This window comes from Helianthus annuus, chromosome 8 (assembly GCF_002127325.2).
Source record: "Helianthus annuus cultivar XRQ/B chromosome 8, HanXRQr2.0-SUNRISE, whole genome shotgun sequence".
NCBI lineage: Eukaryota > Viridiplantae > Streptophyta > Magnoliopsida > Asterales > Asteraceae > Helianthus > Helianthus annuus.
This window is the reverse complement of record NC_035440.2, coordinates 97,599,284-97,671,372: the sequence shown is the minus strand read 5'-3', so window position 1 is coordinate 97,671,372 and position 72,089 is coordinate 97,599,284. Positions and strand designations below refer to the sequence as shown.

Here is a 72,089-nt window from a genome sequence, read left to right as displayed (position 1 = left end):
AAAATGAGGGACTTAATGATAGTGTTTTGTCTAGTAAGTTTTAAGGTTGTTGTCCTACCCAAGGAGGATGAACGTACGTATTCTACCCAAGGAGACCCATGGAGGATGGCGGTACATATCCTACCCAAGGAGGATATGTAGGTTTCGTTTTAATTTTTTAACCCACTCCCAACCACCGGGAATCCCATGCCTTAGAAAGTGTGTGAACTCACCTTGGTTTGCTCGGTTTGATTAGTTACTCTAATAATCAGAAATCAAGCACTTCCTAATAAAGTACAGATAACAATCAGTTTCTCGTGCATGCATAACACGTATCCTACGTACGGTTTATCTACTCATTACTCCTATCACGTACCTCACAATTCTAATGTCAAGGTATTTTGTTATATTATTTTACCCTACAATAATATAACTATCTCACAAAATAAACAAGTATCCACACAAGTGTTCTAGTATAAAATATATATTCTTAATATATATTTAACCACTTTACTTGTAAAAATCAACCTCCGATACTTTGTATTTTGTAACAAAACTCATGGCGAAGTTTATTTTGAAAAACAAAGTTAAAACGTATTTGTGAATACTTGTTGGAAGTTTTAGAAAATTTCGCCAGAGTTTCCTTTGTAAATGGAGGTGTCCATGCTTATTAGCATATCATTTTCTTTTCGGAAATCATTCAATCAACCAACAACAAGTTACTAACGACATTACACTAGTCAAGTGCAAAAACAATGCACTTTACATAACAACATGAACTTGGTTTTTCATAAAAACGCGTAGTAACTTAGTGGGGTGTTTAGTGGGTTTAGTTACCCTCCAAAGTGTGTCTGCTTTTGTAAAACTCTCCTTCTCGGGATTTTTAGATGTTCACAACTTGTGAATATATTTTACAAAAATATTTGTTTACCACATTTTCATGTTTCACTTGCATCCTTATACTCCTTTTAATTCCAAAAAAATAATGTGTATGCAAGAAAAAGTTATGATCCTTCAAAATGCGTCTTTTAACTTGGTTTGTTTAGGAAATCATCCTCAAGGCTTGGATTTACAAGATTTCTAGTTTACTTGGTTTATTATTTTTCAAGAAAAATCATCCTACTTTCAAGTTCATGTTTTCACTAGTGGATGATTATTTCATATACACATAATCATCCCTAACTTGTTAAGCCATGTTTTTAATCATAACTTAACAAGTCTCATATGATGACTAACCATCATATTACTAGTAACCATCAAGAAATTAACAACACATTCAAACAACATCATACTACCATTATTTCATCTTGTTTCTTCATCTTTAAGCTTATGTTATAAGATTTATGTTTATGATCTTTTAGTGTTCTTGAGATTTCATCATGACATTATTATTAACCACCCTAAACATGAAGTAAATGGGGATCAAAGAAGCTTACTACTAGCTTTTAGGCTAGGGAAGAAACACTAGAGAAAATGAGTGGATAAAAGCACACGAGAGAGGTCCTTGATGATCCGTGAGCTCCACACTTCGTGATTCACCTTGATACACCTTGGGATGGTCTTAGAATACTTGTATCAAAATCGAAAAAAATGATGGTGGTGACAAGGGGGGTTTCGGCGAGGAAGAGAGAGTTTTTGTTGGTGATAAGTGGAGGATGATGGTTATGTGATTTTATTATAATCAAGTTCTTTTATCCATTGGTTAACATGCTCAAGAAGTACACAACAATATCTTACATGATCTTGTGGAATCCAAGAAGGGATTATGGTTGGTATTATGAAGATTTGAAATGATCTTGTGTTGTGGGGCCATGAGAGCTGAAAATCTAGGCAAGGGGAGGGGGTTAAGTTGAAAATTGAGTGGTAAATAAATCAATAAGTGGAAGGTTAAAGTGTAAGATCTAATATTTAGTGTGTACCATGTCTTACGTAGTGTGTTTAAGTGTTCGGGGACTATGACTAGCTCAGAATAGGTGAAACAATGTTTCTAATAATTTTTTTGTGTTCCGGGTAATGTCCGGTTGTTCGGTTGGATACTGTTCCGTTAACGTGCTAAGTTATTCCATATAGTGTCCTATATATATTTTTTTTAACATTTTTGATTCCCAATATTTAGGAGAGTATATAGAGCTATTTAGTCAATTTTCTGCACAAGACTAGTATGTTAAAAAAGCACGTGTAAGTATGACACAGTAATCAGAAAGCAGTTAAGTAATTCAGCATAGTCATCAAGCACTTTAATTAACATTAATGAATCGTACGGATACATGTAATTTTGAGAGTTGTCACATGGACCATCATTGAACTGCAAGAGGAGACAACCAGAATTCAAAAGATGATTCAAGACAAGGTAAAGCAAACTCCTCCAGTTTGGGCCAATTACAAGAAAAATGTACCAGAAAGGACCTTGAAACTGAAAAGAATGAAAGAAGAGCTGATAACTGCTGATTATGGGTCAAGGAACCAGGTTACAAGGTGGACAGAAGAAAAGGTGTTAGCTACCTACAAAAGGTTGGAAGAGTTAAGGAAGAGAGATCCCACTGCTCCTAAAAAGCCTGATTATCCGGAAGCAGTGGTTTCAGTCAAACAACAAAAATTGCCAATCAGGAGACCCACTGCTGCACATGCTACCATCCTTTATCAAAGAAGGAAACAAAAGCAGATTGATGAATTAACAAAAGAAGACAAGGCTCAAGAAGAATACATCATCAAAATGGTTCTTCAGACACTTGTGGAAGAAAAACAAGACTCAGCACAATCTAAACTTTAAGTTTTTATACTCTAAACTTCAAGTATTTACCGACTGATTTATTTATTTATTTTATTTATAAGTCTATATAAATATAACTATACTTATCATTTATATTTTTTATGCATGGTTTTCTAAGAAACAACCTGTGTTTGCACACGGGTCTTACCGCTAGTCTAGTATAATAAATGAAACCAATGAAGGGACACTTGTCATTATTCTAGACTACTTAATTGTAGATAATTTTTATTTTATTTAGATTATTAAATTTAGTATAAGTTGCATTCTTAGAGCCCTCTCTCTTTTGATCCAAATCGTTTTATGATCCAAATTTTAAACGTAGAACAAATCTCTAAATTTTTACCTCATTCGATGTTTTCATCTTTTTTTACTTCAAAAACCCTATCACAAGAATCCATTTTCTCTCAACATCTCTTTCAACAACGGTAATCCATCCCAACCCAATAACTTTTCTTTTTTTTTTTCTTCCCTTATCCTTCTCTGCATCCTAAAAAGCAATTACGCAATTCATACCTTAAACAAGCTTTTGAATTTTAGGCTACATAATTTTCTTTGTACCTTTATGCACTTTTTTGTGAATATTGATGCATGGACACAAATAATTGTGATTGCTTTCAAAAAGGAAACACCTATATAAGGGGAGCAGTATTATTTTCATATGTGTACAATTGGTGTGTATATATTTTTTCATCCTTAGTCTATGGATATTTTTTTTTTTAATTTTCATCCATAGTCTATGGACTTTTTTATATTTCATTGACAGACTATGCGTAATTACTTTGTTTTTTTGTATATACTGATGCTACAAAATTTCCCCTTTACATTGTCAAATTAATGTGAATATAGATGCATACCGTAAATTAGTTGTATATCCCCATTTATTACTAAGGATGACAATGGGGCGGGTTTAGGTAATATCAACCTCAAAGCCGATTAACTAAGCTTGTCCCAAAATCCGTCCTAAAACCCATCGGATTTCTATCAGATAATTACCCGTTGAGTATCGGGTATACCCGCATGATCAATGGAGCTTGCATGTTAAATTTATAGCCTAAAGTGTAATCCATAAAATTAGGGCACATAAGTAATTGCCAATAATGTGATTAGATCCTTGAGACTACTTCAAAGAAGGAAACAGTTGGGTTAGTTACAATGGATTAGTATGTTAAGAAGGGGAATGATTCATTTGAATAACATTATTGGTTTAAGGTGCTTGCTACTTAGCTATATGACTAATGATTTATGCTTGTGTAGGGTTAACATTCGAACCAAGATTGAAGAAGAAGAGAAATAGAAACTTTGATGCTGTAACAAGAGTCAGGATCATAACATTCAGTTAATTGCATAGAAGTCATAACAGGTTTGGATTGAAATGACTATTGACTATAGAGGAGTTGGGGTTTCTTGCACACGTTTTATCTTTGTCTATTTTTTTAACCAAATAGTTAAAGTGTCAACTATGACCGCTACAATAATATGTTTATACTGAACAATTTAGCAAAGCTCTAGGGTGATTTTCAATCGCTTGACCCATTTCAGGAAAGCTTTTTGATTTGAAGTTTATTTTATTTCTATTAAGTTTAATTTCATTTAATTTTGATTAAATCTGAACAAATTCAAAGTATTTTCATTCGTTAAACCACGTGTACACGCGGGCTCTAACCTAGTATGACTGATATATGAATTGTTATCATGAGATAATGATTCATATATTTAATAGTATATCCGTATTAATGTTTATAAAGAAATAGTTGATGTCTCGCCCACGTTTCGGGACGGTAGGCTGAATATTTCTCAACCAGTTAAAAAAACTACCATAGTTTTGTTAAAAAAACTAAAACGATGGCAAAACCGTAAGTTTGAGCTTCGGGCAAAACTGTAATTTGTCATAACTAACGAGCAAGTGTTAGGCAACTCCTTGACACGGAAAAAAATTTAAATCGAGTCAATCAATTAAAACAAAACACTTCTGTAGTTTTGCTAAAAAAACTAAAACAGTGGCAATATTGTAATTTTGAACTGAGGACAAAATTTTATTTTTTGACTGGGCTAAAATCGTAATTTGCCAAAAGCTAAAGCGATAACAATAATTTTGAACCAAGTGCAAAATTGTAACTTTGAGAAGGGGCAGATTCGTAATTTTGAACTGGTGTAAAATCATTAACATACTCGGGCCAATGGGCGACTGCCATGCAGCAGCCTGACACTATTCCCCCCCACACACCTTTTTTAAAAAAACTAAAACAATGTTAATACTGTAATTTTTAATTGGGGGCAAAATTGTAATTTTGGGCTAGGTAAAACCGTAATTTGCCAAAAGCTAAAGGGCTAGGGTTAAATCGTAATTTGCCAAAAGCTAAAGCGAAAATCGTAACTTTGAACAAAGGGCAAATTCGTAATTTTGAATTAGGGGTAAAATCGTAATATACTCGGACCAATTGGAGAGTGCCAAGCAGCTGCCTAGCACTATTCCCCTCTATTGGTTTTGTATATATACTAGTTTTTGCCACGCCCGCGTTGCGTGGCACTAAGCCGAATATTTATCTTTCATAACATGTACGTCTATTTTCGGTTACTAATACATACTACTCATAACATGATCTCAAAAAAATTACATCGAGTCAACTAATTAAAACAAAACACTACCATAGTTTAGTAAAAAAAAATTAAAACGATAGCATGACTATGAGTCTACAACAAGGGCAAAATCATAATTTGACAAGGAAAAAGAAAACAAAAAGGATGGCTAAATTGTAAATCTGAACTGAGTGCAAAGCCGTAATTTGGCATCTAAGAAAAAATAAAAGAAAACCAATAGCAAAATTGTAAATTTAAAAAGGGCAAAAATCCTAATTTGACTGGACCAATGAAGAAGTGTCAGACAGCTCCCTGACACTATTCCCTGCCTGCATTGCGGGGTGCTAGGCCAAATATTTCTCTACTAATTAAAACAAAACACTAACATTGTTTTGCTAGAAAAAAAATAAAATCATGAGAATATGGTAATTATAAATTGATGGGAAAACTGTAATTTGTCGTGACCAATGATCGAGCAATAGCAAATAAAAATTATATTGAGTCGACCAATTAAAACAAAACACTATCATAGGTTTGGAAGAAAAAAAAAACAAAAACGAAAGCAAGCATGTAATTTTACAACGGGGGAAATCGTAAGTTTGACTGGAGTAAAAGCGTAATTTATCAAAAGTTATGAGGATGGCAAACTGTAATTTGAACCAGGGAAAAAATCGTAATTTTGACAAGGGCTAAAATCATAATTTGTTAAAAAAAATTTATAACGATGACAAGGCTGTAATTTTGAACTGAGGGCAAAATCGTAATTTGTTAAAATTAACAACGATAGCAATGCTGTAATTTTTAACCCAAGCAAAATCGTAATTATAAATTGAGGTTAAATCGTAATTTATTCAAGCCAACAGGGGAGTAACAGGTAGTTGCGTGACATTAATCCTCCATCTTATGTTTGTATGTGTAAATCATAATTTACATAGGGCTGGGATGCGAATGGACCCAGACCTCAAGTCAAACAAGGTACTGTCATGTTGTGTAATTAATTGGAACTTGCAAGGGTGATATCGTCATCTTGGCTCCTTTTTATATCTAGGTGATACGTGAGGATACTAGGGGCCTTGGCTCGCGAAGCGCGATGCTCTGGAGGCAATATGCACATAAAGTTAATTTTAGACCGTAGAGTATGGTGAGTTGGGGGTTTGGGGTATCAGTTGACACGTGGACTTCGAGAGGTACTGTTGGTCAGTTGCATGTTGGGTCGGTATGGCGAGGCGTGGCTAGCCCGCGTGGGTTGGCCACGTGTTATTTTTTTTTCAATTATTATAAAAATATACACAAAATTAAAAAAAAACCTAAAATTATTATTAAAATCCTAGCCACCTATAGCCTAGCCAACCGAGCCAATGAGAGCCGGCCACAGAAGACCGCTAGGCCCGCTCAATGCCCGGGCTGAAACCCCCGCCCAAGGGGCCACGCCGAAACCCAAGCTCACCCTGGGTGGTGACTTGGGCGTTTTGTACCCAACCCACGCCCCAACCCCCGCCCCATACCCTGTCACGGCCGCCGGCCCGGTGTTACTCGGTCTAGAAGCCGCGGTACAGAAAACCCGTGGTATTATTATTTAATTTGGCAGCGGAAATTTCGACAGGATCTTTTAAACTGAAAATGCCCAATTATTTTATTTCACATTTTGTGACAAACCCCATAAGTTACAATAAAGGAAATTTTACGAGAAAATTCTCTGTTTTACAAAACATGTTTATTTATATTACTGAGCCACCTCTTCAAGCTTTTAGTGCTACGTAGCACTTTTCCCTGGTTCACAGTAAATCACTTGAAACATGTTTAAAAAGATTTTATCAGCGGGGAAATACTGGTGAGTCACTCAGGTTATATAAAACGACACATTAGTTCTAGATTACAGCATAAGAGCGATTACAATGGCTACTATCTTATTTTTATCTGGCGCCGTGTCACACCTTGGTGACGATGGTCATACCACTATGGGTCCTTTCACCCAATTAGTGATGATTGTCACTGTTAGGTTGGTGAACCTAACCGTGAGAAATTAGTAATGTGCCCAATACCCCACTTGCCAGTGATTCATGATTGTCACGCGTAGGTCCGCCATGTGTGCGACACGTGGCCTAAGCGCTTATCCGGAGATCTTTGATCTGTCGCGGCCAGCGTAGTCTATCCTTAAGTCTTACGCGCCCCGCGAGCGGCCAGAAAATTCAAATTTCTTGGTTTTTAGTATGAATTAGGCTTTTAGGGGTCCGGGATACTACTTACGGGTCGTTTTGGGATATTTTTTTGCAGGTCCTTACATTCTCCCCACCTTATTTAAAATCTCGTCCTCGAGATTTATTGGAATAAGTGAGGATATTTTCGCTTCATTTCCGATTCCAGTTCCCACGTTTACTCTAGTCCTCTTTTTGAGTTCCACTTGACTTTGACCAGTACCAGTCTTTTGTTCTTGAGAAACTTGATTTTCCTGTCTTCTATTTGGAGCGGTTTTTCCACAAATTTCAACCTTTCATTTACCTCTATATCTTGAAGAAGTACTACCAGGGATTCGTCAGACAAACACTTCTTGAGGTTAGATACATGAAATACGTCATGTACTCCAGCGAGCTCTTCTGGTAGTCGTAAGCGATAGGCAAGGGTCCTATCCGCTGGATCACTGGGAATGGTCCTATGTATCTAGGACTTAATTTTCCTTTCTTTCTGAACCGAACTGCCCCTTTCCAAGGAGAAACTTTTAAGAGTCCCTTGTCTCCAACTTGAAATTCCAGCGGCTTGCGTCGATTGTCTGCATAACTTTTCTGACGATCTCGAGCCGTCTTTAGTCTTTCCTTGATTTGAGTTATCTTGTCGGTGGTTTCCTGTACAATCTTAGGACCTGATAATTGGCTTTCTACTATTTCTGCCCATCAAACTGGAGTTCTACATTTTCGTTCACACAGTGCTTCGAACGGGGCAGCTTCGATGCTTGTATGATAACTATTGTTATAGGAGAATTCGATTAGAGGTAGGTGGTCATCCCAGTTTCCTCCAAAGTCTATCACACATGCCCTGAGCATGTCTTTCAGGGTTTGGATCGTCCTTTCACTTTGTCCGTCCGTTTGGGGATGGTATGCCGTACTTAAGTTCAGTCGGGTCCCCATTGCTTCTTGGAAACTTGTCCAAAAATGTGAAGTGAAACGAGTATCCCTATCTGATACAATGGAGAGTGGAACTCCATGTAAGGATACTATCTCGTCTACGTATAACTTTGCTAATCTTTCCATGCTAAAGGTTTCCTTCATGGGTAGAAAATGGGCTGATTTGGTTAATCGATCCACAATTACCCAAATCGCGTCGTTACCTTTTCTGGTTTTGGGTAACTTAGTAACAAAGTCCATTGTTATTAGTTCCCATTTCCATACAGGCATTTCTGGTTGTTGGAGTAACCCTGATGGTTTCTGGTGTTCTACCTTAACTTGCGAACAAGTTAGACACTTAGATACATATCTAACTATGTCCTTTTCATTCCTATCCACCAGAAATTATTTCTTAAATCTCGGTACATCTTATTATTTTCCAGGATGCATGGTATATCTAGATTTATGGGCTTCCTCTAAAATTTTATCTCTTAAATTTCCTTTCTTAGGTACCCAAATCCTTTTCTTGTGGAATTTCCAAATTCCATCAGTCCCTTGCTCTAACTCTTGTATTCTTCCTTTCATTCCTTCAGCATCATTCTCAATTGCTGTTGCTTGAACGTTCTTCAGTTGTTCCATTAAATCTAATTGTAGATTTAATCTAAGAGTACGAACCCGTCTTTGTTGTTCATGATACATACGACTTAAGACATCTGCGATTACATTTGCCTTTCCCTCATGATATTGAATATCATAGTCGTAGTCACTTAGAATTTCCATCCATCTTCTTTGCCTCATGTTTAATTTTTTTTGCCCAAATATATACCTTAAACTTTTGTGATCCGTATAGACAGTAAATTTATTCCCTTACAGATAGTGCCTCCAAATTTTAAGGGCAAAAAATATTGCTCCTAACTCTAAGTTATGAGTCGTATAATTTTCTTCGTGCTTTTTCAATTGCCTTGAGGGATACACAATTACCTTTTTGCGTTGCATCAACACACATCCAAACCCTAGCATAGAAGCGTCACAGTAAACTTCAAAATCTTCTGTCCCTTCTGGTAAGGAAAGAATTGGGGCGTTTGTTAACCTTTGCTTTAAAATCTTAAAGGCCTCTTCTTGCCTAGGTCACCATTCAAACTTAACTGTTTTACAGGTTAACTTAGTTAATGGCACAGTTATCTTAGAAAAGTCTCTTATAAAACGTCTGTAATAGCCAGCTAATCCTAGAAAACTTCTAACTTCGGTAGCTAATTGCGGGACCTTCCATTTGATGCTCGCTTCTATTTTAGAAGGATCTACGTGAATACCTTCGTGATTCACCATGTGACCTAAGAATTGCACTTCTTGTAGCCAAAATTCACACTTCGAGAATTTGGCGTAAAGCTTTTCTTTCCTTAACAAAGCTAAAAGTACATGTAAATGCTTACAATGCTCGTCCTGGTTTTTGGAATAAATAAGTATATCGTCAATAAAGACAATTACAAATTTATCCAAATATGGCTTACAGATTCTATTCATCATGTCCATAAATGTTGCAGGAGCATTTGTTATTCCAAATGGCATGACTGTAAACTCGTAGTGACCATACCTAGTTCTGAAAGCAGTTTTAGGTATGTCTTCTTCTTGTACTTTCAACTGATGGTATCCGGAGCGTAAGTCTATCTTAGAAAAATATCTAGCTCCCTGAAGTTGATCGAAAAGATCATCAATCCTAGGTAATGGGTATCGATTCTTAATTGTAACCTTATTTAATTCCCTATAATCGATACACATTCTCATTGAACCATCTTTCTTCTTCACAAACAGCACTGGTGCTCCCTAAGGGGATGAACTAGGTTGTATGAATCCTTTACTTAGCAATTCATCTAACTGCTTTTTCAGTTCTAACATTTCAGTAGGTGCTAACCGGTAGGGTGCCTTGGCTATGGGTGTAGTTCCAGGAATTAGATGAATTCTAAATTCTACTTCCCTATCTGGTGGTAATCCTGGTAGCACTTCTGGGAATACATCCGGGCATTCTGATACTACAGGAATTTCCTTAAGTTCCTTACTTTTAGTGTTAATGATTACCGAAATCATATACACTATTCCTTGTTTTCGTTCATAACTAGCAACTTTCATTACTGAAATAAACTTCATTGGCTTACGTGGCTTATCTCCTGTAACCATAATTTAATTATTTCTCCTGATGGTGTATGAATTTTTATGGAATTCTAATCACAGAGGATTCGAGCATGGTTGGCTACTAACAAATCCATTCCTAGCACGACATCGAATCCAGCTAGATTCATAGGGAGCAGGTTTGCAGAAAATTTATGACCTGAGAGTTCTATATTTCCTTTATGCCAAACCTTATCTATGTTAACAGAATTTTCGTCTGCCGTTTCTACTGTATAAATCTGCCTAAGTTTGGTTAAGGGTAACTTAAGAGCTTGGCAGAATGAAGTATTTATAAACCTTTGGTTTGCACCAGAGTCAAATAATACTTTCGCACAAACATCGTGAACTAGGAACGTACCCGCTATTACGTCCGGAATCAGATCTGCTTCCTGTGTAGTCAACTGGAAGGCTCTTGCATTCTTTTTGGTAGTTCCTTCTGCAGGTTTGGCCTTGTTGTCAGCTGGTTTGACCAGTTTAGGGCAGTCTGGTCTAAAATGTCCAGCTTCTCCACAGTTGAAGCAAATTGTTGATTTCTTTCTTCTGCAATCTTCTTCTTGTTGCCCCGGAATTTTGCAGAAGTTACAGTACCCCTTACATTTTCCAAAGTGCTTTCTTTTACTGGTACTTCAAAATGGAGCAGTGGAGGATTGCCCAGTACCCCTTTTCTTGTAATTACTAATATTACCCCCACGGAATCCTTGGATAATCTTTTGAGCCAATTACTTCTTCCTGTTTTCTTCTCGCGTGCGTACCAGTCCGTCAGTCAAGGTGTTGGCTAATTCCACCGCATCGTCAATTGTGCGGGGTCTCGCAGCTTTGACGATATCATGAATCTCACTAATTAAACCCCAAATATAGCGAGAAATAAGTACCGGTTCTGGCGAGGCCAGAGTTGGTACAATTCTGGCATATTCGAAGAATACCCTCGACAGTCAACATCCACCATTCGGTGGCTCAGGAATTTATTCGCCATTTGTTCCTTTTCATATTCGGGGCAGAATTTCCTTTCCACCAATCGCTTAAATTCTTCCCAACTTATGGCATAAGCCATGTCACTTCCTTTGACTTGCAACACTGTATTCCACCATTCCAATGCCTCTTCCTTGAAGATGTAGGATGCATACATAACCTTGTCTTCTTCAGCGCATTTACTTATTTTAATTACTGCCTCGGTTTTCTCTAACCAACGCAGTGCAGCAGTCGCCCCTTCATTTCCTTCAAATTCAACAGGTTTACAAGCAAGAAATTCTTTATAAGTGCAACCAGGTGTTGCAGTTTTCATTTTCTTGAGTACTGGGGCTTGAACTACATTATTCTCATTATTGCCACCTCCATTAACACCGTTACTGAAATTTTCGTCGCGAGTTCGCTTGCTTTGGTTGGCTTGCGAAGGTTCAACGGGGTTTTTAACAGCAGCGACAATTGCGGGGATAGAGTTGGCTATTCCCTAAGCGACGATATTCTCTATATCTTGTCTATTAAGGAAATGATGTTCATTATTTTGTTCCGATTGATTAACTTCATTGACTCGTTGATTTTCTGCATTCTCCATCTGAATGATTACCAATATATACAAATTATTACCACAAATTAGATAATAACCAAATACCATAAAGCAATCACACATAGTCACGTCAACACGTATAGCCAAAATTGTCGACTTTGCGACTTTCATATTTTATATATTACTATGCATCGATACACCCAACAGATATTTACAAAAGTTTTATTTTTAAGTTATTTTACATGATTATATTTTTAGTATTTATTATTATATTATTATTATTATTATTATTATTATTATTATTATTATTATTATTGTTATTATTATTATACAAACGTCACCACCACCGTCAGCTGGCATCTCAGAAACGACGTTCCCTCTCGTCGTATTTCCATGTGATTTTCTCCCCTACTTCCCGAATTCTATTTCCCGCGTCCACCAACTCCTCGCCATAGTTGCAGAGTTCAGCCAAGTTTTCGGTGCTCATAGGTGGGTTTAGTGCAGGCTCAGGGTCAAACTGGGGAAGATAGACGTTGGGGTTATTCATGAAATTCTGAAATTGCCAATCACTCGTCCACCATTCCTCCAGCTCTCTGGGTAGAAGTCGGTGGTTGACAATAGGATCTGGGATAGCGGGTTCTAAATTAACTGGGAGTTGTGATTCAGTAGGGTAACTGAAGAGGTTTTCATCGGCAGGTCCGATGAGGTCACAATTTGCCAGTTTGCGATCAAGCTCCTCCTATGGTGGCATTTCCTGGGCTTGCCCTGAACTTTCCCCGATCTCCTTTCCCTTACCTTTATCCTTTGGATCCTCAGTCTTTTTAACCTTCTAGGCAGCTGGCTGTTGGTGTTAATCTTGACTTTTGGTTTTATTATTAGTTTTATTTAGATTGCATGGAATAAGAAGCTGGGATTCAAAGGTTCACATGGATATTGCATGAGTGGACTTGAAGCCTAAAGCATTTATTTGTGGTTTATTTTATGTTATATTTTATAGTTTGTTAGGTAGAAGTGGTATTCTCAGTTGACCGGATCTCATGCTAGTGTACGTTGGGTAAGCACGTGTTAGATGAATGAGTCATTAGGTGTACCGGTTCTATAGGAGTATTAGTGTTTTGATTGATTGGAAGTGTTCCACGTTCTCTTTTGTACTGGCTATAAATAGCCTTCTCTTTATTCAATAATATATGCAGCTTTTCCTTTTGTTACTGCAAGTATTGTACATCTTTTCATATTCATATTTGATAAGTTAAAGTGTTCATTCTATTCGTGAGTTCTGAGTGAGAATTATAAAAGCTTGATATCCAACACTTGGTATCAGAGCTCATAGGGCTCGATCCTTGGAGGATAGTAACAGAAACATAAGCGAGTTTATGTAAGATTCTCGCAAGAAAGAAGAAAGAAAGAAGCTGATTCAGATCAGCAAAGAAAGAAGAAAGATAGTGCAACCTGCGTGAGAAAGGAGAAAGAAGAAAGAGAGGTGCCGTGAGAAGGAGAAAAAAGAAAGTTCGGTGCCGTGAGAAAGAAAAAAAAACGCAGGTGCGACTCAGGAAGAAAGAGACCGAGAAAGAAGAAATCGACAAAGAAAGAAAGAAAGGTCAGTCGATTCAAAGAAGAAAGAAAGAAAGTGAAGAATGGCGATGGTACAAGCAAAAAAGGATGAAGGTTCGTTGTCGTTTCAAGTCCCGACTCTTACCCCTACGAACTATCCGACATGGGCGGTAAAAGTCAAGGCGATCATGGATGCTCACGGCTTATGGGAGACCGTCGAAACAAGGAATTTAGGAGAAGAACCAGATTAGAAAAAGTCGAAACAAGCGCTTGCGTTCTTGTTTCAAGCTATACCCGAGGAGATGGTGTTGCAAATGTCGAGTTACACGGACCCGAAGAAAGTATGGGATGGCTTAAAAACACGATACTTGGGTGTAGACCGAGTTAGGGCGGCCCGAATTGCAACGTTGAGAAGAGAGCTTGAAGGTTTGCGGTTGAAGGAAGGAGAACTCGTTGATGATGGTGCTTCTAAGGTGAGTGGATTGGTTTCAAAGTTGAGGGGTCTCGGGCACGAAATTGAAGAAGAAGAAATGGTGAGAAGGTTACTTGATGCAATGCCAAACTCCTATCTTCAAGTTGTAACTTCAATTGAGCAATGTTTCGATTTGGATTGAATGCTCTTTGATGAAGTGGTCGGAAGGCTGAAGTCGTATGAAGAAAGAAGAAAAAGTCGTGGTGAAAAGGAAGAAGAGCAAAACCAACTTTTGATGGCCGAACAAAAGTATGGTGAATGTAGCGGACGAGGAAGAGGCCGCGGAAGAGGCTACGGTAGAGGTGAGAGAGGTCGAGGAAGAGGTACGGGTTGAGGTGGTGATAAAAGCAGGTTTCGGTGTTTCAATTGTGGAGCATTTGGGCATTTTGGTTACGAGTGCACTAAATGGAAGGATGAAGAGAAAGAAGCAAATCTGATCGAGGAGGAAGAACCGACATTGCTTTGAATAAATGGGTCAAGATTAAAGGGGAGATTGTTGGTGTTAATCTTGACTTTTGGTTTTATTATTAGTTTTATTTAGATTGCATGGAATAAGAAGCTGGGATTCAAAGGTTCACGTGGATATTGCATGAGTGGACTTGAAGCCTAAAGCATTTATTTGTGGTTGATTTTATGTTATATTTTATAGTTTGTTAGGTAGAAGTGGTATTCTCAGTTGACCGGATCTCATGCTAGTGTACGTTGGGTAAGCACGTGTTAGATGAATGAGTCATTAGGTGTACCGGTTCTATAGGAGTATTAGTGTTTTGATTGATTGGAAGTGTTCCACGTTCTCTTTTGTACTGGCTATAAATAGCCTTCTCTTTATTCAATAATATATGCAGCTTTTCCTTTTGTTACTGCAAGTATTGTACATCTTTTCATATTCATATTTGATAAGTTAAAGTGTTCATTCTATTCGTGAGTTCTGAGTGAGAATTATAAAGGCTTGATATCCAACACTGGCTTCTTCCTACGCCCACGTTTCCAATCCAAGATTCTCCTCCTCTTTTTCGGCTTTGGTTTCTCCTGAGCCTGGGCCTGGAATGTTATTGGCTCTTCAGTATCTGCTTGGTAGCCGGATGGATTTCCTGTGGTATCCATATCGGTGGTTTGGATAGTAAATTTTCGGAGTGCCTCCGACAGTTCGTTCATGCTGTTAGCACAGATGAAGAAACACACACAAATTTAGGTTAAAATTTTATTTATTAAATTAAATTTTCACAGAATCACAAAATGGCAATCTGAAAAATTAAGTATTTCTAAATACTTAATTGGCTTAAATCAGTAGCTCTGATACCACCTTTTTCTGTCACGGCCCCCGACCCGGTGTTACCCCGTCCAGAAGCCGCGGGACAGAAAACCCGTGGTATTATTATTTAATTTGGCAGCGGAAATTTCGACAGGATCTTTTAAACTGAAAATGCCCAATTATTTTAATTCACATTTTGGGACAAACCCATAATTTACAATAAAGGAAATTTCACGAGAAAATTCCCTGTTTTACAAAACATGTTTATTTATATTACTGAGCCATCTCTTCAAGCTTTTAGTGCTACGCAGCACTTTTCCCTGGTTCACAGTAAATCACCTGAAACATGTTTAAAAAGATTTTATCAGCGGGGAAATACTGGCGAGTCACTCAGGTTATATAAAACGACACATTAGTTATAGATTACAACATAAGAGCGATTACAATGGCTACTATCTTATTTTTATCTGGCGCCGTGCCACACCCTGGTGACGATGGTCATACCATTATTGGGTCCTTTCACCCAATTAGTGATGATTGTCACTGTTAGGTTGGTGAACCTAACCGTGAGAAATTAGTAATGTGCACAATACCCCACTTGCCAGTGATTCAAGATAACCAAGACTTAATCCCTGTAATTATAACTTTTGAAAATAATTTGAGTATTATAAAACATTCTTGATAAAAAGAGAATGACTCACTTCGCAAGTTTAGTTGGACAGAACTTTGCCTACTGATTTAGCCTTGTAACCTAGTTAAATAACAATGCACACGAAACTAGGTCAGTAACTTTATACAACATTTACGATAAACTCACGAAATCAAAACCCTCACGACGAATGACAAATTATAGCCCGGATTCGGGCAGCACTTAAACATCCATCGGATCGGTTTCAATCGATCGGACATTGTATCCTAGCAGTGATCGAGTTAATACCCTGTAATCGTAGCAGCGTCTCGACACCTTAATACTCGTTTTTAGGCAGAAAATGGACCTTTTGAACTAAAATTTCGAACACAGAAGCAATGTCCCATGCACAGGCAATTTATAGCAGAAAATTGGGTTTTACGTGGCCCTCGTAAACCCAAAGAAGATCTTACGCGGCCCGCGAGGGCCACCTATTCTACGATTAGGGCTAGCGTGTCACGCGTAGGTCCGCCACGTGTGCGACACGTGGCCTAAGCGCTTATCCGGAGATCTTTGATCTGTCGCGGCCCGCATAGACTATCCTTAAGTCTTACGCGGCCCGCGAGCGGCCAGAAAATTCAAATTTCTTGGTTTTTAGTATGAATTATGGTTAGGATCATTTGAGAAGAATTAGGCTAATTGAGAAATGCGAGAAGTATTTTGGACCACACATTTTTCCTAATCAAAAAATGCAAAAGAGTTTTTTTATATAAATCGGAGCTTTTTCTATCAGCTTTTTTTTTATTTTTTATGTTTTTTTTTTATTTTTATTTTTTGGATATATACATATACGTATAGTTGATATATATACATATGTATATTGCCAATCTTTAACTATAAATATATGTATATACACATTTAAAATTGAAACATAAGTATTGCACATGTATGTTTGATAATGTACATATATGTACACATGTGTATAGATGATTATACATCTATGTATAATTAGTATATTTTAGTTGTGTCTTAAATTTTATGCTTAGAATTCATTGCATTGTGTTTTCAATTATTATGTATGTTGTTTTTCTTACCAAAACAACCCAAAACATCATGTATAAGTCCAAAATATGATGTCTACATGTCAATTTCTATGCATTCTCACACTTCTCACGAAAATGATCCTTTTTATAGGAACCTCACCCTGTAAAAAGGACATATTTCGTGAGAAGTGTGAGAAGACATAAGTATTGACATGTAGTCATCATGTTTTAGACATAGGCATGATGTATTGGGTTGTTTTGGCAAGAAAAACATCAAAGATAACAATCTAAGGCACAATACAATGAAATCTAGGCTTAAAACTTAAAACACCGTGTCAAGAACGTTAAATAGTGTGTTTTAAGTGTTAATTGGTGCGTTTTAGTTGTGTCTTAAATTTATGTTTAGAATTCATTGCATTGGGTCTTAAATTATTATGTTTGTTGTTTTTCTTAACAAAACTACCCAAAACATCATGCCTAAGTCTAAAATATGATGCCTACATGTATATTTCTATGCCTTCTCACACTTCTCACGAAAAGAGTTATTTTTACAGAAACCTCACCCTATGTATATAAAGAAAGATTATAGTTCTAAATATGTTTTTTTTTCTTGTGTATATATGTTGAAAATACGTATTTAATGTTCAAAAATAAGTATGGTACATATATAATATATTGAATATGGGTTTTGTTCTTGAATTTGTATGTTAGGGTTTTGTTCTTTAAGAGGATATTAATATCTTCTTCATGAAGATCAAGTTGAATTTGTGTTTTAATTTTGATTTGTTCTTTTTCATGAAGATTTTGAAGATTTGATGAGGTTCTTGTTCTGGTTCTAGAAGATCTTGAAGTTTTGATGATCATGTGCAGATGATATAGGTTATGTAACACCCCCAAAATTCCACCTGCGGAAACCCCGCGAGGCGTGTTACGCATCAGATTTCGAGCCACCAATCACATTGAACCAATAATAGATATGACATTAACTACTAATATAAAATGTCAACATGTTATCAATTCTCAAAAGTTGTGTAGCGGAAGCATGTATTAATTCGCTTAGTAATAGTTTCATGTTAATACTCTAAACCAATATATCGTTCATAAGTCATCCAATAGTCTCGATCCATGACCACTCCAGCACTCCCAGATCGCAAGTCCATGTTCCAAACGTTAATGACCTACAAGCATGCAAACAAGTGTGTCAGACTACGCTGGTGAGTTCAAAGTGTTGCTTACGCGTTGTGTTACCAGATATATGTTAATGCGATTCAATGATGCGTTACGATGTTGCTCAGTTAGTTACCCTAGGGACTACGCCCTTACGTAACCGAGGAGTGTGCCTCTAAGCAACCCACTATGTTGTTCAGTTAGTTACCCTAGGGGAACCGCCCTTACGTAACCGAGGAGTGTGCCTCTAAACAACCATAGTGAAACCCAGATAATTAGTACCTATAGCGCTATCAACTAATTACCCTCCCATTGCCCTCCAGGCAATGACCAAAACCGATTAAGTTGTTTACCCAATGTTTCCCGTCCAAATGTTTACCAGTTGTCCCCAAACCACTGGGACGCATGCTTGAGAAAATGCAATGAACTCACCTGGGGTTGCTCGGTATGATACACAAAATTCAATTACGTTACTGAGTGATCAACCACGTCCTACCAAAGTTATCATACCAATCAGATTCGTATTCAAGTATTGCACGTATGTTCTACACGTATCGTAACAAGTTGTACAAGTATCGATCATCGTATTCACGTATAGGTATCAGCGTAAACAATCACGTAAACAAGCATAATCCAAGTGTTCAGCCCAATCAGTTGGGCTCGTAATAGTGTGCTGGCCCAATATCAGTGTGTACGGTTATATGGTCTCGAGTTAGTCTGATGTCGAGATCTCGAGTCACAACGAGGGAGATCTCGAGTCGCAACAAGGGAGATCCGGTTTCGAGTCGCAACGGTGGTCTCGGCTTGTCATGGTCCGGTTACGAGTCGCAACGGGACTCGCAACCTCGGTCTCGAGTTGTGCTGTTGTGTGCTAGTGTGATGGTTACGAGTCGCAACTAGACCCGCAACTACGGTCTCGACTCGCAACCATGTGTTGCAACCAATCATGTAACGGGTTGTAACAGTTTCCATAATTTTTAGCAACAATGATTCCGTAATATCAGCAAACAATTTAGGCAGTTTCGGATTTCAGATCAAACACAGAAATTTAACAGGTTCATATCACATTCAATCTGTTCATACTCATCATCAATTAACCGATTACCGGTTACAATAGCATAGCAACTGTATTCGATTTCCTTTACTATTAACCATATAGTTGTTAATCAATCATTTACAAGTACTATCAACTATTGTAACAGGAGCATTACAGGTGACATATATAATATCTATCAAGAACCCTAGCTTACATACATAATCAATCGGTCAATAACCATCATCAACCATCATAATAGTTAGCATGTAATGACATAGCAGCCCTAATGGTTCATCAATCAAGCGCAATACCGTAATCAAATACAAGTCAAATCTACGGTGATTCTAGAACACAATTTCAGATTATACAACAAGTTTCAATAATCCACATTAGTGATTTCATGCAGTAAATCAGATTCAACATCATGTGCAAACAATCAAGCAACAAACACACTAACCGAATTATAAGAAGAAGCAAGGTGATCCGAGTTGTGGGTGTTTCCTGCCGTCGGTCTCCAAGTCAACGAGAGAGAGAGGAACGAGAGAGAGATAGGGTGGTTGTTGTGTGTTTGTGTTTTGGTAAAAAGCATGAATTCAAACCCCCACCTCAGTTTTGTGTTTGCGAGTGTCAAGTGGGCCGGACCCAACATAGGGCCGCCCCTAAGGTTTCGAGTACAAACAGTGCGGTCCCTAGTGGGCTTGTGCGGTACGGGTTGGGCTCGATTAGCATATACGCATCCTAAACATACATACACGTAACACATATAACACATAGCGTTTCACAAAATCAATAAATAGTAGCCTTTTACATTAGCACGAAGCGTTACAAGATAAGTCTAAAGTTCGAGTTGTCACATTATCCCCAACTAATTGGAAATTTCGTCCCGAAATTTGGTACGCACTCACTGAGAAAGCCAGATAAGTTAAAGCTAGGTAAGTTATATCGTTTGCTGGTTTTCTTGGGGTGTCACATCCTCCCCAACTTGAAAGAAATTTCGTCCCGAAATTCACCAGTGATATCAAGAGTTGGTTCAATCCCTTGAACAATTGAGAACATTGAAGTTTTAACATATCCTCCCGTTCCTATGTGAACTTCAATCCACGTATTGAAGTTTAACAAGCCCTCACGATCGTCATATGACTCATGCTAGCGAACCTTGACTTCTTAGTCCATGCATCCGATAGATTCCCTGATATATATACAACTGATCTGATGACCTCAAATTCTGGTAAGGGTATCACCAGGGTTTCATCGGGCAACCACTGCCTTAAGCCTAGGGCATACATAACATTACGATAGTTATCCCGTTTCATTAATTAGCCTGAGTTTGTGAGCCAAGTCACCGTTTGTTCCAGTAATCCGAATGTCTCACGCGTCGTAAAGTAAGCTTGCCATGTTTTCTATAGCATACCGCACCCCTCCCCCAGGGTGATGCTTTCGATTATGACACGTTTGCCTACAACAAATTCCCAGTGTTTCCTAAGCTAAACAGCTTCCCTAGCGCTCATGCGCTGCCATAAGACAATTTCCGATCTAAGCAATGTTCGAGGGTTTTGAGCTGAAGTCCTGGACCTGCGATTACGTTGTCAACTACATGAGTCCAACAAGGAGATTAGAGTTACTGTCCAGGTTATGCCTCAGCATAGGCTGTGTGCACACACTCATGGTGCAGCTGCGTTAGGGCTTCTCCCCAAGATAAGCGTCCTTCCCAAACGTTTACTAAAGTCAGTTATGCACATACTTACAACATGCCTTCGTGTGCTCAGATGGTTCATCACTTTGCTCGATTGTCCTACAGTAATAAGCAATGTTCATGTCAAGACGTGAGTCAAAGGTGTGCGCCATGCCCGCCTTGAATTAGGTATAGTCCAATAGGTAATAGAAGTTGGCACCTCATGCCTATAATCCGTCCCTTCCAGAGAAATTTTCACAAGCTGAGAAGATTCATCAGTTCCCTTAACTGCAAGGAGGTGTGCTGGTCACATTCAGCGATCAACGATTGTTACTGTTTGTGTTTCCATTTCGAGTTGTAAATAGACTAGTGGCAGCATTCATAGCAGTCTGTTCCCATCTTCCACATAGGTGTTGCCATTTTCTTATACTTCGCCTTGACTTTTCCCAAAGTCAAAAGTCATACCCATACATTGTTAGACGGGTTTTCATGCCCAATCATCAGTACAAAATTTACATGTCCAAACATCTTTCTTTAAAAATCCAGTTGAATAGAAACTTCGATGCCGGTGTGTTTTGCTAACCACAACTCCCCTACTGTTGCTGTGAAATGAGATTTACAGTCGTTCTATGAGTAAATGAATATCGTCCGTTTCACCAAGGTTGCTCTTCCATGCCCCGCATGGACTCAATTTAAAAATTCTCTCCCGTTAGTTCCCTAGTTTGTACAGAACGAGTTGGGTCAGGTGGGTTGGAGTTGATGGCGAGCTGCAAGTCCATACACGTTCAGGTTCCACAGTCGTAATCTACCCAGAAGTTCCATCCAACGATGCCATTTACTGGTTTAGCTCTTTCGAAGCCAGAGTACACGGAAGGCCCTTGTGATCGGTCTAAGTAACGCATTTGGTACCGTCCAAGTAACGCCTCCGCGTAACTCCAAAGACCACGGTTTCCACCACTAGTTGTGTGTCATGCAGTTCTTCTTAAGTCGTTACTCTCTCGTGTTGCGTCGACGTGTAACTGGGACTCTGCTTCAAAACATAATGATACACCACTGTATTACCCATGCCCTTGGGTAAAAAAATGAGGCTCAGTACCTTACTGAATTAGAACTCGAAAGCTGAAGAGACGCCCTCTTGTTCTGTCTTTCGCGAACACGACACTCCGCTGTGCTAAAGGGATCTAAGCTATGCGACTGTCGAAATTCCTGTGGGAAATCATTTCTTCTCACAGGGTACGTCCGGGCGATATGTCCTAATAACCCACCAACACTAACTATTGCGCCGTAGCTACCAAGGATAGTAGAGGTAACACTGGTGTCGAATGTCTGTCCCCTGCCATTTCGAGTTTGCATCCCAACTAACATATGCGGTTTCCGCTGACCTGCCATCAGCCAGTTTCCTAACTGGTTTGGTTTCAAGAAGCGTCAGGGTTAAACGGAATCGAGCCGAAGCGATTTGCTATCCATCCAGACTACCATGTTGTTCTTGTCCTGTCGTCGCCCACGTCAATCCTAAATATCCTTTCGCGAGCACCACTGCTGGTGTTATTGTTACAATCACACGGATTTCTACCATACTGTCATCGCTCCCTTGGTTGTTGTTGTCTGGAATTATCAACTGCCATTACATGCCGTAGGTACCTTCATTTCCATACTGTAGGCTACTATTACAAGTACCTTGATGTCACGATAGTTGTTGCTTCTAATGTTGTTGCCCGAAACAGGACTCTACGATCCTTCACCAACGATGTCCATCGTTTCATATTTCGTGCTACATTCTAGGGTGCTACTCATTGTGTTGGAGTTACACAGTCCACATCCTGGTTGATTGTCATCGTTTACGTTTCGTTCGATTCATAGAAGTCGGCTCCCACAAGTTGCTGACTAGAATTAAGGATTCGTTTGGAGTCAAATCGTTGATGTTCATTGTCAATAATTGAAGTCGTTCAAATGCTGAAGTCAGTAGAGTACTAAGTTTACCCTTATGCCCATCGTTCTTACAAGTTGACTGGGTAAAACACGGTAGGTTTCCAGAGTGTCGCAGGTGTGTCCGCCCTTCAGGGTCTGAGTTGTGAGTATATTGTGTTCCAACAACAAAGAGGAGTGATGGGGGAAAGAAAAGGGATATAAACCAATCATGGACGATGCAACATCCACTCAGGGACGTTCGTACAAGCACCTAGTATTCTACTTAGTTCGCTAGGCGTTCAAAGGGACGTTCAAGTAATACTCGATAACATTGCGATTTCAAAAGGATTCATAGAGAGGTGAGAAAGTCACATTTGAGTAGGAGATGATTACTGTTATGACTCCTATGAGTTTGTTACGTTTCACACTGATCAATTAACAGAGCGGAACCCCTCCTTCACTTGTTAAGCCTTACTGGGACTCGCATGCACCCCACATTATTATTATGTGTGCACCCACAATAATATTGTGATTTGCATGCTCATCTCAGCTCCTCCTAACTCATGTCGAATGGTTCCCCCAACTCGATTAGCAAACAAAGAGCATCACATAACATAAGTCACAATTGTTTAGGGAATTACCACCCTGTCCGTCATATAATCATGTGCAAGGGATACGTAAGTTCATACTATCGTGTTTAACGTGCACCAGCATGCAATATTATATGTGAGTGTCCACTAGTTACATAGTACAATGAGTATACGAAAGACGAACCTTGCAATCTGGAGCTGAGTGTCATGATCGATTTTCCAAGGTGTTCGGTTATAGTCTGGTTTTACAAAAACGTTTTAAAACCTAGTTCACTATAACCAGTGGCTCTGATACCAACTGTAACACCCCCAAAATTCCACCTGCGGAAACCCCGCGAGGCGTGTTACGCATCAGAGTTCGAGCCACCAATCACATTGAACCAATAATAGATATGACATTAACTACTAATATAAAATGTCAACATGTTATCAATTCTCAAAAGTTGTGTAGCGGAAGCATGTATTAATTCGCTTAGTAATAGTTTCATGTTAATACTCTAAACCAATATATCGTTCATAAGTCATCCAATAGTCTCGATCCATGACCACTCCAGCACTCCCAGATCGCAAGTCCATGTTCCAAACGTTAATGACCTACAAGCATGCAAACAAGTGTGTCAGACTACGCTGGTGAGTTCAAAGTGTTGCTTACGCGTTGTGTTACCAGATATATGTTAATGCGATTCAATGATGCGTTACGATGTTGCTCAGTTAGTTACCCTAGGGACTACGCCCTTACGTAACCGAGGAGTGTGCCTCTAAGCAACCCACTATGTTGTTCAGTTAGTTACCCTAGGGGAACCGCCCTTACGTAACCGAGGAGTGTGCCTCTAAACAACCATAGTGAAACCCAGATAATTAGTACCTATAGCGCTATCAACTAATTACCCTCCCATTGCCCTCCAGGCAATGACCAAAACCGATTAAGTTGTTTACCCAATGTTTCCCGTCCAAATGTTTACCAGTTGTCCCCAAACCACCGGGACGCATGCTTGAGAAAATGCAATGAACTCACCTGGGGTTGCTCGGTATGATACACAAAATTCAATTACGTTACTGAGTGATCAACCACGTCCTACCAAAGTTATCATACCAATCAGATTCGTATTCAAGTATTGCACGTATGTTCTACACGTATCGTAACAAGTTGTACAAGTATCGATCATCGTATTCACGTATAGGTATCAGCGTAAACAATCACGTAAACAAGCATAATCCAAGTGTTCAGCCCAATCAGTTGGGCTCGTAATAGTGTGCTGGCCCAATATCAGAGTGTACGGTTATATGGTCTCGAGTTAGTCTGATGTCGAGATCTCGAGTCACAACGAGGGAGATCTCGAGTCGCAACAAGGGAGATCCGGTTTCGAGTCGCAACGGTGGTCTCGGCTTGTCATGGTCCGGTTACGAGTCGCAACGGGACTCGCAACCTCGGTCTCGAGTTGTGCTGTTGTGTGCTAGTGTGATGGTTACGAGTCGCAACTAGACCCGCAACTACGGTCTCGACTCGCAACCATGTGTTGCAACCAATCATGTAACGGGTTGTAACAGTTTCCATAATTTTTAGCAACAATGATTCCGTAATATCAGCAAACAATTTAGGCAGTTTCGGATTTCAGATCAAACACAGAAATTTAACAGGTTCATATCACATTCAATCTGTTCATACTCATCATCAATTAACCGATTACCGGTTACAATAGCATAGCAACTGTATTCGATTTCCTTTACTATTAACCATATAGTTGTTAATCAATCATTTACAAGTACTATCAACTATTGTAACAGGAGCATTACAGGTGACATATATAATATCTATCAAGAACCCTAGCTTACATACATAATCAATCGGTCAATAACCATCATCAACCATCATAATAGTTAGCATGTAATGACATAGCAGCCCTAATGGTTCATCAATCAAGCGCAATACCGTAATCAAATACAAGTCAAATCTACGGTGATTCTAGAACACAATTTCAGATTATACAACAAGTTTCAATAATCCACATTAGTGATTTCATGCAGTAAATCAGATTCAACATCATGTGCAAACAATCAAGCAACAAACACACTAACCGAATTATAAGAAGAAGCAAGGTGATCCGAGTTGTGGGTGTTTCCTGCCGTCGGTCTCCAAGTCAACGAGAGAGAGAGGAACGAGAGAGAGATAGGGTGGTTGTTGTGTGTTTGTGTTTTGGTAAAAAGCATGAATTCAAACCCCCACCTCGGTTTTGTGTTTGCGAGTGTCAAGTGGGCCGGACCCAACATAGGGCCGCCCCTAAGGTTTCGAGTACAAACAGTGCGGTCCCTAGTGGGCTTGTGCGGTACGGGTTGGGCTCGATTAGCATATACGCATCCTAAACATACATACACGTAACACATATAACACATAGCGTTTCACAAAATCAATAAATAGTAGCCTTTTACATTAGCACGAAGCGTTACAAGATAAGTCTAAAGTTCGAGTTGTCACATTATCCCCAACTAATTGGAAATTTCGTCCCGAAATTTGGTACGCACTCACTGAGAAAGCCAGATAAGTTAAAGCTAGGTAAGTTATATCGTTTGCTGGTTTTCTTGGGGTGTCACAGGTTACATTAAGTTTTTTTTTTTTTTTTTAATTTTAAAATGGCGACATTACTAAAATATCCCTTAACTTAACGGTCAAACTAACGAATTCTTAACGGAGAGACTCAAATCGTAGCGATTTTTACAAGTTAGGGACTTAGACAGTGAAATTTTAGTTTGGGGACGCAACCTGATAATGTCCCTAAACCCCAGAGACGCAAATTGCATTTTACTCTTAATTATTTCATATTTTTTTCTTATATTTCATATACCTCAATATTTTTAACTAAATTTTTGAATTTCATTATTTATATGTTTTATATTTAAATAATCCCTTGCAATAGCCACTACAGAGAACTTGTGATGCTCTTTAATATTAAAGAGTAAATTGACCCGAGCTTTGTAACGAATCTAGTCTGTAACGAGACATGTTGTTAGTGTAGTTAAATTTGCTAACGGATTCTAACATGCTAAATTACAATGCAAATACAATCTCTTTATAGGGACGCATCATATCTGCTATCTATTGTAAATGAAACCCCTTGATCAAGCTTTAATAGAGCAACATTTGGTATCTCCTTAACATGGAAAGAAACACCACTGAGCAAAAACTGTCTTACATGGCATCTATGATCAAAGTGATCACATAACCAACACATTAGTTCCAGATTGACTTCTTGAGGTGTTTTAGTAAACAGTCTTTGACATCAGTTTATGTTTTTTTAGTGTTTAACCACTTTGTGGTTTTGACCAAACAAAGTCAAACCTAGGTAATGTAATCCCTATCAGGTTTGACCAAACAAAGTCAAATCTCTGCTATCCTTAAGTAATTTGCGGTGTTGATTGTAATGAAAAAATATTATTTCAACAGAAAGAACTCAATTGAAGATTTATTTAACGCTGAAAATACATCTTTACAAAGTAAATTATTGGGAATACATGGTTGGATATATATCTTGAAATTTTTATGCATGCAAGTCAAAATCATTAACAACTCAAGATACACACACACATAATCATGGTACCATATTATATAAACAAATTAAGTCTTTAAAATTAAATCATATACTTGAGTTTATTTGATAGCTGGAAAAGCACATCTAAATATTGTCATATACCATGATGTGTAATTGATAGATGGATAGAGTTGCATAGTTATGATCTCATTTCTTATCAATATAATATGATCGTTCTAATCACATTAATATATTTACGGCTAACACCGTCATGATGCAGCTTCAGATTGCTCTAAGGCCTCTGATAGAGCTCTAGAGAAAGGCGTGGAGTGATAGTAACTTCAAGTGGTTCTGCCTTGGGCATGGCAAGTCCTAAGCCTTCATTCATGTCCACAGGCTTCCCCATTGGTGTTGATAAGTCAAACCCTTGAAGTAACCCAGCCAGTGTCAAGTGAAGAACATTCGAAGCAAACATGGTTGCAGGGCACATTCTCCTCCCAGTACTGAATGGAATGTATTCAAAGTTTTGTCCCTGATAATTTATCTCTGAGTGCTCCTTAAGAAACCTCTCTGGTCGAAACTCATCGGGATTCGACCAGACTTGTGGGTCCCGATGTAGCTTCCATACATTTACAATCAGCCGAGTCCCCTTGGTGACATGATAGCCCCCGATATAGCAGTCCTCAATGGCCTCATGTGGTGCTGCTAACGGACCTGGTGGCTATATTCTGAGTGTTTCTTTTACTATGGCTTGTAGATATACAAGGTTTTTTATGTCTGATTCTTCCACCCATTTCTCTCGTCCTACATGGATGTCAAGCTCTTCCTGTGCACCTTTTAGGATGTGGGGATGGTTCAGTAATAGAGAGAGTGCCCATGTCATTGTCACAGCAGTGCTTTCAGAACCAGCCCACATGAGAAGCTATAAAAATCAATTTTTTATGTAAGATTTGTAAGAATGAAAAAATAAAGGAATAAATATAAGTGGTATTCTAGCACAACCATAGGTGTTACACGAATCTTACTACTATAATAAATCAAAGTCATAAAATCCCATGTGTCAACACCACAAGCATCCTCCCTTCTCTCTTTCCTATGTGTCAATCTCTCACATATTCTGATCCTAGGTGTCATTTTCTGGTTTTTTTCTTAAAATAAAAAAACTAATGAGAATAGGCAGGCTTGTGGACAAAAACTCTGAATTTTGACCATCTGTAACTCATCACGTGAGTTTGGAATGAAACTAAATCTCATTTCAAATTTCAAATTTCAAATTTCAAATTCATCTTTCTTTCTTCATTCTCTTCTGCTCTCTTCCCAATTCACATCTAGGGTTTTTTAGATTCATTCTTCAGATCTCACGTTTTCAAAATCCTCTGGCGCCCCTTTCTCTCTCTGGCGATTCAAGAACATCAAAGCGATTTCACCAGATCTATGAAGATGTCACAAGATCCAATTGATTTGAGATCCAAATGATTTCAGATCTTCATTGACCCTCTCTCATTTTCATCTTATCTCAGGTCCAGCTCTCTCATTTTCATCTCATTCTCTCTGTTTCTTCATCCGTTCAAGATCCAGATCTTGGTGAGTACCAACATTTCCTCTCTCATATGGTAATTATATTGTTTGTTTTTCAATTTGTAGTCAGTATTTTAAATGTTCTTAATATAATGCTTTAGATGGTATCCATACAGATTCAGATAGTGACAGTTCATCTGAAGATCAGGTCACTCGCCTAGAAGCTGTACGATGCAAATTAAGGTAAGCAGCTGATTATTTTTATGTTTATCGTTTAACACATGCCAATCCTCAAATAAATCCATTTATTAATTTAAGTTAAAACTATGAACTTTATGGTAAACAGATATATGAAGTTGAAATGAAAGATATTAGAAAAAGTTGAATCGATTTTTTTTTAGGTTTTTAATTCAAGAAAGAATATGTTTGTTGCTTTGATTTCCACTTATTGGATGTGGGTTTTCCCTGTTAGATTTCAATTAGTATAATAATATTAAGCATCCACAATAATGAGCCTTTTGTATTTGTAGATTCTATTCTATCCAACTTTCTTTTAAAGCCACAAGTCCTTTTCTATTAGTAAATTAGTGTGCTAATTAAAATTGGTATTTTGTTTTAACTTATAAAACCTGGATTGAATCTGTTGTTTTAGGAATAATATAGTTGAATAAAAAAATCATACTTTTATGTTGGATCTGTTTCTAGACTTTTTCTTTAATCAATATATGTATGCCTTTTAAGTTCAAAATAAAGCATGGGCAGCCAAACACCTTGAAGTATGAGATCAGTGGTTTAATTTTATACAAAATTTCATAAGCAGTCTTTTTGTGCCTGTGGTTTATTAAAACTCTGTTCTGGACATAGCAAGTAGTGTTTACTGCCTCTGCCCAGAAAGTTAATGGCAAACCTGAATCTGCAAGCATAGTTCTGGCAGCCTCAATCAAAGTTCTGTTTTTTCTTTCAACAACCCCATTTTGCTCTGGTGTTCTAGGGATGCTGTACCGCCTTACAATCCCTTTCTTCACACAGAAGGCATCCAACTCCTTATTTTTAAATTCTGTGCCATTGTCACTCCTGAAGCTTTTCACTGGTAGGTCAAATTGCTTTTCAACCTGTGTCACAAAGTCTTGTAAAATGCCTGCAGTCTCATCTTTAGAGTGTAAAAAGAAAGTCCATGTAAACCTAGAAAAGTCATCAACAATAACCAAACAATATCTTTTCTTCTAAGGCTCATGACTTGAACTGGGCCAAACAAATCCATGTGTAGCATTTGCAAACATTGGGTTGTTTTGGACTCTTCAATGGACTTATAAGAACTTTTATGTTGTTTTCCTTTTAAACAGGAAATGCAATGTTCAGAACATGAAAACAATTTTTGTGGTAGGCCTCTCACCAAACCATTTTTTGAAATTTCAGTGATTGTCTTAAGATTTGTGTGCCCCAGCCTTCTGTGCCAAAGTTCTGTCTCTTTGTTAGAGGCAGCTGAGAACAGACAGGCATCAGCTCTGGGACACTCTTTTGACATGTCAACAACATAAACATTGCCACTTCTTTGAGCAACAAGTTTAGTTTGACCAGTTTTGATTATTGCTTCAATCTTTTTGACCATTTCTGATCCAACAATCCTACAACAATCTTTTGTGAAGAATGACCCAAACCCTTTGTCACTCATTTGTGATACACTTAGAAGGTTGAATTTTAGATTGTCTATTAGATTGACATTTTCAAATTTTACATTTCCAGATTGCACTGTACCAGACCCTAGAACTTTCCCTTTACTATTATTCCCAAAGGATTATCACCCCCTCCATGGATTTTAAAGTCTTTGAGGAGGGCTTTACATCCTGTCATGTGCTTGGAGCCTCCACTATCTACATACCAAAGACTATCAAAGCATGCAGAAGCTCCCTGCACATGAAGTAAAAGGATTAGTTCATTAAGGGCTCCAAAGCCAACAGGGCTTTGGATGGGGATACAGCAGTGTCTGGTATGGATGCAGAGTGATGGACAGTGGTTAGATCAGGGGTTTGGACAGTTTTAGTACTGTTTCTTGCTAACCACTGTTGAGGGTCTTGACCAATCACCTGCTGATAACCAAAAGGATGCCTATTCACTTTAGGTTTAGAGGGCCTTTTGTAGGCCTCATAAACGTGTGGAATCCTTTGGTAAGACTGTTTTTCCTTGCCTTTTCTGAACTGATTGGCAGGGGGTGCATCAGTAACCTGAACATCTCTTTTGACAGATGTTTGGTTCAGTTGTTTTGTGACAGCTGTTTGAACTGGTACAAACAGTGGTTGTTTCTTGGTGAATTTGACAGATGATGATGATGATGGACTCAAGGATGTTTTAGCAAGGTACTCATTCTTTTTCACATCAAAGTTTTTGAGATACACACATGCTTGAGTTTTGTGGTTTGTTTTACCACAAACAATGCAACTTCAGCTGAAACAATGATACTTGTTCTGTTTGTATCATAAGCTTTTAAGTGGAAACAGTCTTTTGTTAGATGATTCCTTTTCTCACAAAATTCACAAAACAGGTTATCAATTTTTTCTTTCTTCTTTCTCTTTTCAGACTCCTTTGCAGCAGAGGTTTTAACCACTGCTGGGATGTCCTTGAGAGGTATGACTTTAGCTTTTGGAGCTTTAACACCATCAGTTGATGTAAAGTCCATTGGCTTGAAATTTTCAAGAATATCACACTCATCAGATCATTTTGGTTTAAACTGATTATTTTCAAGTTCCTCAAAAGTAGAGGATTCAACTGGTCTGTCAACTGTGATTTTGTTACCAAGTTTGTCAGTGATTTTCACTTCTTGGCCATTCTTGTTTGTGGGGATGAACTCAGTGGTTACATAAGTGGTTTGAACAGATTTTCCAAAAGCAGTGTTTTCATCATCATGTTTTCTATAACCAACCCCAAATTTCACATTGCTTTTTATCTGTTTTTCAAGCATAACCTCATACCATTTGCATGATTCCACCCATCTCTCACATATGATCTGGGTGGACTCTAACTCCTTTTTGCAAACATGGTATTTTTCTACCAAAGTTTGGAGTTGGGTTTTGGTTATGCTTTGCTCTTCTTTCATGCTGCTAATCTCTTTCTCTTTTTCAGCCAATTTGTTTTTAAGTTCTTTTAGAGATCTTTCAAATTTGACTTCATCAGATAAGATTTTATCACGAAGGTTTTCATTCACCTCTTTGATGTTAGCAAAAGCAATAATGCAATTGTCAGAACACAGTTTTTCAAGAACTTGAGGTGATACCTTGGCAGCAGCCATCATTGCACAATCACATTGAGGATTTTCTTCATCTTCAGCTCTTTCTTCTTTCTCACCTGCTTTTTCTTCTTTCTTTTCTTCCTTGTTCTCTTCGGACCATGGGTCTGTCAGTGGTTCAATCAGGGTACCTGAACTTTCTCCCAACAGTAGTTCACCAGCCACAACAGTAACCACTGCTTCAATCACCTCATCCACTGTTTCAATACTCAGCTGTTCCTCCTCAGTTTCACCCCCTCCTGTATTGACTCTAATGCCATCAAACAAAATTCATTATTAGAAGAAACATTGGAAGCATAAATTGCAAAATTTTCATCACTGAGGTCTTCAGGCATACTGCTCCAGTCAACAAACCATTGAGTGAAAAAACTTTGTTGATCTGGTTGTACTGCTGCCGGAGCAGTGGTTTGAGGTGCAGGCTGCACTTGTGCCTGAGGGACAGGGGTTTGAACATATTGGATCTGTGGAACAGTGGTTTGGACATAGTGCACTGGCACAGGGGCAGCAGCATAGTGAGCAGTGTTCACTTGAGCTGCTGGGCCATATTGGGCATAGTGCACAGTGCCTTGATTTTGAGGTCTAGGATTTGAGCTAGGATGAGTGATTATGGGACCAGTAGTTTGACTCCTACATTCCCTAGCAAAGTGTCCCAACCTATTACACTTGTAGCACTTGATTTTCGATTTATCCAACCCAACCCTTAGATTCCCATGCAAACCTGGGAACTTTCGCCCTGTTCTTTTATAAAATTTGCTAGTTCTAACACTTAGTAAGGCCAGTTGGTGCAGGATGTCCATTTCCTCTAAGTCAGTGGGGTCAAAATGCTGTAGATCATTAAGTTCAAAGCTTAAGTTGTCTGACATCTGGTTTTCGTTTGCAGTGAATGCATAACTTGTAGAGTGAGGATCAGGGTTGTTAAAATTTGCACCCGCAGTTATGTCAATGAAGTGATCATAACCCTGATCCTTACCACTACTCCCAGACTCTTCTTGACCCAAAAGAGCAGTGTTACCGAATGTATAATCATCAACGGTTTTTCCTGACTCTTGTAACTTCCTTTTTTGGTTCAACTCCCTTTCGTAGGTCAGGAGTCGACCGTGGAGTTGGGTCAAGGTCAGATCCTTGAACTCAGGTGAGTTTCTGGTGACAAAAGCTATGGTGTCCCATTTTTCTGGCAGTGACCTGAGAAACCTGCTATTTTGAGTTGAGTTTGTAAAAGTGGTTTTAACAAGCCTCAGTTCACTGATGAGACAACTGAAACGCTCAAATTGTTGCGTCAGTGATTCACCTTTAACGTGACAAAATGTTTCATACTGTTGGTTCAGGATTTCCCTATTGTTTTCTATGACTTCTTCGGTTCCCCCAAACTGTTCCTTAAGCACGTCCCATAACTCTTTGGCACTGTTACAGTGTAACAGTCCAGCATATATTTCATTGGGCAGCGCTGATGCTATGATGCTAAATGCTTTAGCATCTAGTTCGATTTTTTGAAAGTCGGTTTCGGTATAATTTTCAATTGGTTTTGGAACGTTCTTTTTAGCATCTTCAGCGCTTGGCACTATGGGAACATGGGGACCAAAGACGACAGACCTCCAACAACCTGTGCTTTGTTGAGCGAGGATGTGACCCATCCTCCTCTGCCAGATGTTGTACTCATTTCTTTTTAGCATAGGTGGTTTAAAAAGCGAGCCGATGTTGTTTTTATCATCCTGAGATTGTGACGTCATTCTTGTTGTTTTACAGACACTGAGAAATCAACTTTAATGGTGATTAATCCTTGCTCTGTTTTTCAACAAACGAACAAACGATCAGTATCAACTGTTATGAGCTGAACTATTTACGTCAAAATGATTGTTAAATCAAATTTGACTGTCCAAGCTCTGATACCAATTGTTGGATCTGAGTTTGATTTTGATTGTATTTTGTGTTTGAAATTAAAGTGAAAATGGATGAGTGTGCAGCGGAATTATGGTAAAAACAAACTTTGCATACAATCAAACAAGAGTAATACTTTGATCAAACATCTTTACACAATGAACCGAAAGATTGAATTTATTTCAACAACGATTACAATGATTGATGAATGAATGCAAACTCCCCCTCAGCCAGAGCTCAGTTGTTTGTTCGTGCAAAGAAGACGATGATGCAAAAGAGCTAATAGAACAGTACCAAGTACTGAACTATTTATAGGGACTTGCAAACTACTGAGCATCTTAGCTGACGTCACCATGAAAGTGACATCTAACCTCCTAACAAACTCTAACCTCTGATCTATACAAACACTGCTATGTTAACTACTGCTACTACATTATATTACAAAACAGACTATTGAACAGCTGCTGCAACCTTCCACTGCTGTGAACCCAGCAGTACTTGTCCGGATCAGCAAGGCTTGACTCAAAGCAGTAGATTAAATCAGCAGGGCTTTAGTCTTTCATCAGTTCTTTACTTGAGCAGCAGTTGTAGGTCAGTATTTAGCAAGATCAACAGATAGGAGGTCAGCAGTTGTTGAAGTCACTGTCAAGGGGAGAGGTTTGTATGTAATCATCTGCTTATTCTGGATCCACTGCTCTGATCCAGTTTTGACTTTAATTATCTGTTCCTCTGATAGGGTTCAATCCCAACACCTCCTGTCACATCATTTGTGATGTGACAGCTCCTCCACTCGACCAGCTCGCTCAAGCACTCATTTCTCTCCATTTCTCGCGATTCTTGTAAGTTTCCAACCTAAATCTTGTACTTCTATGATCTACACGTACTTCTTCATCATTTTCACCTTTGAATCTTAACTTTTAACCGTGAAATTAGTGGATTTGAGGTGTTCTAGGGTGATGTCATCATGGAGTTCTTATGAACTTCAAGTTTTGGCCTCATTCCACCAAGAACAACTTAGATCTAAACGATTTCCACATGAATAAACAATGCTCTTGCATAGATCTAAACATCTTCGAAGTTAAAAGGATTGAAAGATGGTTTTCTAACTTTCTTTCAACTCTTTTACACTCAATTCCTCAAAACCTATAGAATCGGAGCTTGTTCCGATCTTCTACTCTTTCTTAGTGATGTGTTGGTTCAAGATCTGAATTCTATCCAAGAGATAATGATTTCGAGTTAAACATGAACAACCGTCACGACCAGTAAACTGATCGGACTTGGGTGATTCCTGTTCGATCGGATCACTTGGGTCATGATGGGGTTCTTTTGTTTAATGTGTCGTCATACTGTCTCGATCAAACCGCAGAACTTAGCAAAACACCAAGTTAGCAACATGGTCAGATCGCGGGACAAATTTCCGTCTGATCGGATTGCCATCCGATCGAACCACAATCCGATCGTATTACACTTGAGGTTCAACACTTATCAATTTTCAACATGTTCAATGCATATATAGTTCCAACGGATTACCAACCAATCGGATGCTATCCGATCGAGTGACAATCCTGCTGTGAACCTGTTCTTACTAAATGTCCTGCCTATCGGATCGCTATCTAATCGAGCGACCATTCGATCGATCGACCTGAAGGGTAGAGATACTTCTCTGTTTTCAAAATGCTACAATGAAAACTTCAAAGGACAAGGCATCATACACAAACACATCCTTACCAGACGAATGTCAATCCAATCGAATGGCCATCCGATCGGATGACTATCCGAATAGATTGACATCCGATCGAATGCTCAACCGATCGGATTGCCATCCGATCGGACTACCATCCGACACTTGGACACTTCGCATCATTTTACGCGCTGTTCTTCGCTTACGCTATCGTTAACTGTTCAGGCTAATCTCTCAGCGCTCCCTTCAATCCAAGAGAGTGTTTACTTGTTAAGCACTGAGTATACTCGATCCCTTTTTGCTATACGCACTTTTGGGTGTTACATACATTACTTATTCAAATCACAATCGACACATAATGCAAACACTATTTATACGCTGACCGTTATTGTATGTTACGTGTTATTCGATGAATGCTTGTATGTTATGTTAACACAGTGATTGTTGCCTAACACCTTAGCAACGATTGTACTATAGTTTGGACTCAGCACCTGTCATGGACAGGGGTTGTTAAGGGCTTTATTCACGTGTCCCAGTGGGGATATGTGTTGTGCATGTTGGAAATCAGATGTTAATAAACAACTGGGATATTGAAAACTAGAAGAACAAATAGTAGAAGGATTGTTTTATTTCATTCGGTCGGCATATCTTGTGAATACAATATGAAAGTGGAAGAAAACAAAGAAAACAAATTTGGAATTTTTGACTGATTATGCACCTATCCTATCTACCCTTTTTATACTGAAAAGTAAACTGAAAAAGCATGAGACTCGGTACTGTTCCTGATCTTTCTCAACAAAACCAACGTTCACTAGGACTTGGTTATTCCCACGTGCAACTCCACTTTTCCACGCAAAGTCTAAAGTATTGAATTTGTAAAACACTATCCAACACTCTCCCCCTTAGTGTTAGCATAATTCTTCAAATCTTCAACTCCTATCAAGCTTCTCATCTCACAGAACTTGATCCTAGGAAGATCGTGTCTACTCTCTGTTGATCCCCACTTATATGCTTCACTTCAAGTTGCTCTCGTTCCACACATTCACGTATGAAGTGGAACCTTGTGTCGATATGCTTGCTGCGTCCATGGAAGACTGAATTCTTCATTAGGTTTATCGCGGACTCATTATCCACCAAGAGTATCACCTTTTGTGCCTTCTTCCCAATTAAATCACATGGCAAATTTCTTAACCAAAGTGCCTCGCATGCAGCAGATGCGGCAGCCATGAATTCAACTTCGCAAGAGCTTAGAGCTACAGTCTGCTATTTCTGAGATACCCATGTTATCAACTTACCTAAATAGTAAAACGCCATTCCTGTTGTTCCTCTCCGGTCTTGGACATCAGTTTCATGTGAATTGTCACTATAACCAATCAGCTGACAATCTCCACCTTTAGCATACCTTAATCCGTGGCTCGTTGTACCTTTGAGGTATCTCAATATTTGTTTCACAGCAGCATAATGACTCTCCTTTGGAGTTTGCATGAATTTACTAACTACTCCGACTGAGTAGCTTAGATCAGGACGAGTATGTATTAAATACCTGAGACTGCCAATGATACGCCTGTATTCAGTTGGATCCACTTCCTTTCCAGCTTCATCTTTAGTAAGTTGTGGCTTCGGATTCATAGGCCATTTGGCTGCATTGCAATCTGGCATTCCTGCCATCTTTAGTATCTTTATAGCATAACTTTCTTGCTTAATGGTGATATCATCCTTTCTCTGATCAACCTCAATACCCAAATAATAACTTAACTTCCCCATATCACTCATGTCGAAAATTGATTTCATCTTCTGTTTGAACTCCAAGATCTTGTCTTCACTCGACCCAGTGACTATCAAGTCATCTACATAGATTCACACTATCAAGATTGAACTCGAGTTACTCACCTTGTACACTGCTTGCTCGTGAACACACCTACTAAACCCAAGTTCTTTGAGTGTCTTGTCGAGTTTCACATTCCAAGCTCTAGGTGCCTGTCGCAAACCATAAAGCGCTTTGTGTAGCCGGTAGACCTTGGTTTCCTTTCCTTTGACTTCAAATCCCAATGGTTGGCTTATATATACCACCTCTTTTAGTTCTCCGTTTAAAAACGCAGATTTGACATCGAGATGGTGCACAATCCAGTTGTGTTCTGCTGCCAAGGCAAGCAAAAATCTTATTGTTTCCAACCGTGCAATTGGTGCAAAAACATCATCGAAGTCGACACATTTTTTCTGAACGTATCCTTTTGCCACCAATTGAGCTTTATGCTTGATTATCTTGCCACTTGCATCTCTTTTTATCTTGAAAACCTATTTTAACCCAATGACTTTCCTATCACTTGGCAACTCCACAAGGCTCCATGTTTTGTTTTTGTTGATGGCGTCCAACCCATTCTACAACCCGCAGTCACGTCTGTGCATATTTCTCTGTTGATAACCTACTAGCCTTCACTTTGTTACATGTTACATGCTGGTTATGCGTAAACGATTTCGAACTCTATTAGTACTATTAAACTTGTATTCTCACTTTTACACTATGTGTATTGATCTTTATTTTAACGTATGTGACAGGTGCTTAGGATGCTTGCTTGCTATTTGATGGAATCGAGTTAGGATGGAGTCTAGAAACAAACAAAAACAATTTATTTATTTTGAATCTGAGTTGTCGGAACATGTTATTTGTCTTTGAGATATCTATGTCTGTAATAATTAGTTTACTTGATGGGTTATGGTATGGGACATAATATTAACTATCCGGTAATTTAGTTGTTATGGATTTCTGCTGGAAAATCTGTTTCGCTCAGTGCCGTGCCCCAATGTTTCCGTCATCGGTTGGGGTGTGACAATCGGTCCCGAGATCGCTGAATCCGTCAAACAGGTTTGATTTGTTTTTTGCGGTTATTCGATTCAACTGTATCTTGATGATTTGATGTTTTACTATTTAGGTTTTTATTGTGTTTTACTGTTGTCATCTTTAGGTTTTTATTGTGTTATTGTGTTTTACTGATAGATCAGAAACTTTTATGAAAATTATGCAGTAAGTTTATGACAGAAAAGGCTTTGGATAATATGTATTAGTTATAACGTATTGTATACTATTGGACTATACTATTATTAAGGTTTATCAGTGTGAGCCCACGGGCCCACTTTAGGTATCTAGGGTTTCGTACCATCTCTATATAATGTAATCATCTATTGATTCAATAAGATCATTCAGTATTTTACCCTTTGACATGGTATCAGAGCCAGCCTAGGCTCTATACAGTTCCCACCGCGCCACACACAAATATACAAACCCTAGCCGTCACCGCCTTAAAATAACCCTAGACAGGGCGGCGGGCCGCCACTGCTACCGCCGCCGCCCTGTCCGAACACTGTTTGTTTCCCCTTTTTTTCTTATTTCTTGTTTGAAATAAAGTCCCGATTTCGGTTCCAGATTTTAGCCGTCTCACACGCAAGAATTTTTATTCCCATCGACGACCCTAACCCTTACATTAGCCGGTCACTTTTATTTTGGTTTCCGTCAAACTCTAGTTGCAACTTGTTCATATTCATAAACAATTAACATTGTTTGGAAATCAGTTTTCAAATAATATTTAATTATATGAAATGACCGACAGAATATTATATCTCATATTTGTTTGAAAAAGTAATTTCAACAATTCTTTTTGACGTTGCTTTCGTTAGTTGCCCATGATCGTTGGCCAAGATTTACACATAAAGTGGGACTGATTGTGAGTGAATGGAACAGCCAGTTGCTGCCAAAGATTTTCCTTGAGTTTGCTTTGAATCTCAGGTCATCCCTTCCTGTACCATTGGATTTTCGTTTCCACAAGTTTGTTTGGTTCTTTATCAGTTGGTTCCTGCATACCCGCCCATCTTTCATTACAATGAAGATTTCTTGTCGGGTTATGTCTCTTGTTCCAGATCTGCAATCTCATCTCTCAGTTCCTTTGCTTTCTTTTGTTCTTGCTGGACCACGGTGCGCTGCCACCGGAGATCGACGCCTGACTACGGTCACCGGCCTTCGATTTGACACACCGCCGCAGGTCGTTGGGTGTTTGTTTTTTTATTTTCCCTTATGTTTTTCTTTCTTCTGTTTCGTTGTATTAGCAATCATGTTGATAATTCCGGGGACAATGAACCAAAACAGGGGGATGTCATGAATTGAACTCAAGTCAAGAAATCCTAATCTCGGTCAGGGAACCTACAATTCCGTTACCATGCCTAGCCGCTGCCTGACCACGGTCACGCCGCCGCTCTTTTGTAGGACTATGGTCCTTCATCGCACCCTTTTCAGTACTTTGGGTTCACTACTTTGAAGAATATGGATTATTAATTTGGCAACATAAAGCAACTAGCAGATTTTTTAAGAGAGGATTGTGGACTTATAAGTCAGGAACCGAGATCGAGACTAGTTTTTTAATTGTTCTTTGTTTTATTTTTTATTATTATTAATTGCAGTCCGAGAGTTCGATTCTCTACTGCTCAGACTGTGGGGGAGTATTGGACTATACTATTATTAAGGTTTATCAGTGTGAGCCCACGGGCCCACTTTAGGTATCTAGGGTTTCGTACCATCTCTATATAATGTAATCATCTATTGATTCAATAAGATCATTCAGTATTTTACCCTTTGACATATACGTAATAAAAGTTCAATGACCGATCCGAGCTTTTCAACGGCATCGAGAAATACTGCGCTGCATTTCTCGAAGCCGAACCTTAAACGGTCGTTGTACGAAATCATTGGGACGTCGATGTTCTTTTTTACGTAGCTAACGGTATCGATTTCTCACTACATGTTAAAAAAATAAAGTTAATTCAATTCATGCGCTTTGATATAATTTGTAGGCCAGGGAACGATTACTCTGATCGAAGGAGATTCGCGACAAAGCCATAACATTAAGCGCGGGGAACTCTTCTATGTATCCGTGTGAATCACCGCGTATCTAATCAACACCGACAACAACGGATGCCTTGTTTTGGCGAAGATTCTACATTCGGTCTCCGTCCCCGATGAATTGCAGGTGAAGTACTAATAACCAATTCGAATATAATCCAATCGATAGTTTTTATGCTAAGTTTCTAATTAAATCTCCGATTTCAGCTCTTTAGCCTAGGAGGTGGTAACGCGGAGTCATCATTCTACAACGCGTTCAGTATCGAAATTCTTGAACCAGCATTTGGTGTAAGCTTCAACAACTTTTAGTAAATAAATTGTGTTGGTTCCCTCTCTTCAGTCCATCTTTGCATTGAAGAATCTGAAACAACTCTCCTTTGTTATGTGTGAGATTAGTGATGCGCTGATCAATATTACCACTTTTTTTCAACGGCAAGGTGTCACAATTTTTGGGTGCCAGACACCCCACACCCCCTCATTGGGGAGGCCCGTCGTCCCTCTCCGGCCAGACGTTAGTGTCTTAACTGTGCCCAGCTGGCATCAGAGAGTGACCGACGTCCAGGGAAAAAGACTCCACAGGTACCTCGCCCTGGATCAGGGCTTGACGAGTATTACCACTTATAACATGCTATTGGATCTCACGCATCTCGAAATCGATATGTGCTATGATCTAAAAGAACTGCCATCATGGCTTTATAATCTAGCTCATCTCCAGAAGCTAATCAGCAGTAACTATCATGATATTGATGTTCTTCCTAATGGGACAGGGGGTTTGTCGAATCTTGAAAGTTTGATTCTGCATAGCTGCACAAAACTACAAGAATTGCCTGAGTCGATTGCAAAATTGCGTAGTTTGAGTTATATTGATATATCTGTTGTATGAGTATAGGTGTGCTGCCTGAGGAAATAGGTGAGCTGTGTGGCCTGCAAGTGCTTAAGATGAATGGTTGTACAGGGCTGCAAGAATTGCCAGTATCCACAAGCGAATTGTCAGGGTTGGAAGAGGTGATATGTGATGAAGAGACGTCGTATTTGTGGATGGAATTTGAAAGTAATCTTCCTAATTTGAAGATAAATGTTGTTGAAGATGATAGATCAGAAACTTTTATGAAAATTATGTAGTAAGTTTATGACAGAAAAGGCTTTGGATAATATGTATTAGTTATAATGCATTGTGCACGTAATAAAAGTTCAATGAGCGATCCGAGCTTTTCAACGGCATCGAGAAATACCGCGCTGCATTTCTCGAAGCCGAACCTCAAACGTTCGTTGTACCAAACCATTGGGACGCCGATGTTCTTTTTTAGGTAGCTAACGGTATCGATTTCTCACTACATGTTAAAAAAATAAAGTTAATTCAATTCATGCGCTTTGATATAATTTGTAGGCCAGGGAACGATTACTCTGATCGAAGGAGATTCGTGACAAAGCCATAACATTAAGCGCGGGGAACTCTTCTATGTATCCATGTGAATCACCGCGTATCTAATCAACACCGACAACAACGGACGCCTTGTTTTGGCGAAGATTCTACATTCGGTCTCTGTCCCCGGTGAATTGATGTGAATTACTAATAACCAATTCGAATACAATCCAATTCGATAGTTTTTTTTCTAAGTTTCTAATTAAATCTCCGGTTTCAGCTCTTTAGCATAGGAGGTGGTAACGCGGAGTCATCATTCTACAACGCGTTCAGTATCGAAGTTCTTGAAGCTGCATTTGGTGTAAGCTTCAACAATTTTTAGTAAAAAAATTGATGTAGTAATTAATTTAATTTCGAGTGTTATAATGACTTCGAATTGTTGTAGGTTGATCGCGAATAGGCCCATAAAATGGTTGGGCAGTAAAATACTGAGGAGCAAATTAGATTGTTGTCCAGAGAAGATAAAAGTAGCCGATGGCCTTTTGGCGACCGAAAAGGAAAGGGAAGGGAAGGGAAGGGGCACACATAGTATCTACAAGAACGAACCATCTGTGGCGAACGAGAATGGTATCCTCCACGAGGTTGATTCCAAAGATTTCCCTGATCTTCGAGATATCAATGTAGCCTTTTCACTCTTCAAATTTGTACGGTTTTGTGTATTTTTTGGCAGTTACCGGACGAATTACTTTCTGATGATTCTGTTTATACTTGGTAAGGGAACTGATATGAAGAGATACAATTGGTTGATGTTTTTAGAAGTTCTTTATAAAGGGTATAATGATGATAATTTGTTATGTGTAGGATTAGGATTTCTAAGGATCCCACTGGCCATTGTTGCAGCTGTGTCTACAACTCTCACAATTGCTTTATTAAATGACAGGCATGTTGGCTTTAGTGATTACCTTTACGATGTATATTGATATTTTACGGTAATGATGATTGAACGACGGTGTGTATGGTTATTAATTTATAATAGAGTTTTTCAAAAGTTCAATGACCGATCCGAGCTTTTCAACGGCATCGAGAAATACCGCGCTGCATTTCTCGAAACCGAACCTCAAATGTTCGTTGTACCAAACCTTTGGGACGCCTATGTTCTTTTTTACGTAGCTAACGGTATCGATTTCTCACTACATGTTAAAAAAGTAAAGTTAATTCAATAATATATATCGAATCGTGCGTTTTGATATAATTTGTAGGTCAGGGAAGGATTACTCTGATCGAAGGAGATTCACGACAAAGCCATAACATGGCATTCCAACCGGATGTTTTTAAGTATCGTTGATAGCGTTTCACATTTTAGTTCAACCTCCTTACCTATATCTATGGCCACTGCATTTGTATTTGCTTTTTCATGTAGCGTCTTTCAGAGTATGTGACTCACAGCAGACCCAAGGTGACATTCACTTTCATTGCATGTTAATTATTTGTGAAAGGGTGGGAGTTGGCTACAAAGTTCATTTTTCCTACAAAGTGTACAAAGTCATAAAACACCATAATTTCAGCCATAAAACACACTCAAACCCCATAAAAAATAAAGTGAAGATTACTAAAACGCCATATTTGTGGATTTTGTGTTGTGTTTTGGATGATAAGTGATGTGTGTAAAATGCAACATATAAATTACATCAAAGGAGCCATAAAACTAACCCTTTTTTAGTACTAATGTTGGAAAAAGTGTGTTTTTGTCTTCCTTTTGTATTTTCAGGATTAAATGAGCGCAAATGAACAAAAGAAGCAAAAATGCAGCTAAATCTAACACAAATACAAGAAAAGGAATAAACGTGGCATGCTCGACTCCTCGACAGCATCTTCCCAAGCAAAAACAAGACATCAGGAGGCTGAACACGCCCCGTCTCCAGCGGACACGGGGGCGTGCTCAAGTGTCTGCAGAAAAGACAAAGTTGTAGAAGCTTCTATTTCCCAACATAGGGGCGTGCCCAGCTCCACACGGCCGTGGTCAACGCTAAGATTCACAGAATCCAAGCAAATCTTGATAGTATAGATACGCTTCTACACACGGGGCCGTGCCCAGCGGACACGGAGGCGTGGTCAACTAATGCAGACAAACAACATTTAATGAAGAAACAGAAAGTGGATGGACACGGGGCCGTGTCCGGGCTTCTGTGCAGGCTATAAATAGAGGTGCTTGGTTCACTTCAAAGGCATCCCTTGGCAAACCACCTCTCTCACACTTCACCCACCCTCCACCACCATCACAACCCACATCCACCACTATCATCCATCATCCATCATAGAGTGTGTGTAGTAGTATCGGGATCCAAGATTGATAGTAAGAGTTCTTGACAATCAAAGGCCCATGTTTGCCTAAGTCTCTTACATCACTTGGTGAAGACAAGAATTTAGTGTAATACTTTTGTGTTTTAATCTTTTCGCACTTTTTATTTGGTTTTGTATTAATGACTTTAATAACTAGTTTCTTATGTTGAAGGTGAAACTTCCTTATCATTTGTCTGTGGTGTCTTGGCGTTATTTTACTGTCTATATAAAATAAAAGATTTACACCATTCATATCTCTACGGTCTATATAGAGATATGTTGGCTAGCTAGTTGGGGGTTAAGGGAATGGTTTGGTAAGGTTCTTGCCTTGTTCAGTGTATAGATCCTGCAAGGACCTGGGTCAAGCTTACTAGGACCTGCTTCAATACCCACTGGTATTGGATGGCGGGGGTGCGAATGGCTTAATCCCCACATATGTAAACTACTACTAATACATAAACCCGGCTACTTGGGATTGTATCTCTGCTGACTCAAACCACTTAGCCGAGGGTAACGTCACCTTCAGAAGAGGGGCCTACCACTTTACGCATTAATAACTTAATTAATTATCTTTCAATAATCCAACCCTTTAGGATTGTATCCTTGCTGACTCAAACTTTGGGTTGAGGTTAACGTCACCTTCAGAAGAGGGGTCTACTACTATAACTAAGATAATCTTTTAAAAAGTGCAAAAGTGCGGAAAACATCAAAGGTTACACTAAAGGCGAGTCGGATCCAAGTGATTCATCTTGTCTATCTGTTTCTATTTTATTTTTATTTCAGCATTTTTAGTTTTTATTTTCATGTTTAAAACCGTTTTCCAAACTTTTGATTTGATTAGACTTGAGGATAAACCGGTACTAAAAGCTCTTGTGTCCTTGGACGACCTCGGTATCTTACCAACGCTATACTACGCTCGCGATGGGTGCACTTGCCCATATTTGTGTTTAGTGTTAGTAGAATATCGTGTTTTATAAATTTAAAACTTGACTAAAGTGTTAAAAAGTGCTAAAAATATACATAAAAACTTATAACATGACACACACATCAAGTTTTTGGTGCCGTTGCTGGGGACACAAGGATTTTAAGAAAGTTAGGAATCAACGGCATAATCGTTTTTTCTGTTTTTTTTAGGATTTTTCTTAAATTTTCAGCTTCTGCAGAGCTCAGCATGGGCCGTGCCTGGTCAGACACGGGCCGTGCCCAGCATTGTTATTGGCAGTTTTTATTTTCTGAGTTATAGAGAGCTGAACACGGGGCCGTGTTGGTGCAGCACGGGGCCGTGTCGAGCTCTACAGTAGCAGGGATCCGGAAAACAATCACTGTAACTCCGACCACGGGCCGTGTTCATCTGAACACGGGGCCGTGGTGAAACTTCTGACTAACGTTCTTTTTGTTTTTTTATTGCAGGACTTGGAACCCAGGCGCCGCACCTGAACTTTCTACGCAGTGTATGAGCTCCAGTTCCAGTCGGGACATAAAAGAACTGCTAGACGAACCCGAAAGCTTTCTAAGAAAAAGACTTAAAGCTACTAAACACCAAGAGAAAGTTTCGGGGGATCTACTTCCAATGGCGGATCAATGAACCCTCATGGATTACCTACGGCCCACCGTAGGTAATCTTGGCGCCGCTATCAATGCACCGAATGTCGAGGCCAACAACTTCGAACTTCGGCCGCATTTGATACAAATGCTCTAAAACTCCGCAACCTTCCACGGGCTTGCGGACGAAGATCCCCATTTACATATTACTAAGTTCTTGGAAATATGTGATACTTTTCGGATCAATGGAGCATCAAAGACGCCATCCGCCTCCGAATGTTTCCATTTTCACTAAAAGACAGAGCTAAAGCTTGGCTTAATACCCTCCCAGTTGGTTCAGTAAACACCTGGGATGAACTAGCCCAAAAGTTTTTATATAAGTATTTCCCATCTGCTAAAACGGCTAAATTAATGACTGAAATTAATACATATTCATAAGAGGACGGGGAATCCTTATATGAAACTTGGGAAAGGTTCAACGAGCTACTAAGAAAGTGTCCTCATCATGGTCTTGCGGTATGGCAACAAGTGTCCACATTCTATATTGGGTTGTTGCCACACACATGACAAACACTCGACTCTAGCTCCGGGGGACTTTTAGGTAATCGTCGCCCAAATGAAATTTATAATCAAATTGAGGAAATTGCTCAAACTAATTTTCAGTGGCACACTCCCTGAGGCACAAAATCAATTGCCCCGGGCACCCATAAGGTTGACGAAAGCACCTCCTTGCAAGCCCAAATCGAGACCCTTTCTTCAAAAATCAAAAAGTTAGAAATGGCAAAAACAGCCTCGGTTATGGCTTGTGAAGGGTGTGGTGGGCCACATGAAAATTGGAGTTGTATGAAAGAAATGGATAATCAAATAGAAACGGTAAACTATATTGATAATAGACCTAGGCCGTCGGGTCCTCCAACGGGTACCTACAACCAAGGATGGCGTAACCACCCTAACCTTGGTTGGAGAGAACCCGACAATAGTAGTAACCAAAAAAATCTAAACCAATGGACAAACTTTCAACAACCAAGAAACGAGTCACAAAATTTCTCTCAACAACAACAAGGGGGACGAGAGAGGCTTGAGGATACCGTCTCTCGCCTCATCTCCGACACCGAGAAGAAAAACTCGGATCGATTTCAACAACTGGAATCGAACTTTAGAAATCAACAAGCTAGTATTCAAAACATTGAAAAAAAACTAAATCAACTAGCTCAAAATTTCTCCGAGAGACCACAAGGCGCGTTACCCAGCAATACCGAAACCAACCCAAAGGCACAAGTGCATCTCATCACATTGAGAAACCGTACCGTAGGTCCCGAGAAGGCTCCGCTACCTCCCACTGAAAAGAGCCGATCTAGCCAAACCACAACTTCGCCGACACCCCAACAAGAGACGGCTCCTCCACCAAATCAAGAGCCCACCAAGAATCCTCTGGTACCGTACCCTGGTCGGTTACTTTGCCAAAAGACCGATTAGCAATTCACAAAATTCGTAAATTTACTAAAACAATTGCATGTCAATATTCCATTTGTCGAAGTCCTAACTCAAATGCCTAAATACTCAAAATTTATGAGGGACTTCCTCACTCACAAAAGGAAAATCAAATCATTGCAATTAGTGAATTTAAGCGAAGAATGCTCCGCCTTGCTACTCAACAAACTCCCGCAAAAGAAGATCGATCCCGGAAGCTTCACCATCCCTTATTCAATTGGGGAATCGCCCATTCGCAACGCACTAGCCGACCTCGGGGCTAGTATCAACCTCATGCCCGCATCAATGTTCGACCGACTTGGACTGGGGAAAACAAGCCCTACAAAAATGAGCATACAACTTGCCGATAGGACCATAAACTATCCACAAGGTGTCGCTGAAAATCTACTGGTTAAAGTCGGAGACTTTGTCTTCCCGGCTGAGTTTGTCATACTAGATATGGAGGAAGATACTGAAGTACCACTCATCTTAGGGAGGCCATTCCTAGCTACGGCCCACGCAGTGGTAGATATGAATGGTGGAACACTAACATTGAGGGTTGGGGACAAGGAGATGAAGCTTAGGGTTGGTAAAAGAGTAGAAGACGATGACCCGGTCAATTACATGAAAGTCATAGACTCAAGTTTGGATGATGCTCTCCGACGGTGCAACATGGGATGCAAAACATCCCACTTGGGTAACATATGATGACTTTAGGTCTAGCCAAGGACCCTTATAAACGTGGCGCACCATGGAGGCATTCCGCGGAACTATCCTTAGTTTTAGTTTAGATTAACTGTTATGCTTTTTAGTTTAGTTTTAATTTTCAGGAATAAAACACACTCGGGATGGTGAAGGATACTAAGGGAAGCTTGAACCAACACCCCATGCACAAAAACAGAGCCTCCCGACAATTTTTCTTCAGTACAGCAAGTTCATCACGGGCTGTGCTTAGCCAACACGCCCCGTGCTCAAGGATCTGCAGAAAAACGCCCAGTTCAGATACCTGGACACGGGGCGTGTTCGCTGAACACGCCCCCGTGCCCAGCCTTCTGTTACTTTCTGTTACTGGCAACCTGAACACCGAGCCATGCCTGGACACCACGGGCCCGTGTCCAGATGCCTAGTAACATAAATTTTTGTTTTTAACACACCTTTTACACATTCAATCAACCTAAAAACTTATTTTTGGGACACATTAAGGACAATGTATAATTTAAGTGTGGGGGGGGGGGGGATGCTAAAACCTTGAATTTTGCAAGTCCTAATTACAAGCCTTACATAAAACTATATTGGAACCGCTAAACACCCCAGATTTTTCAAAAACTTTTCATTTTTTTACTTGTCTGGGTTTAAATTGGTAATAACAAGTTCTAAAAAGGTTATATTTTTACGAATTTACAACCGATAGCATCGTGATAAAAAGAACTAACATAAGAAAATTAAAATTATAAAATGGCATGATAAATCTAGTTAAAATTTGATTATATATATTTGATCACATTAAAAACTCATTCCCACAAAAAGTGAGTTTTGAGCCTTTAATTGAGCATACAAATACACATCTTTAAACTAAATGCTCATCTTTCGTTTCTTGTGTGAATAGCCGCTTGGTTTCTTACGACTCTAGAACTTGCCATGACGATACATTCCCGGTCCTTCCCAACTTAAACCCAAGTAAGTAAATGATGGAGGCATTAGGACTAACCCATTTTTCTTTCAACACCATTATTTTTCATTTTTTTACCACCTACCCAAAATCCCCTAGTTAACCCCTTTGACCCTAAACCTTTTCATTTCTAAACCCACAAAACAAACACCCTTTACCCACCAAAACCCTTTTTCATTTAAAACCCTTTTTTTAGTAAAAAGCTCGGTCTTCGTGTGACATTCTTTATTAAAAAAAATGAATGAAGTCTAGCAATAAACAAACAAGTTCCTCAAAAGAAACTTTGTTTGAAAAGTGCTTCGTTTGAATAAAAAGTCACAAAAATAAAAAGTTTTACGAAAACCGATGCTTTTTACGTCTTTCGCCCTTTTCTACTAACTACTAACCCAAAACCACCTACCTTTAACCCAAGCCTAACCCTTCCCCAAGTCCTCTTGATATTTACAAAGGTTTATAGTTAAAAAGGAGGAGAATTGATTTCTTGGCAAGCATATGGTAGAAGTAAGTTCCATGCCGGTCTCGAGTGTTTCACAAAAATACATCTTCGGCCGAGTGTTGAGTGATCTCCCGTGAGGTGTGTGAACTTGTATATAATTGGAATTTTAAAGAGGCATAAATAAGTAATTTCTCTTATGTAATGTTCTAAATAAATCATAACGAATAGGATTGTAAATAACATAAAAATAAAGCCTAATAAAGATCTTGGAATCCCGACACTCAAGACAAGCCCAAAAAACTTCTCTTCTACCCATTCCATTTGGGTGTGTAAGCCACATTACAAAGAGTTTTGCTTGAGGACAAGAAAAGATTCAAGTGTGGGGGTATTTGATGTATGTAAAATGCAACATATAAATTACATCAAATGAGGCATAAAACTAACCCTTTTTTTAGGTACTAATGTTGGAAAAAGTGTGCTTTTGTCTTCTTTTTGTATTTTCAGGATTAAATGAGCGCAAATGAACAAAAGAAGCAAAAATGCAGCTAAATCTAACAAAAATACAAGAAAAGGAATAAACGTGGCATGCCCGACCCCTCGACAACATCTTCCCAAGCAAAAACAAGACATCAGGAGGCTAAACACGCCCCGCGTCCAGTGGACACGGGGGCGTGCTCAAGTGTCTGCAGAAAAGACAAAGTTGTAGAAGCTTCTATTTCCCAACACGGGGGGCGTGTCCAGCTCCACACGGCCGTGGTCAACGCTAAGATTCGGAGAATCCAAGCAAATGTTGATAGTACAGATACGCTTCTGCACACGGGGCCGTGCCCAGCGGAAACGGGGGTGTGGTCAACTAATGCAGAAAAACTGCATTTAATGAAGAAAGAGAAAATGGATGGACACGGGGTCGTGCTCAATGGACACGGGGCCGTGTCCGGGCTTCTGTGCAGGCTATAAATAGAGGTGCTTGGTTCACTTCAAAGGCATCCCTTGGCAAACCACCTCTCTCACACTTCACCCACCCTCCACCACCATCACAACCCACATCCACCACCATCATCCATCATCCATCATAGAGTGTGTGTAGTAGTCTCGGGATCCAAGATTGATAGTAAGAGTTCTTGACAATCAAATGCCATGTTTACCTAAGTCTCTTACATCACTTGGTGAAGACAAGCATTTAGTGTAATACTTTTGTTTTTTAATCTTTTCGCACTTTTTATTTGGTTTTGTATTAATGACTTTAATAACTAGTTTCTTATTGTGAAGGTGAAACTTCCTTATCATTTGTCTGTGGTGTCTTGGCGTTACTTTACTATCTATATAAAATAAGAGATTTACACCATTCATATCTCTACGGTCTATATAGAGATATGTTGGCTACCTGGTTGGGGGTTAAGGGAATGGTTTGGTAAGGTTCTTGCCTTGTTCAGTGTATAGATCCTGCAAGGACCTGGGTCAAGCTTACTAGGACCTCATTCAATACCCACTGGTATTGGATGGCGGGGGTGCAAATGGCTTGATCCCCTTATACGTAAACTACTATTAATACATAAACCCGGCTACTTGGGATTGTATCGCTGCTGACTCAAACCACTTAGCCGAGGGTAACGTCACCTTCAGAAGAGGGGCCTACCACTTTACGGATTAATAACTTAATTAATTATCTTTCAGTAATCCAACCCTTTAGGATTGTATCCTTGCTGACTCAAACTACTAGGTTGAGGGTAACGTCACTTTCAGAAGAGGGGCTACTATTATAAGTAAGATAATCTCTTAAAAAGTACAATAGTGCGGAAAGCATCAAAGTTTACACTAAAGGCGAGTCGGATCCAAGTGATTCATCTTGTCTATCTGTTTTTATTTTATTTTTAGGGGAATTGGCTTGTAATAATCTCACCTAGACCTTATTGGCCATTAATAATCCCACCTCAGAATATTCCCCCCACCAGTCCCACCTTTCACTTATTTTTCCTACAATGGTCCCCCGTTAAAAAAAAACTTAACGGAGTTAAGTTTTTTTCCAAATTATAAACTGATTTTTAGGGCTTTTGATCAGAACAATGATACGACTCCATTGATGTAAAACCTACTTCGAAATGGTGCTCCAATTGACTTGATTTTGGTTAATTGGAAATTTAAACACCCAAATTGAAGCGTCGTTTTCATCGTTTGGAGCACCGTTTCGAGCCAAGTTTTACGTCAATGGACTCATATCGTCGTTCTAATCAAAAGCCCTAAAAAATCTGTTTGTAATTTGGAAAAAAACTTAACTCCATTAACTTTTCTTAACGGGGGACCATTGTAGGAAAAATATGTGAAAGGTGGGACTGGTGGGGGGAATATTCTGAGGTGGGATTATTAATGGCCAATAAGGTATAGGTGAGATTATTACATGCCAATTTCCCTTATTTTTATTTTCAGCATTTTTAGTTTTTTTTTCATGTTTAAAACTTTTTTCCAAACTTTTGATTTGATTAGACGTTGAGGATAAACCGGTACTAAAAGCTCTTGTGTCCTTGGATGACCTCGGTATCTTACCAACGCTATACTACGCTCACGATGGGTGCATTTGCCCATATGTGTGTTTAGTGTTAGTAGAATATCGTGTTTTATAAATTTAAAACTTGACTAAAGTATTAAAAAGGGCTAAAAATATACATAAAAACTTATAACACGACACACACATCAATAAGCCTTTGATTTTCGAATGACTAACATTAGTGTGTTTTATGTTGATTATCATGTTGTGTTTTATATTCATAGTCATAGTTCTATGATGGTGTGTTTTAAGTTTTTATGGACTGTTACGGTTTGAATATTGTGTTTTAGTGATGTTCACTCTGTTATTTGTGGGTTTTAAGTGTGTTTTATGGCTAAAATTGTGTTGTTTTATGACTTTGTACACTTTGTAGGAAAAATGGACTTTGTAGCCGAACCCCACCCATTTGTGAAATATAATTCATAACTACTCCCTTTCCCAAAATTGTTGGCTCTTAATATGAAAATTCTAGACTTTCATTGCATGTTTGTGATCTTATAGGTTTGACGACTATTTTTCGTTCAATGGAATAAAACATTAGAAACCCGGAATGGGTTATAGTTCGTAATAGACATTATAAGTTTTGGCACCCATTGCAATACGCGGGTATTCCCACTAGCATATATACGTGTGTGTGTGTGTATGTCATAGTGATTTTAAAAAATCAATACAAAATATTAATGATGGATTAAGTGGCTGTTTGTTTACATCTATCTTAATGGGACTCTTAATGGTTCAGACCTCTTACTGGTTCAACACTTAACGGTTCAGACTATTTGTTTCGCGAGCAGATGTCTGAATTGTTTAGACATTTGCCTCTGAATGGTTAAGCATTATACTGAGGCTGAATTTAATACCTCTAATCTGAATTAGTCAGAAATTTGCCTCTAAACGATTAAGCATTATACTGGCTCTTAAACTCTTACTGATTAAGCACTTAATGGTTCAGTCATCTTACCGGTTTAGCACTTAATCACTCAGAAGTTGCCAAACAGCCTCTAAATCATTGTAGTAAATAAGAGAACAAGTTGCTAGCTAAAGTGGTTGAAATCTTTAACCCAAGAGTAAAATTTGACTTTGTTCACATAGTATTATATGAAGAGTAAATTACTATTTAAGTCTCTGTGTTTTAGTGGTTTTAACCACTTGAGTACAAAATCAAAAAATTTAACGTTTGGGGTACCTAACCGTTCATTTTATAACGTTTTAAGTCTCAATGTTTTAGTGGTTTTACCACTTGAGTCCAAAACGAAAAGTACAAGTGTTATAACGTTGGATTCAAAATGTTATAAAATGAGTGGTTAAAAATTCAAGGCATTAAACTTTTTAATTTTGACTTCATGTGTTTAAAATCATTAAAACATAGGAACTCAAAAAGTAATTTACACTTATATAAACTATTATCTTAAACTTTTTTACGTTTGAACTCATGGCTATCCACGAAGTGAAGGGGGAAAGAGGTGGGATCCCGGTTTGCTCCACCGATTTTGAGTTGTAGTTTTATGATTTTTTTTTCCGGTTTGATTTTTTTAACATGATCTTATTCTTCTTATAATTATTTAATTAATTAGTATCTTATAAAAAAATAATATTTAAATAGTAACAATGAATAAAATGAATGAGCTCGTAAATAATTGTATTTTTGTAGTTATTGTTATTTTTTTAAATAAATTGCAGTTATGTAATTATTTAATTATTTAAGTAAGTTAGATTATATAAAAATTAGATTTAAATCAATTGGTAATGATTAAAAAGATGATTGAGATATGGTGAAAACTAGTGAAACCATAACAATGTCTAGTGAGAGTTATATGTAGTAACAGTTAAATATATATTGAGATTGGTAAAAAACAAGAACGTTACTGACCAAAGTTGTTGCCTTGATGATGGTTTCACGCCCATAGCCAAACATTTCAGTGTCTTGTGGTAGGGCTGACAGCATCAGATCCATGAAGTCACCTTCTTTATCGCTATCACATTCTTGTCTCTTCTCAATATGTTCGTTAAGCCACTTTTCAATGACACCATCAAGCTCTTTAGCCACTTGCTTCATAGCTTTAAGATTCCCTCCAATGTCCATCCATTCCAGATAAGGAAAGAAATCAGACACAACAAAAACGCCTGAAAGGCACACTAGTTTCTTTATGGCTTCTCTTACATGCGACTCTTGTTCGTTGTTACCATTAGAGAATCCTTTCCCCACTAGGATTCTTACAATTATATTGAGCGGTATGCGCTCGAACCACTTGCTTATGTTAATTACAGATGCTCGGCCCCCATTCCTTTGGGACAACATGGAGAGCTCATTAATGGAATTCTTCACCTGTGAGGTACGGATATGCTTGAACTTTTCAACACGTTGGCTTGTAAAGAGCTCAGAAACCGCCATCTTACGCATCTCTCGCCAGTACGGACCATATGGTGACGCTCCAAAACCAGCATTGTCGTAGTTCATGTAGCTGCCTGCTGCGATAATAGGCCTGGTTGCAAAATTTCTTTCATGGGTGGTGAAGCACTCTTTGACCATTTGTCGACTGCTGATGACCAACGCTCGGTGACTACCGAGCCTTAGAGAGTAAGCCGGCCCGTAATCATCAGCCATATTTCCTAGTATACGTGCGACCGGAACTTGAACCCGTAGATGATGAAGGTGACCTATAAAAGGCAATGCCCCTGATGGTTCTGGAGCTACTAGTTTATTACTTTTTTCTCGTGTTTTTCTGATGCCTATTTTGTAAGCATAGATTATAGAAGAAAGCAAAAGCCCTAAAAGTGTTAGAAACTGAAGAAAATATTCCATGTTGATGCAGTTGTGTTTTGTTATTTTTTGCTAGAATAGCCAACACTTGATTTATGTTTGTAGCCAAGATCCTCTAGAAGGAAATAACAAATATCTAGTTGAATGGTTACAATGATGGATCGTGTCATCTTGTAGCTCCTATCAAATCTACACACCTATGCAAATAGGTTTCTCTTTGAAACACATACTAGTGGGTTACCATTCGCGCTCTGTAGCAGATACAAAACGTAGATAAAAATAAGTAAATCATGACAGGACAGTCTACATGACCATAAAACACCGTATCGTGACAGTGTATTCAAAAATCATGGAAAAGTTACATCGTTGTTGTATATGAAAGTGTAGGTTCGTGGTTTGGACCGAAACCCGTTAGTAGTGTGTGATTATGTTCAAAGACAGAATATTAGAGACGGATAAACAACTTTCTTGTATAAATTTGGTAGCATAACGTTACAAATCGGCCCGATTACAAGCTATCCAAAATATACCAAAGGAGCATACATCCGGGAGAGACCAAGTGGTGATCTCTCCCCCAAGTCTAAAACCTTCAAAACTTGCAAATGAACTAAAGGTGGTATTTATAGCCACACCACCTCCACATAAAAGACCACCTTTATGTGGAAGGTCACTTGCAAACGCACACGGTCAAACGAATAACCCTTTCGTTTGACCACTTCAAACGAGCGGGTCTATACACGTTCGTTTGACCATTTCACTAGCTATTACAAAATCAGCCTAAAATGTAATCTAATCTATTCGAACAACATCGGACAAAAAAACTGCACCAATAAATTCCCCCTTGTCCGTTGCTGTCGAATGCTAAAAATGTAACTGCAATCGATCTTCACTCAAGTATTTGTTGATGTTATCTTCTCTGTGTTAACAGATTCCCTCTTGACCGATGATCCAGGTAAGTAGTATCTTGACTTGAGTCTTTATAGCAATACCAAACCCTTGAAGCTTCTCGTATAATATTTCCCCCTCAAAGTACGCATATCAGTGTTGGGTGTTATGGAATGTCCTCACAAGGCTAAATTGACCGATCTTCCACTGATCTTCCAATACTCCAACCGGCATTTGATAAGGGTTCCATTCTGATGCGTGTGTAGCGTGATATATTTTTATTGATATTTTAAGTCGTTTTTAACACTTTAGTCAAGTTTTAAATTTATAAAACACGATATTCTACTAACACTAAATACACATATGGGCAAGTGCACCCATCGTGAGCGTAGTATAGCATTGGTAAGATACCGAGGTCGTCCAAGGACACAGGAGCTTTTAGTACCGGTTTATCCTCAACGTCTAATCAAATCAAAAGTTTTAGAAAAGGTTTTAAACATGAAAAGAAAAACTAAAAATGCTGAAAATAAAAATAAAATAAAACAGATAGACGAGATGAATCACTTGGATCCGACTCGCCTTTAATGTAACCTTTGATGATTTCCGCACTTTTGCACCTTTTAAGAGATTATCTTAGTTATAGTAGTAGGCCCCTCTTTTGAAGGTGACTTATTGGGTTTTATTTTTATTCTATTTACAATCATATTCATTATGATTTATTTAGAACGTTTATAAGAGAAATTACTTATTTGGGCATAACATGCCTCTTTAAAATTCCATTTATATACAAGTTCACATACCTCACGGGAGATCACTCAACACTCAGCCGAAGATGTATTTTTGTGAAACACTCGACCGGCATGAAACTTACTTCTACCATATGCTTGTCAAGCAATCAATCCTCCTCCTTTTTAACTATAAACCCTCGTAAATATCAAGAGGACTTGGGAAAGGGTTAGGCTTGGGCTAAGTGTAGGATCGTTTGCTGACCCGAACGAGTCGTTCAGAGGTTAACTCTTGCGTTTCAGATGCGGAATAATAAGAAATGCAAGTAGATATAGCTTGTTCTTCCTCCTAATTTGTTGTATTGATTAGAAACGTTTTACAGTTCAAACGTCACACCGGCAGAGCTTCGGCGTGGAATACAAAGACTTCACTACTGAGGATCGCTCAAGACATATCTATATATAGTGTTCTGGGTCCGCTCATGTGGACATGTGACACATGAGCGGTCCAGACTCCACCACATAAGCGGCCCACATGACAAATAAGCGGTCCAACATCTCTATGACCCTATGAGCGACCCTGATTCCTAAAACCTAAACAGACTCCTGTTTTCTCGTAAAACGTGCCCTATGCTATACAATACAATGTAAGACCTGATCCTAGACACCTAGACGGAATCAACAGATGTAGTGCACCAACAGACTCCCCCTCAGATGTTGATGGAGTCGTTAACAAACCTTGGCTTCAATGCTGTGTCTTCACATCTTCAAGCTGGATCAGTCTCTAGGCTTTCTCTTCTTTCAATTTACAGACTCCCCCTCTCGATTTACTGGCATTCTTTTGTTCTTCAGTAACATCTTCAGGATCTTTGTCTGGCTTTAAAACACACTAAATCTCTTGATCAGATCTCTTGATTCCTTAAGTTCATCAGCATCAATTTATAACCAAAATCTTCAGAATCAGAATCGATCAACCTGGCTCTCCTCTAATCTTTAGAAACCAAAACCTGATTACCTGCACAATCTTAACCTAGAAATAAATTTTCTAATTTTATCACATATCAAATACCTATGCATCAACATATGACTCCCCTCAAAACACTCTATGATAAACCACTTGAAGAAGGTTAGATTAATACAAACATTTATATTTTCACAAACACTCCCCCTCAAATTCTGCTCATCATGTTTAGCACTCGGAATTTTGAAAATCAATTTTCCAACGTCAGTTGTCGAATATCTTTTTGATTTTTTTTTAAAACTTTATGCTAAAACACACACAAAATCTTTTTGGATTTTCTGAAAGATATTATCTGACATCACTTGAGAATACAAACAAAACAAAAAAAATGTAATATTTACAGACAATATTTTTGTGAGTTCATGCAAGAGGATCATATCAGTTTATGAGACAAATCACTAACACCGTTAAGCTTGATTTCATTTTAAGCTTTAAACAATTTACCTAGATTGTCAGTATATTTGTCCTCTTAAATTCTCAACACAAATTTCAATCGATTCGAGATACGATATTAATGTTTTAGAGACTTAAACTTAATTGTGTATCACTCCACTTGAATATACTCCGTATCCAGATCCCAAATATTCAGTCTTACAGGTGAGTATACAACAGCTGATATCTGTAAAGGGGTTAAATGCGAAACCGTGAGAGCTCAGGTCAGAACTTCCGTTCAGCAGAGAGATATGACGGCTCGACTTTTGGTGGGTCCCCTTTAGAGGATCTTTTTGCATTTCAACAGCAGCGACTATCAATTTTATTGTTTCATTAGCATGCTGAGGGCGAAGCTTATGTTTCAAAGCTTTAGCAGAAAGAATTATCCGGGGACTAGGTCAGTACTTCCATACAGCAAAAGTCCCGGGATAATACCCCAGATATCACTGAGTATAAAGACCTAGTATCTCAGAATATGGGACCTTTCAAACAAGATTTTGGGGGTTACCCATATATTCAAGAATAGTTACCCACGAATTAAGCAAGTTTGAATTAGGTTTATATCTCGATTTCAATTTACTAAATGTGCGAAAATCTACTGACACATCCGCAGTAAGATTGTTTAACACTTTTTAACTTTACATTTCTTTAGCGTGCCGTGATAGTCCACTGATGTACTATCATTTCCTCTTTTTCGCAACAAAACTCATTTTCGAATTTTATCATGTTTTTGGCATTTCAATTTTTCAAATGTTTTTGGATTTTCTGAAATTTCCCTACTCCCCCTAAAATGCAAACACATTTTAAAGAAAATTTGAAAACTTCTAGACTCTTGAACTACTAGAAACATAAAAAGTAAAACACACTGTACAGAAACTTGACAACTGACACTGAATCACATCAAATCGCCATTCACTATGCATAAACAATCTGAACTCCCCCTTTCACAAATCATTTTCTCATTTAGATTTCAAAACACTTAAGTTTGTTTTAATCGAAATGACTTTTCCGGAAAATGAATTTGTGTTGATAACAACCACTTATAGGTTTATCAATTTTAAAAATGGGGATGTGGTTCATCATCTTTTCTATCTTTTGCCAAATATAGTAAATCAAGCACAATTTAATGTCCCTGATTTACCATTTGCATTTAATAACCTTCTGTATCACTTGTAAATGTAATTACTTCAAAGTATCCAAACATCTCAAAATTTAACCACAAACACCACTTGTGGGATCAAGATTACCACTTGTAGATACCCAAAAACTATCAATTGTAGGAATGTTACGTCTACATCACCATTTTACCAATCAAAAATGCCGATTCCTGCTTCGCAATTAACCACCTGGAAGCTCCGGCGTAGTCCTTTCACCTGCAAAACATTCAAAAATTAATCACAAACATTCAAACTTCTCAAATACTAAAAAGATGCCGATTCCTGATCCACGATATAAACTTGGGATCTCCGGCATAGTCCTTCGACTATTCTGGAAAACAAACTTCCCTCCAAGTCTTCTCAGATTTGAGGGCTTTCAGCTCTTGAGCCGTAGGGTTGTATGTCGCCTTTTTAGTTGCGTAAAAATCTTTTACCCTTTTAGCTCTCCCACTCAACATTTTCCCAAGTATTTTCTTAACATTTCCGTTGAATGTTTTCTCGACATCAAATTCTTTTTCTTCATTATAAAATTGGTTTGAAATTTCAATTTTACCAATTTTCTTTTTAACGTCCTCAAATTTCTGTGATGGAAAAACATCATCATTCACTGAAATTTTCTCCACAACTTGTGGCTCTTCTGGCTTTGTGGAACCAGATTCATTGCCGAGCTTTTCTACTACCTTTTTTGCAACCCACACTTGGTTGTCATTTCCTTTTCTTTTGTAAAATTTTGTCTTCGAACATTCCCCAACCTCATGTTTCGAATTTTCAAAAATTTTAGATTTTTCAACAACTTTTTCTTTCATCTTCTGAGAAACTCCCTGTTTTGTTTTGATATCTTTCGGACAATTCGATGCAATGTGACCAGCTTCATTGCTTTTCAAACAGGTTTGAGTATTTCTCGGATGAAATACTCCAGTTCCATTCTTTCTCCTCTCAGCAAGAAACTCTTTGTTAGACTGTCTCCAAAATGGTTTCTGCTGTTCATCTTCAGAGCTTCCACCTGACACAAATTCAGATTTTGTTTTAGAATTTTTCATATTTTTATCATTTTCTGGTGGAATATAACCAAGACCTTTCTTTTTATATCTACGATTTTGGTTAGGTTTCTTTTGAAAACCAGGTCCAAAATTGTAACCTTTTTTTCTTGTTTAGACGTTGTTGAACTCTAGAAGTATATTTTTTAGGTTTATCAAAACTTTTCAAAACCTTTAATTCAGGAATATTTACCTCTACTAATTTGAAAGTTTTGTTGATTAATTCTGTTTTAATACTCATTATCGGAAAATCTTTGTTGTAATATAATTTGTCAGAACCATTCAAAGTATATACAACTTCGAATGTTTCATCATTCAAATATGCCTTTGATAACAAAAATTCTTTACTATAAGACCGTTTAGTCGACGAATTTTGACTGTTGACTGACAACTTTGGCCTTTCAGACTCAGATTTCGACTCTGTCTCCTCATCAGTATTCAACACCTGATCGACCACCTTTTTGATTAATTCAGACTCATGATCAGTATCGGATGAGGTAAACGTCACATCAATGTTTTCTGGTAAGACGTCAGTTGTGTTGGTTTTATGCTTTATATTGACTGCTTTTGCAAGTTGCTCCTCATTTGGTTTCCTATGTGAATACCCATCCCAAATTGGAGGTGGACACTTGTTATAGCTAACAGTCGGTTTCTTACCACAATCTTTCTTTTCTTTCGGCTTCTCATCTTGAAAAGCTTCCATACCTGCAACAGTTGGGTAAACACGATCAATAAGATAATCAGAGGTAGAATAACTCAATAATAACCTCCTAATCCTCTCATTTTCAATCTTTTCAGTTTCCAACTCTTGCTTCCATTTAGCACTTTCTTCAATGTAGAAATTTATAGCTTTTTGCTTCGACATTAAAGTTGCATTCATCATAGTCAACGCCTGTTCTCTTTCTGTGTTTGTCTTTTGGAGACCAGTTACTGTTTTGTTCAAGACATCGTACGATTCTTTCACATAGTTTAGATTGAACAATAACTGCTCTTTCTTCTTTTCGTACTCAGCTATGATGACGTCTTTGGCTGCACAATCCTTGCATGCTTCCAGACACTTCTCACATGGCTTGACAACTTCAATAATCTTCTCAACTTCGATTGTTTTAATAACTTCAACCACTTTTTCTACTTCGATCACCTTTTCTACTTCTTTCACAACCTCACCAATCTTCTTAGCAACATTTTCAGCATTCTGAATATCACCTTCAGATTCAGATTGTTGTTCTTTAGCAGCTTGTTTCTCTTTCAGTTTCTCCATTCTTTCTGCAAAATAAAAATGAAAACTTTCAGGAGACAAATGAGATTTTGCAATATTTATATGTTTCTCTTCCTCATCATCACTGCTACTATGATCTGGTGATTGATCAAATTGAACTGATTTTTCAGAATCAGCATCAGATACACTAGAATCAGATGGTGTTTTATCAAATACAACATCCTGTTCTTGAACAGGTTCATCTTGTACAATTTCATCTGAACTATCTGAAACATCCTCAGAGTGTTCTGAAAGTCTATCAGTACTATCTGAACTTTCATCAGATGACACAGACTTTTCATCTCCACTTGACACATTCTCTCCAATAGATCTCATCCAAGTAGCAAACAAATTTGGCTCTCGGACGATCTTGGCAATGAAAGCTTTAAAACCTCCCTTTTCATCCACGAACATATCCCAACTGAAACCTTCTGGTAGTTTCTCATCATCTTGATCGATAACACGTTCTGCTGTGGCTTCAGATGATATATAATCACTCCAGCTGAAATCTACCAAACATGCTCTCTTGGGATCTTCAATCTTTCTCCCATGAGCTGTCTGAGGTTCTTGGGATTGACCGACTTGCTGATAGATAGCTTTGCGGTAGTAATCATCTTTCCCGAATGGATTCTGTGCTCCGCTAGCTTCTCTTCCTTTGCACTCCCGCTTGAAATGGCCTTTCTCCCTGCATCGAAAACAAGTAACTTTAGATTTATCAAAACCTAAAGTAGAAACATGTGCATCAAGAAAGTCATTTCTCCCGGTAATGGTTTTGAATTTTTCAGCTCGACGAAGAACACTAGCAAGACACCATTTGATATCCATGAGTTCCATTTCCTCGGCGTCTATTTGATCGTAATCCTCTTTGGTGAGCATAGGATTTCCGATCCGACCAGCAACAAGACCTTCATAAGATAACAGAACAGAACCCAGAAGTGCCATATGGTCTTTTGCAGTGTCTTCAGAGAAGCTTTGACCTTCTGGAAGGTTGAGAGCTATGTTGCACTGAATCACATATCCGTTTCCAGTTTTTGTACTCTGAGACTGAAAACTTGTGTTAGTCTCTTTCGGATTCACACTCGGAAACGATGAAAACCCGCTGCTGCTCTTGTTTGAACCCTGATCAACTTTTTCTGATGAATCTCCAGCACTGAAAGCGGTTTGAATCTTTGGGCTTTTTTCAACTTCAGAAACTGGAATACTACCTTTATAGTACATTTTAACATCCTGTTGACCACTCGGGTTATTCATCCTGGCTATCTTCTGTTGTTCCAGATCCTGTCCCTCTATTTTCTCAATAAACTGACCAATTGTTAGTTTTTCATAAACACCCGTGTTTTTCAATATCATCAAATACGTTCCCCACTCTTTCTGAGGTAACGCATCAGCCAACTTATCAACCCATTCCTCACGACCTTTTTCAACTCCCAACATTGATAACGATCGCACTAAGTGGCAGTATCTTTCGATTAGCTTTTTAGTATTCTCTCCCGGCAAACTGCTAAACAAATCAAATTCCTTTTTAAGCAATGCCTTCTTGCTTTTGAGCATACTTTCACTACCCTCGAATTTTACTTTAAGAGCATCCCAAATAGATTTAGCAGTTTTGTCATGCTGTAGCAAAATGAATATATCTTCTTTAATCGCCTGCTGTAACAAACTGATCATCATTTTTTCTGCTCTATACATTGCACGTTCTTGTTCTGAGAATTCAGATATCTGTTTAATGACTTGCAACTCTGTTCGAGGCAATGTGTACTTTTCCAATATGCATTCCCACGATCTGAGATGATTTGCCTGAACCCAGTTTTCAAACCGATCCTTCCACCCATAATACTCCTCAATGCTCATCAATTTCGGGGGCTTTTGAGTCGTTCCCGTCTCATTTTCTAAATTCATTGCTTGAGCAATTGCGGCTGGAGTAGTCGATGTAGCAAAAGCGTTGTAAAACTCAGAATTCATGATGACTTAGCACGATTTTCAAGACGAATGACAGAAGAGCGATCCAGAGAAATTCGTAGGAGCGGTCCAGTACAATGTCTTTGAAGCAGATCAGAAAACTACACTCGAGCGGTCCAGGTGACTAATTTTCGAGCGATCCAAGATCTGTCTTTCAAGTGGTTCAAGGATGTTCTAAGGGCGGTCCAGAAAGGAACAAATGAGCGATCCAGAAATATGCACACGAGCGGTCCAGACACTAGTTTGGAGCGAACCAGACTCAAAACTGTACGAATGAGCGATCCGAACTATCAACTTTCGAGCGGTCCAGTAGCAACCAAGTACACTCGAGCGATCCAGTATAACAATTTGGAGCGGTTCATGATGACGTCATTTGAGCGGTCCACATTACGAACATGATTTGATCCCTAAAAACTTTGAATTTTTGCTTCAGACTTTCCAGGGTTTGTCTAGATATGATAATGAACAAACTGTGAGATTTTGAATGAATTTCAACCGTGAAATCTCCCCGAATCACAAAAAAAAGGTGTAGAAGTGAAAAGAGACAGTGAAATCCGGCTATAATCTGTAGAAAACCTCCTCCCAAGCTCTGATACCACTTGTAGGATCGTTTGCTGACCCGAACGAGTCGTTCAGAGGTTAACTCTTGCGTTTCAGATGCGGAATAATAAGAAATGCAAGTAGATATAGCTTGTTCTTCCTCCTAATTTGTTGTATTGATTAGAAACGTTTTACAGTTCAAACGTCACACCGGCAGAGCTTCGGCGTGGAATACAAAGACTTCACTACTGAGGATCGCTCAAGACATATCCATATATAGTGTTCTGGGTCCGCTCATGTGGACATGTGACACATGAGCGGTCCAGACTCCACCACATAAGCGGCCCACATGACAAATAAGCGGTCCAACATCTCTATGACCCTATGAGCGACCCTGATTCCTAAAACCTAAACAGACTCCTGTTTTCTCGTAAAACGTGCCCTATGCTATACAATACAATGTAAGACCTGATCCTAGACACCTAGACGGAATCAACAGATGTAGTGCACCAACACTAAGGGTAGGTGGTTTTGGTTAGTGGTTAGTAAAAAGGGCTAAAAGCGTAAAAAGCGTCGGTCGTCGTAAAACTTTTTGTTTTTGTGACTTTTATTCAAACTAAGCATCTTCAAACAAAGTTTCTTTGAGGAACTTATTTATTTATTTATTGATAGACTTTCGATTTTTTTTTTGATAAAGAAACCTCACAAGAAAACCGAGTTTTTCACTAAAATAAAGAGGTTGAAAAGAAAAAAGGTTTTGGTGGGTAATGGGTGTTTGTTTTGCGGGTTTAGAAAGGTTTTGGCTCAAAGGGGTTAACTAGGGGGATTTTGGGTAGGTGATAAAGAAAATGAAAAATAATGGTGCTGAAAAGAAAATGGGTTAGTCCTAATGCCTCCATCATTTACTTACTTGGGTTTAAGTTGGTAAGGACCGGGAATGTATTGTCATGGCAAGTTCTAGAGTCGTAAGAACCAAGCGGCTCTTCACACAAGAAACGAAAAATGAGCATTTAGTTTAAAGATGTATGTTTGTATGCTAAATAAAGGCTCAAAACTCACTTGTTGTGGGAATGGGTTTATAATGCGATCAAGTATATATAATCAAATCTTAATTAGATTTGTCATGCCATTTCATAATTTTCTTATGTTGGTTCTTTTTATCACGACGCTATCGGTTGTAAATTTGTAACAATATAACCTTTGTAGAACTTGTTATTCCCAAATTAAAACAAGACAAGTAGAAAAAAATGAAAATTTTTAGAAAAATTTGGGGTGATTAGTGGTTCCAATAGAGTTTTGTGTAAGGCTTGTTATTAGGACTTGCAAAATTCAAGGTTGTTGGGATTGAACCCTACCAGAGGAACAGATAATGAAAGCCAAAACCGGATCACAACAGTGGATTCAAAATAAGCAGCTGTTTACTCTAAGCTTTCCCCTTGACAGTGGCTATCCAACAACTGATAGATCTCAAATACCGCTCTATGGAACAACTGATGAACCAAACACTGATGTAATCCTAAAGACTGCTGAAGACAAACACTGGCGCTCTATCTACTGATGCCTCTTAAGTAATGCTGAAGACACAAGCACTGCCCATTCAAAGACTGATCACCTTTGAAGAAAGCACTGATGCTCAACATCAGTGCTTAGGCTACATCAGTGGAAAGTGAAGCAATAGTTTTCTTATGTTTTGTACTTTACTTATAAGCAGTTGTTAGACACCAGTAGTTTGTATAGAACAATGTTTACAGGTTGTTAGGTTGTTAGATGTCACTATCATGGTGACGTCAGTTGAGATGCCTCAGTGGTTTGGTTTGCCTATAAATGGAGCAGTGCCCTATACTGTTACATTTGATTGACTGAGTGGATTCTTCTCCTCCAGTCCAATCCTTTCATCTTGTGCAACCAACCTTGGAGTATCAGGCTGAGGGGGAGCTTAGTTTTGTAAGCATGCTTGTAATCATTTGCTTTGTAATTCAATCATTCAACTTAATGTGAAGCATTTGTTTACTAAACTATTTTCTCTTTTGATTGTGTTTACAAAGTTTGTTTTTCTTTCCGCTGCACTTAATCTTATTCTATATCCATTAAATTGTCAAATTTTATACAAACAAGCACAATCATGACAGCCTCCGATCCTAACAATTGGTATTAGAGCGAGGACAGTCAAATTCGATCTAACAATCAATTTGACGTAACAGTTCAGCTCAAAATTCATTGATACTAAGGTTGATTGTATTTAGTTGACAAACAGAACAATGAGAAATCATGTTCAAAATGATGGATCAGATACTCTGTAAACCAACCAAGATGTCATAGCATACACAAATTTCAAACAACAAGTGACGTCATATACAAATCACCCATAATTTTCAGATCTGAAAACATGTCTGGTAACTATGGTATGATTATTATTCTTCAAAATTGATGTCAACTGTTGTTATGAGATTTGTGATGATCTCATCATGTTTTAATGCTAAAGTATGAACCTCAGATTAACAAAACCTATGTTCATGTAAATATTAGTGTTTTGCTAACATAGAAAGAGGGAAATAAAACTTTAGTCATGAAATTTTATGTGTTGAAAGGCAGATTGAGAATCCACAAAAGGACCAAATCAACCTTGTCAAAACACATTAAGAAAATCAGGGGTCAAATCAGTCCAAATCATATGTAATGTGAGATTCGGTAATAAAGCATGTACAAATGTGGCCAGATCTCTCAAAACATTACTGCAAAATGATTCCGAATTAAGTATTTCCCTAATAAAATCTCCCAGTGAGTACTTTTGTACTTATGAATGGGAAGGGTAAAAAGGGAAAGATGAAAATGAACCAAACTCAAAAGTGTGTTTATCTCAAAAACTTTTGAAGTCAAAAGAAAAGAGTATAAACATAAAACACTTATGAGTCCAGAGTTGGGTAAACAATGGTCATCAAGCAACTGTGTGCATCCATTAAATCAGGAATGTTCATGTAACAATGGTATCTCCAGTGATTGAACTTAAAAGAAATTTGCAATCAATTGATAAGAAAATGGTCTTAAACAGTGGTCATACAACTTGAGAATGATGTATCTATGAGCCTATTTGGAAAGTTACTAGGACCTTTTGATGTTATTTTCAAAACAATCTTTAGCTTTTTGAAAGGTGTTTTTCTCAAATAAATCCGGATATATTATTTTTTAATATATCTTGAACTTTTACTCATTTTTTATAGTAAAAAGTTCATCTCGGATCAGGATGTAATCTCCTTATTTTTATGTGGTATTACTATCCTTAAAAATAAGATCAAAAGGAAAGGGTACATGTGTCAAGCTCAAGTTTGTTTTATCACAGATCAAAGATTGATTGTTTACAATTTTTATATTACTGAGATACTCATGTTCAAATTCAAATAATGAGACATAAAATAAGTAACCTCAGTAAAAAGGCTTTCATCATCTGGGATACTAAACCACTGTCATGAGTTTGTAAAAGGTTTCAAAACTTATTATACAATGTGGTAAAACCTTAAACATAAAATTCCTGGAAAATTACTGATAAATTAAATTGACAATTTGCATCTAAAATGTAATTTGTTAAGAATAGCATTTCTGCGGCTCAAACAGATGTTGGACATGATATTGTGTTTACACAAGATAAAAGCAATTCCTTTATCCGAATGAGCAGATGCTAAAATTATTTGCCAAAAGTGCAACCATTGCTGCACTAACAGTTGCTGATGAAAAGGTTTTTTTTCAAAAACTCACCATTGTTTAAACCACTGTTGTAATCAAACATCTGGTTTCTAAACACTGTCCACTGCTGAAAGTCAACCTCTGCCCTCTCATTTTCTTGATATGCACTGTTGTTCAAAATCAGTGTTTTATCCACAGATATGCTAACCACTGATGGTAAAAAGCACCCACTGTTCCATTTATTACCGTTGTAACTACTGATATTTGCTTCGTCAGTGGCTCTCAAAACAACTGTCCTCCATTATTCATCTTCTTATCAGAGGTTGACATGTGGTCAGTTTTTAGTCGTCAGATCATTATAACTGCTGCCACGTCAGTATTTATTTTTTTTCCCTAAATAAAACCCTGATTAAACCCAAACAGGGTTTCACTGTCGAATTGAATTCCAAACATTCTCTTAACAAAGCAGTTTCCCACTCATAACTCCAAAACATTTTTCGATCTTCTTCATCAAAAATGACGAAATCAAAGTCGAAATCAAAATCAAAATCATCTTCTTCCTCCGCTCCCACTGACGCCACTCAAATGGCCACTGAAACCACATAAATTCGTTACAAATCCCCTCACAACTATGTGGGTATACTCACAAAACCCACAACCAACAACTCCTTCGACTCCATCATCGACATCTTATCTGCATCAAAGTACAAAACTTTGATAACAACAGACGCTCCCATTTATCTACAAACCCAGAAAGAGTTCTGGAACAAGGCTACCCTTGAAAAACAAGGAGAAACTGTCATAGCCATCAACTCCTCGATACAGGGTAAAAAGATCCAAATCTCTCCACGATCCATTTCAGAAGTCTTCAAACTCGATGATTTGAAAGGGGAAACCTCAGTTTCTAAAACCGAGTTAAAAAGGATTTTATGAATAGGGGTTATGCAGAGCAACCAAAAAGGGATACCTTACAAAAAGGTTTTTTCCCTTCTGCACCAAGGTTTTTATTTCACACTCTGTTAATGTGTGTTTCGAATAAAACAACTGCTTTTAACGAAATACCATCAAAAATTCAATGTCTGGGATATGCAATTTTAAATAATAAAAATTTTAATTATTCCCAGGAAATTTTTGATAATTTGGTAAAAAATGTTGATAGCAAAGCATTTCTGCTCTTTCCAAGGTTTTTAAGCTATTACTTCGAACAAAAATTTGAAAAAGAAGATGCAAAATTTCCCAAACAAGGTGCTCATTTTAAAATAAAATGTTTAACTCCTGAAACATTCTCCAGAATGTTGGCACCTATAAAAACAAAAGCAGAGGTGCCTGAGCAGACCTTAGCAGCAAACACTGCTCCTCAGGCATCTGCTGCTGAGCCCACTGCTCAAGGTGATCAAGGTAGCAAAACAACTGCTTTGAAACCCACACCTAAAATCACCAAAAAGCCAAAGAAAAAGAAAAATAAAAAACCCTCAAAACCTACCAAAAAGGCAATTCTGGAGGATGAAATACCAGAGCAACTGCCTGTGACAAAACTAAAGTCACAAGAAACCACTACTGCTACTTCCTCACAACAGTTGGTAAAAATATCTCAAACTCCTCCTGTCTCTTCACAAAAAGAACAGGTTATAAACACAGGGACCCCACATTATGAAGCTTTGGACCCACTCGGATCCATCTTCCACAGTCCTGATCCCAAGGACATGTCTCTTTCAACTCCTTTACCCTCACCCCCTACATTACCACCATCCATGATACCCTTGTTGCATACAGTTGGTATTACTCAGACACAAACCAGTTCCTCTCAAACACCTATCACTGAGAGTATACTCCCACAAGTGACTGGGTCTGATGTTGATATCTCTGTTATCCCAGCAACAACTGAGAAGGTTACACTTCAGGAGTTACAAGGAACTCCTGTCAGTAGTTCAAGTGGAGCAGCCACTACAAATGTTGAACCCACTGGTTTACATTTGGACAGTGGTTACATTCATAAGACTCCCTTGAAGGCAATTTCTACAATAGCACCAATGAGAACCACCAGTGAGTTTGTTTTAACCACTGGCAACATCAAAAGGTTATCAAGTGCTAAAGAAAGAAGTCCCCAGTACCAAGAATAAGGGGCATCAATGAACGATTTTTGGGATTCAGTCCCTAAGTCACACATTGGTACAACCACTGCTGGTGGGGATTCAGATGATCCCATTAACTTGGGTGATGAATCGAAATACCAGGAATTGACGGGCAGAGTTGAAAACCTGGAAACCTCAGTTGCTGAAATAAAGGATATGGTGCAGCAGCTGTTAAAAGCTCAGAAAGCCCAATCCACTGCTGCTCCAGCTCAAGCACTTGCACAACCGGCACCTGCTGCAAATGAGTTATGGAACATGTTCCAACCACTGCTGGAAAGACAAAAGCAGATGGCTGATCAGCAGCATGCTATACATGTACAAAAACTGACAAACATGGTGGAGTCAAGATTTAAATATACTCAGGCAGATATTTAAGCTATCAAGGCTCATATCCAAAGTGCCTCTGGAAAAGTTCCTCCCACTATCCTCTTCATGAATGAACCCTTCCCAGATAATGCCAAAAAGGGGGAGAAGATCAAGTGGAAGAAGAAAGGAATTGATGATGGCATCTATATTGAGCCAGAAAATAGCCAAACCAAAGCTGCTGTACCAACACACACCACATCACCACACACCACCACAACCACTGCTCCACCATCATCTGTGATCACATCACCAACAACAAATTCACCACCAAAAACAGCCACCCCATCATCACCTCCTACCAAAAAGCAGAAGACAGCAGAGGTTACAACATTTGCTGTAAAGACAACAGTGGTTGAAACACCAGTTGTTTCAACAACTGTTAGTCAACCACAAACCACTGCCACAGAAATCACTACTATTCCAATCCCTGCTCAAAAGCAGAAGACTTCTACTGACACATCAGTAGTTGTAATGACAACAGCGGTTGAAACACCAGTTGTTTCAATAGCTGTTAGTCAGCCATCCACCACTGCTCTCACCATTCTCACATCACAACCAGCAAAGCTCTACATCAGAAAAAGAAAACTTACTCAGGCAAATGAGGGCAAATATGATCCCATTGCTGCAAAATATCCGCTGGAACTAGAAGCTATAAAAAATGAGATGAGGCAATCTACACTGATGATGATCCTTCAAACAGAAGATTTCCTTCACTCGTTGGCTTCATAGTCCCAGAAGACATGGATGAATACCTTGAGCTCAAAGCAAGACAGGCTAAGATAAGAGCCAAGGTTGAATGTGAAGGTCAAAGTGATGAAGCCATTGCTGAAAGATTGGAATTTCTGCTCACAAAAGTCAAACAAATAAAAGACTTTGCACAAGAGCTGAGCAAAGAAAAGGCAGATCAACGAAATGAGATGAGAAGAAAATTTCTTGCATACATCATGCAAGAAAAATTTTATCCTGCTAAAGAAAACCAATTTGAAGAATGGCCAATAGTGGCTTTAAAGCATGAGGCTGATAGGATTAATAGAATCAAGAACGATCCTATAAAGAAGAAGAATGCTCCAAATTGGAGCAAATACAAAAAGCTCATCGCTGACCTAACAGTTGAGTACAAAAGAAAGAAACAGGAGCTGGTGGATGCAAAAGTGGACACTGCCAATGCCATATCAAAATGGTCAAAGCAGCATAATGATGAAGCCTATGAAAGGCTGAAGAAAAGAAAGATAACTGTTTCAGGCACTTCAAAGAAGCGTGAACAAATGATGAAGCTTGAACAACAGATTGAAAACCTCCAAACACTATTCAAATCAGCAGATAATCCTATTCTTGTGTCAAACCAAGAAGAAGGAAAACAACTGTCTAGTGAAGAGGTAAAGGAAAAGGAAGCTGAGTACTTCAAGGATACCATCATGAAAATGGGTCTAAAAGAAGAGACCTCAGCAAAACTTCAAAACCTCTTTAAGGAGGTATTAACCAAACCTGCATCACCAAACACTTTAACATGCATGACATACATTGAGAGGCAAGAGCTAATTGAAAGAGAGACTGCAGAAGATGTAGATGCAGCAAATGATGTCATTGAGAAGGCCCTCAAACAAATGTCTGACAGCTTACAACTTTTCACAAGGCCAACATCTCCAAACTCATCAGGAAATAACTCTCTCCCAAGAAACCCGTCTGGATTAAAAGTACTAAAGTGGATGTCTGATCAAAAGACCCACGTACTGACCATGTTCAGATCCAACGGCGAAGTGAAGTACATATCAAGGAAAGAAGCACTAGGCCTTAGTGTTGAAGATTTGCAGGATCTCCTTGAACTTACACTGTGTAGGGATGAACATGACACAAGTTCCAAGGATTTTGAAGAAGAATTTAAAAGGCAAGCTAAGGAACTTCTGATGAGAAATAAAGGTTCAGAATAATGAAGGGTTTTGGCATTATCTGTTCCAGGGGGATTGTTGGGATCGAACCCTACCAGAGGAACAGATAATGAAAGCCAAAACCGGATCACAACAGTGGATTCAAAATAAGCAGCTGTTTACACTAAGCTTTCCCCTTGACAGTGGTTATCCAACAACTGATAGATCTCAAATACCGCTCTATGGAACAACTGACGAACCTAACACTTATGTAATCCTAAAGACTGCTGAAGACAAACACTGATGCTCTATCTACTGATGCCTCTTAAGTAATGCTGAAGACACAAGCACTGCCCATTCAAAGACTGATCACCTTTGAAGAAAGCACTGATGCTCAACATCAGTGCTTAGGCTACATCAGTGGAAAGTGAAGCAATAGTTTTCTTATGTTTTGTACTTTACTTATAAGCAGTTGTTAGACACCAGTAGTTTGTATAGAACAATGTTTACAGGTTGTTAGGTTGTTAGATGTCACTGTCATGGTGACGTCAGTTGAGATGCCTCAGTGGTTTGGTTTGCCTATAAATGGAGCAGTACCCTATACTGTTACATTTGATTGACTGAGTGGATTCTTCTCCTCCAGTCCAATCCTTTCATCTTGTGCAACCAACCTTGGAGTATCAGGCTGAGGGGGAGCTTAGTTTTGTAAGCATGCTTATAATCATTTGCTTTGTAATT

At 38.6% G+C, this 72,089-nt stretch overlaps 1 protein-coding gene and 1 non-coding gene across 2 annotated transcripts; both read right to left on the bottom strand.

The window, feature by feature from the left end:
- Positions 1-27,215: 27,215 nt before the first annotated feature.
- LOC110870417 (cytochrome P450 CYP82D47) lies at positions 27,216-54,338 on the bottom strand. The gene is given in 2 exon segments (XM_022119599.2): positions 27,216-27,856; positions 53,406-54,338. Coding segments are annotated over 2 exon segments (1,563 nt in total). The 3' UTR covers positions 27,216-27,226.
- Positions 45,827-45,933, bottom strand: LOC118481497. The gene has a single exon (XR_004865706.1). It is a non-coding gene; the product is annotated as a small nucleolar RNA R71 (small nucleolar RNA).
- Positions 54,339-72,089: the final 17,751 nt, after the last annotated feature.